This window comes from Sarcophilus harrisii, chromosome 4 (genome assembly GCF_902635505.1).
Source record: "Sarcophilus harrisii chromosome 4, mSarHar1.11, whole genome shotgun sequence".
NCBI lineage: Eukaryota > Metazoa > Chordata > Mammalia > Dasyuromorphia > Dasyuridae > Sarcophilus > Sarcophilus harrisii.
The window spans coordinates 8,838,911-8,899,858 of record NC_045429.1 but is presented as its reverse complement, the minus strand read 5'-3'; the positions used below and the strand labels follow the sequence as shown (position 1 = coordinate 8,899,858).

Genomic DNA, 60,948 nt, shown 5'->3' with positions numbered 1-60,948 from the left:
TTCCCACTCAATTTTGTTGAGCTCTACCAGAATTATAAGTGTACTAGATTGAAAAAACTGGCAGATATGGCTAATTCTTGTGAAATATATGAAGAAAAAAAAAGGAGTGAGCTTAGTTAAAAATGCAAAAAACAAACAACAAAAAAAAAGTATACTCTATTACATGGAAACATACAAAATCAGCTGGTTAATTTTAAAGTACCTAACAGGATACAATGTGCTGATGAGCAATCAAAACAGATCCTCTAAGAGCTCCGGGGTTCTGCATGTGACATTTTCTTTAGAAGCAATGAAGATACAGTCTAGCTTTCTAACCTTTTCATCTACTTCACCTCTTAATACAATAAAGGGCTTATCCAGACAGCATTTTTAAAGTGACAAAAAATACCAGGAAAAGAATTGTAAACAATGTTATCTTGCAGCAGCTCTGCAAATAGTGATTTAAAGTTTCACTTTATCAGGCATTTGATACTTTTAATTTCATGATTACAATTTTTTTTATTAAATATAGGAATAAACAAAATTAAACCATTACAAAAAACCCTTATAATGATTATCACCTCAATTTCCAATACAACCATGTTATCACACATTTTTAAACACAGTACCTGGACATACTTAAGATGTAATTGGGGTCAGTATGTTCACCTAATTCAGAGACAAGATATCTGGATGAATGATCCAAACTTAATAAAAAGCAGGAACATGCAGAATGCTACCATTTAACAATTAAGGCATCATGAAATTCCACTGAGAAGCTGAATGTATCATATTTCTCAATTCAGTCACTTTTTTGAGTTACAGAAGCAAATTATCAGGGCAGAGCACACATCAGTAAATGAGGAGGAGAATATTCCATGCACTTATGGAAGGTCACAGCATGAGGATCCCCAGTATGAGCAGCTCCCCAAACTCATGTTAATATTATTTGTGATGTCTTCCCGGGTAAACAATGCATCATCCTTCTTGAGCAGTTAATTTTTTCCCCCCCAATAAGGAAGGTAGGGCAAAATACTATTGAGATTTTACAAAGAAATCTTGTGCCTATCAAAGATGCTCCTCTTAAACCTGGCTCAAAATGGGTCCAAGTGGAGAAAGAAGACTAGGTGGAATCAGAGCCGTGATCTTGTAGGTTGGGAGGTCCAGACCAAAGGCTTACCATTTCTTCTGTACCCTTAAGACACAGTAATGCTTCTCAACTGGTTGACCAACCAGATGGAAATATGGTCAAGTGAGTGAAAATGTTATACTGTATTTTTAGATTTTAAACAAATACACACACACACACACACATATATAAAAATATGGAAAAATATATAGGAGTGCAAAATGTAGCAGAACATATAAGTTACTGAGGTTATAAAAATTCCTCTCCAAGCTAGGCTTGGACTACATGGCTACCTAGCAACTCTAATCACCTAGAATTTCATCTCACAACACGGCCACCCAGCATCCTGGGGTCTGAGTTAGTCTTGCTGCTCAAGCATCCTTTGGCCAGCGTCAAGTACGTCAACTTCTGGCACACGTCGTCATGGCGTTTCTAGTCGTTTGCAGTGAGATGCTCAGAATACTTTTGGTTACTAATCATGCTTTCATTCTTCATTTGTTATCCATTGGGTTGGTGGTAATCCTCCAGAGCAAACACGGAGTACTCGTCTCACTATTTTGGCACCTTCTATGTCTGCAGCACACTCATTTTGGGAAAGGAGGGGAGAAGCAGACTGTCTAATGTTATATCCTTCAGTATATGGCTTCATTTAATATCATTTGATAGTCAGTTAGTACCTAAGGCTACGGAGCTTTGGCTTTCTTAAAATCAGCATCGGTTGCTTGATTGTCGGCTTGTCACCAAACAGGGCGGCTTCACTTTCTGTAGTTGGGAATCTTGTCTGGTAGATGGCAGGATATTCCTTCTGAAACTTAAAAACATTTGGAAGGACAATTGATTAAGACTTGGAGTGGCCACTCAGCGTAAGGGTGAGAGAACTGAAGTCACAGATCTGGGTTCAGCATGAGCAAGGCTTTATGCTAACATGCTGTTTAAACTCAACAAAATGAGATTGAACTAGATGATCTCAAAAGTGTAACCAAATATGAAAATATTATGTTTCAAAATATTGCAAATTACCACACGTTCTTTATGCTCTCCTTCTGCCTCAGCATTTCTACCAAGCAATGCACATGCTCTACATGGTACCACCAAGTGAGGTGCATCCAGGAGGGATTTTGTCAAATAGTTACTGTAACATCTGGATTTCAACCTAGCAAGCTCAGTTTACGATCAGACGCCAAATTGAATCACTTGACACATTTGTGCAGCAACAGCTTAAGGAACTGCAAGATTATCATGTAGATCTGTAGTCTGTTAATAAAATTTCGAAAAACCAGAATTGGAACCTTAATTCCTTAAAGACAAACGAGAACCACATTCATTGATATCAGGAGCTTATTTTTAAAATAAGTTTCCAGGGCGTCACAATACATTCTCCTTAATTTTCATTCCCTTCTATGTCTACATTATAGTGTAATGATACCTAATGCTACAAAAACCTTGAAAGGTATTAAATCAAATGGAGATTTATTTATGTTCATTATACAAAAACAGGAAAATAAACTTCTGCTTTTTAGGGATGGGTCCAAGAGCAAAGGCTGAAACAAGAGATTTCTGATAGATTCTAACTACTTAGGGTTGTACGAAAGGAGCTCCTGTGGTTAGACTTGTTGAGATAAAAATCACCATGTCTGTCAATCCACTTTCATTCCAGGTGGTCTCTAAGTAAGCTGTGACTCTAATGACACATGCAACTTGGAAAATGGTTGTGTAACTATTTTTTTCTTACCTGCTTTAATTTTTTCTTTTTTTCTTTTAGAGATAAGTTTCTGTCTTTGATAATATTCTCTAAAAGTTCGGCAATGGCAGCCTGGGAGGTAGAAACTTTCTGTTCATCAAATTCCTGGGTGCTGATCTGCTTACAATAGGAGTAGGTAGGCAAAGCTGCAATCAGTTCATCTCCAGGATATGTAATCTGAAGAATAAAGTGATAAAACACCATACCATTATTTCTGTTCTTATGTGAAAAAGTATCATTTCAATGAAATTTGGTAACTATTACTTTGCAGGTGAATCACATATGGAATTCTTTTGAAAGACTCATTTAGACAGTGCAAAGAGCTTTATAGCTTCAAGTTTTTATTTCGCTTGAAGATTAAACTACCACTAGTTTATATTATTAAGAGTTTCCCAGCACCTACATGGCCTTTCCTCAGGTAGTCCAGATGTTTCTCCACAGCAGCCTGTAAGTGAGATGGCACTTGAAGAATTTCTTGATGATGATCCATCAGAAAAGAAACTAATCGTGTAGCAAGCAGTTCGTCGAGATCAATTTCCTCGGCACAGCGCAGCACACATCGGGAAAACGTCTGTATCATCTGGAAGCATTTCAGAAATTGGGAGTAAAAACCAAACTTTCACAGGAATCAGAAGATCAGTCATTTCCTGGCAGTACCATGCCTAAGCATTCAGATGAAGCCATAAGCTGATTTCAATGTTCAAATGAAGACAATTTACTCCTGTTAGAAAGATTAAGAATGCTGGCTTTGCTTAATTCCCTACTAATGATCTCGCATTAGCCGAGCAGTTTTTTTTTCAACCAAACAATTCCTCAGGATTAAACAGGTTTAGGATTTTCTTTTAATAAATGTTCCCTATTTCATCAGGAAACTGGACAGAATTTATGAATACCAGATTGATGTAAGCTGCTTAAGTTTAAAACTGGTTAAAAAACAATGACTCCTTATATAAAATCAACCCACAAAAATATAAATTAGGAGAACGTGTAACATACTCAAAACCAGTATTCAGCAGGAGTTACAAGAATGGAACTGGTTTATATTTTTAAATTTTTGGTTCATATCTCATTCAGTTTAATTCACTCAAGATTTATTAAGTTTCTAATATACAACAATAACTGTTTTAGGTTCAGGAAGTAACAGTTCATGAGTGACTCAAATATTTATGCATGGACAGTTAAACTTAGAAGGAATAAATGCACAGAGAGAAGTCAGAGACAAGCACAAGTAATGAGAAAGGGGAGGGAGTGGGAATTACTTATCTCTAGGAGGCCCAGAAAGCCTCCATGGAAGAAAAGGTGTTTAAACTTTAAGGGCGGGTTGAAAGATGGGGGGGTAGGATACACAAAGACATGGGGGTTAAGAGAACACTGAAGAAGATCACGACCTGGCCAGGAGTCCAGTTTAGACATCTTAAGTATGTTAAAGGCAGCTGTGGAATATTAGTCTGAGGCCAACCACAGAGTACCTTGGAGAACAAGGTAAGTGCCACCTTTCAATCATGGGCTCTGAAGGTTTTGAGGACAGGACAGACATGAGCAACCTCATATATCAGTAACATTCATTAGCAGTGTTTAGCACACAGTAAGTGCTTAATAAATGCTTATTAATTATTGACTACTGACGTGTTGAGTTTATGATGTTCACTAGATATCCAGTGTGAGATAGCTGAAAGGCGCTTGATGTCTAGAAGTCAGCAGAAAGGTTAAGCTTGGATATACACAGCTGGATCCGGGAAGCAGAGGAGTTCACCAAGTAAAGTACAGAAGGAGAAGGGAAGTGGGACCAGGATGGGACCCCAAGGACACCTACATTCAGAGGGCAAGAGGTGGACAAGGATGCAGCAAAGAAAATGGGTGGGAGTGGGAGGGGGGTCACAGAGGTAGAAGGCTCAAGAGAGTTTCATGCTCCTCAAACTAGAAAGATGAGAATACTTAATAGTGTCCAAGACTGCAGAGGTCAGAAAGAATAAGGTGAAAAGGCTGCTGGGTTTGGAGATAGGGTTCCTGGGTAACTTTGGAGAGAGCGGTTTCAGTGGAATGATGGGTCTGCAGCCAAGAAGAGAGAAAGGAAAGAAAGTCAAGGCCCTTCGTTGACAGCAGGGAAGGAGCCAGAGGACAATCTGCTGATACTTTCTCTTAGGATTGCCTACAAGCGTGATACACTTATGGTTCGGCATCTCCTTCCCACCAGAACCTACCAATCCTTAGAGAGTAAACTTACTAGTGATCTTGTCCCCATCGCATCATGAAGTTTTGGCATATCAACATTCTGACTCATCCGGGCAATCATTCTCATTAGAAGCTGGAGTTTTCTGCGGTTTGGCGGAGGAAGCAACAAGCAGCATATCTGTAGGGCATCAATGGCAACCCTCTCTAAATGAGGCTGCAGTAAACCTATAGGGAACAATTATTACCGAAAGAAAAAAAAGTCAGGGATGTCATGAATTGTTGTCATTAGCATGCAGTAAAACCCAGTGGACTGGCTTATTTCATTTACTCCTTAATATTACTATAATCTTGTCATCAATGTTCAAATAAAATAGACTCTCTTCTTCATCTCACATAGAAACTATGTAGTGAAACAGATCAAAGACTAGACACAAAGTTGGGAGACCAGTTATTTATATCAGACAAATTCCAAGTGTGTGACCATGGGCAAGTCAATAACTCTCTCAGGGTCTGAACTTCCTCATCTGTGAAATGGAGATAAGAATATTTATACTAATACCTATCTTACTGGGTTATGAAGTAATTTATAAACCATAAAGCTCTCTATAAATGTCTGTCATTATTCTGTCTATTTGAATCATTCATTTGAACAACGGCAAAAAAAATTATGTACAACCAAAATCAAAGGGGGAACAAGAATGCTGAGAAGAGAAATAATGCTACTGCCTAAAATACACTATGGATCAAAAAATTAAATAATTCAAAAGCCCCATAAAATTACAAAATGCCTATAAAAGAATGGCCAATAAGAAGTTAGTTTTGCAAAAATCAAAGCAAATGCTAAGGTACAACAGGAAAGAAAAAACAAACAAACAAACAAACCAACAAAAAAACAAACAAACCCAAAACCCATAGGGTTAGTCAAAAGTGAAAGTTAATATTCCATGCATTGGGAGGCATCAACCTTACTCTGTGTGTCAGTCAGCATAGAAGAAACTGGAGGGAAAGACCTTCCTGAAAGCTCTAAGGTACTCTGGCAGAGCCTTTTCCTGACTGTGGTCCTGGAATCCCAAGGCTCACTTTCCATGGCTACAGACACATCTGTGGTGCTTTGTCCAAGGTGACCCACACTATTTGGCTTCATGGTAATTTCAGCAACAGGCATATTGATCCGGCTACTTCTTCTTTTAGAAGTACTGAAAAGCAAACTCTGAGACCTACAAAGCTGCTTTGATTTGAGTTTCCCATTGCATGATACCTCCTGATCTTGAACAGTAACTGTGGACATTCTTTTAAAACCAACACATGGTGATTTTTGATTCTCTCCATCTGAACAAATATCCATTTTAAAGTTCTCTTCAGTTTCAGAATCCAAGAATTGTTTTTCTTTATTTTGTCCTGTTACATTAAGATCAGACTGATTGAAGCTTGAGCCTTCTGTACTACCAAACCCTGAAGTATCTGCAATTCCTTCCATAGAATAGCACCTTAGTCTAAGCTGAGATAAAGGCAAAACAGGTTTATTTTTCAAACCTGTTAAGTTTTGACAACTCCCTCCAATTAAGAGATTAGTCCTGGATCTCCTGTTACTTGGACCACAAAGTGGCAGCTTTTTAGTGCATTGTTTTTTAAAACTTTGCTCATTTGTGTCAAGAATCTCAGGGGTTCCCGATTCTTCTTTCCGTTTCTCTTTACGAAGTAGACTAAGAAGAAGACATTCAGTAGATTTGAAAGAGTTCATGCTGTTTACATGGAGGGCTTTTGAAGATTGTGAATCATCTTGGATTTTATGCTTTCCACTGGTTCTACTGGGAACCATGATGTAGCCACAGACAACTAACAGAAAATGAAACAAAAATTAAGATGCAACTGGTTTGACAGTGGACAAAAACATAAAAAATGTTTAAAAAAAAAAAGAGGCATCATACATTGTTAGTAATATACAAAAAAGCAGATATTTAATTCAGAGGCCACTTAAAAAAGAAACATGCGACATTAAAATGCAAACATGCAAGACAGAGGTTTTCCCCTCAAACATGTCCATTTTGCTTCAAAATAATATTGTACAACTAATTAAGACTTCTACTTCAAATATTTCCAATCAGAAAATAATTAGGACTTGTACTATCTATTTTCAGGTATTAATTACTTTAAGAACTCAACCATCTGAATAATGAAATTAAAGTGTAAATGTTTGCTTTGTATTTTTCATATGAGAAGTTCAAAAATTAAAATCCATAGGAAGCAAAAGATCTCATACATACCCAATATATTAACAAATAACTCATAATATTCGAAAGTAAGCAGTGGTTCTGGGAGATCTTGAAAATAGTCGGCAATGGTTCGGAATACATCTCGTTCAAATCCAGCATAAGTTGGTTGACTCAGGTCATTATTTCTTGGCCCTAAAAGATTCAAGGAGAAAAGGGTGTGCGTGTGTATGTATGTATGTGTGTATATATATATATATTCCACATACATTCTTTTTATAGTTTCTTTTAAGGGCTATAAATCTTAACAATAAACCTCTTCATAACTGATCCTTAAAGTCTTAGGTACATCTCTACCTTTGTAGTAAGAAAAAGACTAGAAAGAAGCACAGAGTAATGGCACCTCAATGAGGTGCTTGGGTGCTGGCCAGCACTGTAAGGACAGGCAGCCATCCAAGGCAGGGCAAGGGATGTGCTCGGGTAGGAAATGCATCATGGGGATTAGCTGACATTAGCACAAAGAAGCTGGAAAGAGTTGGTATAAAGTGCAAAGCAAGGGCAAGGCCAAGTGAAAGGGATGACTCTAAATGAGGGGTACAAAACTGTCAGAAAAGAACTGGGTATGAGCTGACACCCACCAATAATTACAATGATAACAAGAGGGAAAGATTAAAAAAAAACCAAAAAAAAAAAAAAAAAAAAACCAAGGACTGATCTTTTAGGCAACAGATGGCCCAGAGAAATGTTTGACTTATCTTGACTGTTTTTTCTGCCGGAAAAACAATTTTGGGACTGACAAGGTTGGAATAAAAATGATTAATGGTGTTTCCTATTCTTCATTTCTCTGTATTCTCCAAGTCAAGACTGTGCTAGGCAGCTGCCAAAGTGGTTTTCCTAAATTTCAAGTCTTACAGGGTCTCTTCCTGTTCTTCACACACTCGAGTAAACTTTAAGTTATAAAAACAAACTGCTTGGACTTCACAATTCTTCACCATGTGGCTGGGAGGCAGTCATTACCCTCCTTCCCCTTAACGCTAAATCTCCAGTAAATCTGATTTTGTCTTTTACTCTTTTTCACATATCTCTCGGCCCTTTCTCCCCACACCTCGGCTCTGGCCCTTTCATCTCCCTCCTGTGAGATCCCTTATTTCTGTTAAGGCAGTGCAAGCACTATGTTCTGCAGGAAATCTTTCCTGACCTCGTACATGCTAGTGAGATTCCTCCAAACTATCTTGTATTGTTTTGCACATACTTCCATACACACCTATTGTTTTCTTGGATAGAATAAAAGCAATTTGAGAGCAACTATGGCTTTATTTTTTGTGTGGTTCTAGCCCATGAGACTTGACACAGAGCAGCTAATAAATACTTATTAATTGATCTTTGAAAAATCAGGGAGAATGAGGGTTACAAGATAGTAAGATTAAGGCATGGCAATTGCTATTCCAATTTCCAAAAAAAAGGGAAAGAGAAGAGACTACAAAATAGAGGGCAGAAACCTTGACTTTAATTTTTGACAAAATAATAGAAAATCTCATTAAGAAAAGGCATCAATATGGCTTTTATCAAGCCATTTATTTTTTTGTTCACATTGTTATTGAACTATAGATCAGGCAAATGATGTAGCAATCATTTGGATTTCACTTTTTTAAGTTAAAACAGTAGTTTTGTCTTAAAACAATTTTTATGACCTTCATTACCCAAAACGCCTCCAACTGGACCATCTCATGTAATCCAAACAAGCAGAACCAATCCTTTTGTTGACAGCCACCCCCCTTCTCTCTGCTTGGGTTCTATCTCATCCTCTCTTCTTCCTGACCAAGGTTGCTCACCACAATTCATCCGAATATAGTTCATCATTTTGCCTGGTTAAAAAAAAAAATCTAATTCTATCAGAGGACAATAAGCCAGCCACCCCAAAATCGCCCAAATTATAAAGATACTCAAGTAATTTTGGGCAAATCACCTAAATTCTCTGGGTCTTGTTTTTTTAATCAATAAAATATTCCAAGACTAAATGATTTTTAAGGTTTCTTTCAGTTCTAAACATCTATGATCCAAATAAATTGATTTAGAAATACTGAGATAAAGATAAGCAGATCAAATCACACAGCAATGTGATAAAAAAGAAAATTCAGCCCTGCTTTCTTTCATTTATTTAAGCCTTCTTAAAATAAAAATTTAAACATTTCATCTTTTCCATTAAAGTAATAAAAGATAATAGATTTTGGTGTAACTTACAATTTGCTAGACACTTCATAGCAGATAATACCCAGTGAGGAAGGTCATCTACAAAGCAAAACACTGTTAATAACTCTCCCACATAGAATGATAATAAAAGCGATGCCATAAAGAACTCGAGTATTTGAAATTTATAATTTTAGAAGCTCATGGTGCATCAATGCTCTAATTCCTTAAAGTAGCAAGCAGGTAAACTTGATGTTAACTACAGCAATCCCAGTTGTGAGCCGAGTTGCTCTAGTCATGAGAGTGTTGCTCTTCTCCCACCCACAAAAACCCCCAAGGAGATAACTAAACCATGACTTCCTGAAAGCTAGCTTTCCTCTACGATGATGGGAGAATCACAACGAATAACCCTTTTATGGGTTGTATTTGGGTACATCTCTCCATTTAGTAACTGAATTCTTTGAAAGCTATGTTTGGTTTAATAAATTCATTCATTCATTCAAGAATCAAATACGTATTAGTGCTGTTTTATCTGTTCCTAAGTAGTTTTATTAAACATATATTTCACCAATCTGTGATCACCTGGATGACAGACCATGGTCCCTCTAGGACACTGAGCAGAAATCACAAGCTGCTGCTGCCATTTTGAGCTCCCTGATAACTCCTCATACATTGAGCAGTTCATCCCGAAGTGCTTTTTGTTTGGTTGGGCCTGCCAGACTGTGTTCTAAGGAAATAGCGTTAGCTAACTTAAGCCTACCTTCATATCACCCACATTGAGGCTTTGATAAAAATTACCCTAAATTATCCACATGTAGTTCTGCTTTGAGCATATGATGATCTGTAAATGGGAAATCCTTAATGGATTATACTATATATTAACATGGTCATAATAATAAAATAGCTACTTAGCAGAATATTTCACATTATTTTGGCTGAAAATACAAGAACATTTACTTCTGAGATTATCATTTATTAAAAGAGCAAGTACATTTTACATGTGTACTTTACATGGGATAAAGAGGATCCTCCTTTCTTTTGTACCTCTAAGCATTACTCCTTTTGTTCCCTAACTAATATAAATCGAATACTATTTTTGGGGAATTGGGATATTACATTTATTCAAACAGTTTAAATAAAATTATTCATACAAAAGCTGTTTATATTTCAATTATTAAATCTATATGGCAAATAAAAGAAAAGCCACATCTAGTGGAAAGAATGCTGATGAAAAAAAAGATATGACTACAAAAAACAGCAAAACTAGAAAAATCCAGCTTTTAAAAATACAGCCAAATAAATAGTTATACAAATGCAGTCAAACAGCAACACTGGCCCTAAGAAGCCAGGACTATCATTTATAAACAGACTATTTTGTTGTACTGATTTATTTAGATTCTGTTCCCTCTATTGCCAACCTCATCCTAATGAAGGCCTTCTGGTTATCTGCCTGCATGTCTTCATCTCTAAATTCTGGCAGCAGGAGAGTTTCCCCAGATACAGTAGGACAGAGGATAAGCACAAAAATCACCACGAGGGAGTAAGGATGGCCCCTTCTAATGGCATTAGTAGCATTACTTAGAAACATCCCTCTATAATTATTTGTGGTATCACTCAGACATATAGTTCTGTCTTTACACAGCTCTAAGAAACAAGCTTTGAAGAATTAAAAACAAACAAAAAACCTTATATTTTCTCTAAGTATTAAATACACTTTGAAAACTGACCTTCTTTGTTTTGCAAGACAACCACTCCATGTTTACTTGTGTTGGTCATGTTATAGATTATGTACTGAGGTATTACTTGTGCTGGATCCAAGATTTCTTCTAAAGATGGCATACCTAAAATGGTTTGTAGGCTGAGTGGAAACAATAATGCAAAGAATTTCATTTAGGAGAACAAGGAAAATAAAGTTAAAATAAACTATGTCCAAATTCTTTCTAAGATCAAATCTGACTAGCAAAGAGGTTAATTTAAAAAGAAAATACATAAAAATAAAACCCCAATTTTCTCTCAAAAGAATTTCATGTGTGTATTATTTGTGAGAAGAAAAACAAAGAGAAATAAAGAGAGAGAGAGAGAGAGAGAGAATATGAATTACTTCTTTCTCCCCAACTTTTTTAGGATTCCATAGTAGTTATTTCAGGAATTTATATAAAACTTGGGTTTAAAGAGAAACCAAAATTCATTGAGATTCTAGATTATACTTGTATATTTGAATGAAATATATAGGAATATGAAATAGAAATGGATGAAAAAAGATCAAATTTGAATAACTCAAGAACTTGGTCATAACGAAGTACAGACTTACTGCATCAAAATGATATGTCTCCAAATTTCCTCAATATCTTCTTGGCTTACTTCCCTTTCCTCTACTATATTTTCTTTATTTTCATCTCCAATTTCACTCCTAATATTTTCTGTATTTTCCTAAAAAATAAATATTGTAAGTTTAGTTTTGTAAAATTTATTATATTAATTTACCAAATAGGAAATAACTTCCTATTAAAATATTTCAAATCTGGTAAAATATTAAACCACAGTAATGCTTTCCATATAATGTTTAGTAATCTATGCATTTCTTTAAAGGGCTGTTGCAGACCAGGGTTGCCTGCCTCAGTGAGAAAAGGTCATCTCCACGAGCAGATTCTTTCATTAAAATGGTGGGTTCCAATAATCACTTTTGGCTACAAGAACAGAATTCTGGGTATCTATGAAATAACTCAGGGGTTTTTGTTGCATTTTTAATTTCTCTGGATATCACATAGGATTAATGAAGTTTATTGAGAAGCATGCATAATTGAAGAAATATTTTGTTTTCAAACAGAAATTCAAGCTTCCAAATAAGTTACTATTACACAAAGATACTTTTAAAAAGCCCATCTTTTGGCTTCTCTTTGACCACAAGGTCCTTATAAGAAGGGATCTGTTTCACTCTGTCAGCACCCTGAAGAATCTGACACATAGTTAGTGCTTAATAATGACTGCTAATTTATCAGCAAGAAAAAGTTAAAATCAAATTCCCTATAAAGATTTAAAGTTTTTTTTTTTTTTTTTTAAAGGCTAAATATGATAGAAGCCAGACAAGCTGGACTTCCCCAAGCCCTCCAAACATTCTTCTTTGGTTAAAGTGAAAAGGTTACAAAGGAGCCCACTTAAGGCCATCCCTGACTTTGGGTCAATAAACCAATATTCCTTACATATGAAGCAGCAGCAAATGAATCTAAACCTCTTGCTTTCCTAACTTTAAAAAGAACTACATTTTGTTAAATTGCAAAACCCATTATATTAAAAAACAAATAAACCCTGTAAGGGTTTCTTACAGACATGAGAGAAGTTACTTCTGACAACTTGGCTAAACTATGCCTTCCCATCATTACCCAGGGATCAAGCTTATTTCTGGCATATCAAGCTGGAATTCAGAATGTACTTTCCATAAAAACGATTTCATAAATTGATTAGTTGAAACCATATAGCAACACCTTTTAAAACATTTTCTGAGATAAAATGAGTGATTAGACTCCATCTGGCTTCCTGGATGGCCTATAGGAAGCAGAGGTGGAACTCTGTCCTGCATCTTGTCCCTGTTCTTTCTTTCAGTTCTGCAGAATCCATATCATATTAACATTTGTTTGCACTTAAACACCATGTCTGCTCTGCTTCTGATTTGACCCCAGAAACCTGCCAGTTCCTAAATTTGCTCCTCCCTTGGGCTTTAAAAGATTTCCTCTATTCTGGGGACTTCTGCTCTCTCGGCAGGCAGGAAACATGTTATTTAGCTGTTGCACATCTGTCTCAGGGTCCTCGTCTGGTCTCAAGTGATTGCCTAGAGTGGTGTCACTCACTCATACAAGAGGATGTTCTGATTTCCAAAAATTGTCTTAAAATGAACTTTGGAATCCTAATTACTTTTGAATGAGCTTTAGGTGTGGGATGATTACTTTTTAATGATTACTGTACACCACATCAATTAGAAACATGCATTACCTGAAAAACATGCTTTTTTGGAGTTCTGCGAGTTAAGTATCGCAACTTAAAAATACTTTCTTTCTCTTTAGAACTATTCTCTAGGTTGCTTTTTCTCAATTCTGGATGATGGCGTGGTACAGTTTTAAGCGGAGAAGTTGTAGGAAATCTGTTTCAAAAATAGATTTAAATTGATATAAATTGTCAGATGGGGGATAATATTCCATAACCTTTCTGTGCAATAATCATGCTATGATTAATAAAATATAGCCAAATATATGGGTAGCCTAGTAGTGCTAGGAATTGAAATGCTTTATTTAAGAGACTTTTCCATAGATAAATCATTGTAATCATACTTACCTGTCTATTTAAATAAAACACCCAAAATACTAGAGCCTTCCAAATGTTGGAGGGACTGTGGGAAAATAGGCACACAAATGTTTCATTTTTGGAGAATAGTCTAGCCCTTCTGAAAAGGAAGTTGGAATTATGCCCTCAAATACTAACACATGAACATAATAATATGACTAGGTCTCTACCTTAAAGAGAACAAAGGAAGAAGGAAGAAACTTAAAGGCTTAAAATACTTATGCCAATTCTTTTTATAGTGGCAAAAAACTGGAAACTAAGGGGGCTCTGATTAATGAGGAAAGTCTGAAGAAATTATGGTATATAAACTCAATGGAATATTATTATGCTGTAAAAAATGAAGGGATGACTACAGAGTGAACTGAACATAGCTAAAAACAATTTATGCAGAAACCTAACATTGTAAAGACAAATAAGACTTAAAAACTCTAATCAACATAGTAACAGCAACCTCTCCAGAAGACTGAGGCTGTACCTCCTGACAGAAAAAGCCGTGGAATCAAGACATAGAATAAAACATGCATTGTTAGCAGTGGTCAGTGAGAAAATCTGTTTTGCTTGGCTCTGCATATGCCCAGTCATACAACTAGCAAGGGTACAAACAACTTTCAATAAACATGTGGTTTTCTATTATCATATTTGGGGCAGTTAGGTGGCTCAGCGAACAGAATACTGAACTAGGATGAGGGAGGACCTGAGTTCAAATCCAGCTTCTGGAACTTATTAGCTGTACAAATCTGAACAAGTCACTTAATTCTGTTCATCTTGGTTTCTTCATCCATAAAATGGGCTAGAGATGGAAATGGCCAACCACTGCAGTAACTTTGTCAAGAAAACCCCAAATGGGGTCACACAAAGTGTCAGATATGACTGAAAAACATTACTATGTAAACATGAATTATGATACAAAATAATTTGAAAAGTATATTTATTTTTTTTTTTACATCACTAGAGCTGATCTTAAAATGACTCAAAATTTTCAGAAATATTCGTTCTCAATTTGTTTTCATTGATATCCCCCATCTTTTGGACCAGGCCATCCTCAGCAACGAGATCAACCAAATCATTTCCAATGGAGCAGAGATCAACCAAATCATTTCCAATGGAGCAGTAATGAACTGAACCAGCTAAGCCCAGAAAAAGAACTCTGGGAGATGACTGAAAACCATTACATTGAATTCCCAATCCCTATATTTATGCCCACCTGCATTTTTGGTTTCCTTCACAAGCTAATTGTACAATATTTCAGAGTCTGATTCTTTTTGTACAGCAAAATAACGTTTTGGTCATGTATACTTATTGTGTATCTAATTTATATTTTAATATATTTAACATCTACTGGTCATCCTGCCATCTAGGGGAGGGGGTGGGGGGGTAAGAGGTGAAAAATTGGAACAAGAGGTTTGGCAATTGTTAATGCTGTAAAGTTACCCATGCATATATCCTGTAAATAAAAGGCTATTAGAAAAAAAAAAAAAGATATCCCCCATCTTTCAAGTTTCACATAAGAAGTTGGAAGGATCATCAGGAGCCACACAACAGAGTCCTACCTATAATACTCCTGAGAAACATCCATGTACCCTCTGCTTAAAGACCTCCAAGGAAAGGCCTCCATTTCACCTAGGGTCATTTCTCTATTATAAAGTCTGACTGGATATCAAGCAGAAATCCACTTCCTGCTCCTATTCTGTCTTTTGGGACCAAACATTAAGTCTAACTCTCCCACCCCTCAAGAAAATCCTTCCAACAAGTAAAAAACAAGACACTCCAAGCTCCTCTGGTCTTGTCTAAATCTCTTCTATTCCTTTAAAAAAATGTTGTGCACTTCAAAATGACCAATTTTCCGGCAATTCTCTTTAACAGGATGATTGCAAAAAGTTCTGATAAAACAGAGACTTAAATTGAAAGAGACTGGTAGGGAGGAAAGAGAAGGAAAGGGAAAGCTGTATTCCCCACAGAAAAATCTCTATTCTGGCAAAATCCCATGAGATAAATGACTCATCAGCAAAGAGGGATTTCTCGTGAAGCACTTTGATTGTATAGTGAACTCATTTGCACGGTACCTGAACAGCTGATTGTTGTCATCAAGGTTTTCCGACCCCCATCTCCCTTTAATATCTTCAATGACATGATTCTTGAGGAATTTCCTTAGCAGCTGCACCGTCTGTTGTCTTGTGACTTCGGGGCCAAAATTGCTGTTACTTCTCAACAGCTCACAAAGCCAATCGGCCGCTTCACAGGCAGTGAAGCAGCTGCCGTGTTTTTTGAAGTGCTGCCTGTGCTTTCTGAGAGGCATTCCGGCCCGAAAGCAGGTGGTGACTTCATTCCACTGCAGAAAGGAGAAGGCGGACACGGCTCACGTTTACCGCCCCGGGAGAGAAGGGTTTTACTTTATTAATCCGCCCGGCATCGCGATCGCATCCGGAAATGCCTGAAGAAAAAGTCCCTAAATGTGACCGGCACAAGAACGGCCGTGTCCCGCAGGATGCTCGTTAGCTTCAGTTCCCAGGAGCGTCGCTGCCGCTTGCTTTGGGGGCCCGCAAGAACCCATCAAAGCCTGATACGTTTCAATGGAGAAATGAGCTATTGGAAGTTTTAAAGTCAATTACACCCGCTCCTTTGGTACATTTCACAACCACGGCGGGGGGTGGAGAAGGGGTTTCTGACACGAGGACACATCCCTTCTCGCCCTCCCTTAGTGCGGGGAAATGGGGGGGGGGCGCTCCCTGTTAGAAGAAGGGCGTGCCCCCAGGACAGAGCGGGTTTGGCCGCCCCCCCCCCCCCAGACTCCGGGTCCGATCGCTGACCCCTCCCCCCCCGAACCCTCCCGGGAGTTTCCGCTCTCCACCCCCACCCCCACCCCTGTCACTCCCTCGGCCCCAAAGGGGGCGCCACCAAGCCCGGCCGCGGAGCGGACCGAGCCCGAGCCCCGGGCCGGGCCCCCTCCGGGCCGGGTCTCGCCTGAGGCGGGGCGGCCGGAGCGCGGTCCTCGCTGGGCCCCTTACCAGCTTGGTGGCCCGGTAGGGCCCCGGCGTCACCCCCCGGCTCTCCATGCTCCCGCCGGGCCCCGGCGGCGCCCCTCGGCCCGCACCGCCTCCGCTCCGGCAACCGCTCCCAGGCGTGGCGAGAGAGTTTGAATGGCCCGGGCGGTGGCGCCGATTGGCTGGAGGCAGAATCACGTGACGGCCTGGGAGAGCGGGGCTGGACTGAGGGACGAGAGGGGCGGGGCCTGTGGAACGGGGGCGGGGTTTCCACGAGGGTCCCGCTGTCACGTCCCTCCCGGAGGGATGCTGACGGCCCGCAGCGGCGCAGCCTGGGGCAACATCGGGGAGGCGGGCCCCGGGCCCCGCAGGACCAGGACCCCGACTGCCGAGGCCCTCGCCCACTGCGGCCAGGGTGTCCCCGAAGTCCCAGGGCAGTCTTCGGGGGGGGGGGGAGGGCCTGGGAAAGGGACAAGGCCAGCCGCCGCCGGGAGGAAACCTGTGGGGGGGGGGGGAGGGCAAGGGCAGTGAGAGGTGGGGCGGGGGCGCGTGTCCCTCCCACCGACCTGCGGCTGCAACCTCCCCAAGGGCCGTCTCCGATCAGAATGTGACCCCCCACCCCCTCTCCAAAGTCTATTGTTCCTTAAAGTTATAGTTATCTCTCTTTTATCAGCGTTGAATTAATTGGTTACGTAAATTCATCCACTGTAACCAGTCCCGTTTTTTCTCTTCATTATTTGTGAACAAAGAGAGGAAAGAAGAGGGCGCTTTGGCTGACAGCAGGCAGAGGCGGAGACTGTTTAACTCGCCAGAGGCGGGGGTGCCTGAGGCGAATGAGAGAATTTTATTGATTATCGTATCATTTTAACTTTTCAGGAAAAAGGATTCATTAAATCAAGAATTCCTCTAGACCCTAATGCACATAAAATAGATAATACAAGTCAAATATTTAATGCTAATAAATCATAATTCATAATTACACGACTTTAACCCTAACCCTCCTTACTCTGATCCCAGACTCTCCAGTCTAACTTTAGACACCCAACTCTAACCCTGACCCTAAATGAGTCATGACCCTCAGTGTAAGAAGCTTTACTGCAGGGGTCCTCAAACTTTTTAAATAGGGGGCCAGTTCACTGTCCCTCAGACTGTTGGAGGCCCTGACTAGAGTAAAAGCAAAACCTTTCTTTTGTGGGCTTTTAAATAAAGAAACTTCACAGCCCTGGGGGAGGGGGATAATCGTCCTCAGCTGCCACATCTGGGCCTGTAGCTTGAGGACCCCTGCTAGACAATACTCTGAGTCACGAGTAAGCAGGAACCTAGACAGAAGGCTGGCTGGGTGACAAGCTAGAGACCCTGCCCTGAGACTAAGGGGCCTCAGGCCAGCCCATTCCTTCTTTACTGACCTTTGCCAGCGGAGTCCATTCCTGAAAGAAAGCCAGAGAGAGGCATCGGCTTATGTCCCCAAGTCAGCTAAAGGCAGAGTTCTGCCCCTGCTTAGAACCAGGCCTGGGTGAAGGGGCAGGTCAATTCTCTAAGAGCCTCCACAGCTGTGACCATCTGAAGGCGCTGCAGAGCAGCCTTTACTGACACAGGTGTTGCTTGTGGACTGGGAATGAGATAAATTGGAGGCAGAGGGAAGAGGAGAGAGGAAGACAATGCCAACAGCCTCTCATTGGGGAGGTCAGAGAACAGCAGCTGCCTCTCGGTCTCCTCGAATCGCCACCATCTCTCCCAAGAAGAGACGAAAAGGTCTACGAGAGGTAAAGCAAAGTTCCATATTGTGTTCTCAACATGCCCCTATGATGTTAGGGGCTCTGTAAGAAGGAATAGCTAGTTTTCCTATTGAATTAACTGTTATGGGCCAGAACTCTGAACTTGAAGCAAAGGATCCATACAAGGTGCTAAGTTAGTGGAACTGATAGAGACAGTAATTATCTAATTTCGCCTGGTTCAGTATGATTGATCTGATCCTACAAGGAGAAGTTATGGGCCAGAACTTGAAACAAGGAATTGAGGAGACGATGGTCAAGTCTAGTTTAGTGTTGATTTAATCCTACAACAAATAATGGTTTCCTAGTGATATAATGGTTGGTTTGTACTCAGTGTGGGGTTTATAAGCTAGAAGCCTCAGCCAGGGAAATTCAGAGACAAGCGGACAGAAGGTTGGAGGCTGAAGGCTGGAGCACAAGCCCTTGGACTCAGACAGATTCATCCCCTCTCACACCACCTTGGTGGCAGGCTCTCCTCCTTCACTTCTCCACTGAAATCAAGACTCTGAAAGGCCCCCAGAAAACTAGCTGAGCCCCAAGTGGAGGAGATAGGACTTTGAAGGAGACAATAAAGGATTTGGACTTTAATCCCTGGCTGCACTTGTGGTGATTACTGAACTGAAACAAAGGCTGCTACTCCCAGAGACCCCAAGAGAACACTACAAGAGAACATTACAACTAACCACTTCCAGTCCCTCCCACTGAAGCCTCAAAGCTGTGATACTAAAGCCCAAGCTTTGAGAAAAGCAAGGAATGAGATGGGATGAATAACAATTCTCATCAAGCTTTTATCTAAAGCAACATGTTCTACTCTGAGCACCAAGTCTTTCTCCAGTTGCCAACAAGGATGAATAACACATGTCCATTCCCACAAAGGCACTCCTCTCTTCTGGAAGACAGAAGAACATTTGACTGGGCTCTCCTGAATCTGAGCATAGAATTTGGTCCCATTCAATAAACATTAAGGACAGTGTTCCTTTCAGTTACACGACTTGAACCTAACCCTCCATGGTTAGGACTCCAAGAGTCCATGGTTCAGTGCCTACCTCTGACAGTGGCAGAGTGATCCTGGACAAGTCCCTTAATCTCTGCCTTAGTTTCTTCTTCACCTGGGTTCCTTTAGCATCTTCAGGCCCACATTATCACTTGGGGGAATGCTGTGTAAGAATAAGAAAAGGGCAGAAGCTCTTCCCAAGTAGTTCTCAGAAACTGGGTGAAGTTCCTTCACTATTCAACTGACCTTCCCCTGGACTATTTTAAATAGGTCTGGAGTTTTCCATGTAGCCCTGAGATGTCTGATTCTTTAAGTCTCATTCTTACAGTCATGGCTATGACAATGTAGACACCCTTATATGGGTTTTACAGATGTGATTTCTTGTTTAGAAGTCTCAGTAACTTGAGGAACTTTCAAATCACTATTGCTAGAATTAAAACAATTGGACCCAGAAGGGACTTTAGAATCTGTTTTGTCCAATTCCCTCATTTTTTTTTTTTTTTTTTTTTTTTTGAAAGGAGAAACTAAGACACAGATGAATAGGAAGCTTTGCCCACAATCGCACAAACCTTAAACACTGGGGCTGGGATTTCAATTCATGTTTTCCCATTGATTCAAAAGAATATCAGATATGCAATCACACCATATCCTGGGATTTAGGATTGGAAAAGACCTTAGAAAAAGATAAAACTCTTCCAACCCTGTGATGACCGCACTAGCACCCCAGATACCTTAGAATCAGCCAGAGTCAGGAAAAGCAAAAGTCCTTAGTCTTTATTTTTGGTCTTTAGGGGTAGAAGTGAAGGGGATGGAAGTAGGATCTCCCCAATCTCCTCCTTCCTCATCCATGCCAAAGTGACTCTGGCTTGTCTTACTCCACCCCCCTAGTCCCTCCTACAATCCTCTGTATACACCAATTATCGAGCCAGCACAGGATAGTGGGAAGGGCCATTTTCCAAGCATATGCCCATAGAGTATTGTCCAATCGGTAGTTAGTCTCAGCTGTCCTGACCTCAGTGCATCAACTCAAGAGTTTCAGCCCTCTACACAACCCTTTCATTTTATGACACCCAGAAGGAAGAAACAGGCTACTCATGTCACAGCTAGTAGTATTTGAACCTTAGTCTTGATTCCAAATGTAATCCTCTTTCTGCATTCGTGCACATATCCACCTGCCCCAACTGACTCAGGACAGCACATGACTCTTGATCAACTAGTTTGCCAAATGCTAAATCATATAATTATCAACTAACTGTTTTCATATGCTTAGCTCCCCAAACTTCAGGCCTTGATCTTTAAATTTTGGGACCTTTCAGCACTGTTCATTAGTGTAGCTCAGCTACTGGGGATTTTAATCAAATGTGTTATTTTCACTCCTACAGATACATTTGAGAAGAGAATGAATTGGTTATTTTTGAAACCATCTTTCAGAGTAGATCTGAATGCCTTTAGGTTTGTTCATCAAATTTCTAATTATCCTAGTATTATATTGATTTAAGCCTCTTCTTGTTTCTCACTGAATTCATTATTGATTTCAAAACATCAAATCATCTTGGCATTTGTTTGGATTTTCCCAAAAGCCCTTAAAATCTTCTCATAATCTCAAACCTTATAAATGAGAACATGTTTTTCTTTGTGGAATTAACAGGGAATTTTATTATATCAGATATCGGACAAGGAAGGAAAAATGGAATTTTTGAAAGACATCTGAGAGCAATTAGAAATTTGATAAAAAGTATAAATTGTAAAAAAGAATCAGCATGGCATAGAGAGCAGAGTTCAATGTTGACAAGGGTGTAGGGCATAAATGACAAAATACAATGCCGCCTTCTCAGTCAACAGGTGAGGGGGTCTATGGGTGCAGAATCTTGTTTGAAATACAAATGTGCAATACTTTACATACAATTCTTTTAAATTTGGAAGCTCTTTCTGTATGTTTCATTGAATCCTCAACAATCCAATGAAATAGGTACTATATTTGTTATCTTCTTGTTACAGATGGGAAAACTGAGGTTCAGAAAGAGATGTGATCAGAGTGAGAACCAGCATGCCAGAGGTAGAATTTTGATGCAGGTTTTCCTGATTGTAAATCCAACACCTTCTTTACTACCCTGACAGGGAAATGTGTAAAAATCAAATATATATATTTCAAAATTCTTATTTATATTAGTTTAATAAAATGGTAATAAAGAGTTACAGGGACATGTATCTGAAAAATATCATCTAACTTGAAAGAACACAGCTGGAGGCATATCTATGGTCAACTGGGAGTTGGGCACCTGTGATAAAGAATTTGTAACTCTATTTAACACTAATAGCATGTATATAGTACCTACTATGTGTCAGGCACATGCAAAGCTCTTTACAAATATGACTTGATTATATCCTCACCCCTCTGGGAGGTGGGTGCTATTTTGAGGGAGACGGAGGAAAATTAGCTTGCTTAGGGCTACATAGCTAGGAAATGATAAAGCATTCTGTATGCACTTGGTTTTTCCTGTATGGATAATTAGACCAAAGGGTTATGGATTTCATTGAAAACAATGCAAAATGGCTTGCATGTAATCCATCCTTCTCTTTTTCCCCTGTGGAAATTTAGGCCTGGCTCACTGTACTCCTATTAGAATATGATTTAAATATGATTTTAGCTTCTGCCCTAAATAAGAATGACCCGTTTTTTAACATTACAAATGAGCAGACCCAAAACCCACAGCCAATAGTTCATACAGGCAAGTCCTTGAAGTCCCTGGGTATGGAGGTAAAGGGTGACCACCTGCCTTCTGAGGCAGTACTTTTAGCTTTTAGAAAAACATTTTCGATACTTTAAGCCTTAATCTGTCCATTCATGTAACTGGTTCTGCCCTCTAAGACCGAGAAGAAATCAAATTCTTTCATGTGACAGCATTTCAGGACAGCTAGATGTTAGTCTACGAAGACTCCCAGATCATTTTCAGAGAGAACCATTTTGATATTGTGAAGCTGACTTTTTGATCCCCAGCATAATGAGACTTTACATTGATCCCTATCAAATTTTATTTGATTTGATCTGGTTCAATGCCCTAGCCCGTTAAAATAATTTTGTATCCTGACCATCGTCCAGTGTGTTCACTAGCTTTGTGCCATCTGAAAATGCTTCTAGACTTGCTGTCAGTGTCTTTTCCAAAGGCATCCATCTGTTTTGTCATAGATTTTGAGATCTACTTTTGGCATGTGTTGATTTAATGGGTAAGGAAACCGAGGTAGCAAGAAGTCATTATTTTTCTAAGAGCACGTAATTAGCTCATGATAAAACAAATGAACTCAGACCTCCTGTAACTCAGTCTAGATTCTTTTCATTGAACCTTGTTCTCAGAGCAGTGGTGCCTTCTATTGCTTCTGTTTTTACTAATTGTAAATGACAGGAAAAATACAGATAATACCCAGCTGATGAAAGGAAGCAAGAAGATATTTAAGTAATTGCAAAAAGGAGAGTGATTATCAAACCCTAGTCAATTAGGAAAAGTACAGGACTGAAATAATGTACTAAAGTAGTTTCAGGCAAAATGAAAACGTATTGAGGGTCAGGAGAGGAGGCTGCAGTGAATTAACACAATAAATATGTTAGCGATGCTTCCTGATTGATGTCTGGAGAAAGCTCTCTTCCCGCAGGCCTGTTAATTTTATGTTGAATATGTGTGAACAATTAAGATTTACCAGAATTGTGTCACCTTTGGATTGTCAGTAATGTTGAGAAATGAGCCATGTGGAATTCGGATTATTAACAATAGCAGAAAATAATACCTGACAAGTGTGGCAGAATGCAGAATGTTGGATTAATTCAGTTTTTGACACCATCTGAGGTGAGCAGTTAGGAGAAGCGGGATGCTTTGGATACTTCCAAAGCACAGACTCCAAGAGTTACAGTCCAGCTGTGTACAAATGATGATGTTGACAATAATGGTGATAATAACAGCTACCATTAGTAGCTGTTTTAAGATTTGCAAAGGACTTCATAAATATCATCTAAGTGGATCCTAAAAATAACTTTGGAAAGTTGGGACGGTTATTATTCTTTTTTTGTGGATGAAAAAACTGGACCCAACAGAGGTGTTAAGTGAGTTGTCTTGGGTCACAAAGCTAATGAGTATGTGATGCTGGATTTAAACTCATATCTTGATTCCAGACCCAAAGCTCTCTTCTTTGTATAATCCAGTTACCTAGGAATATGTAAAAGGAAGTCTATAACAATTTTTGAAGACCATGATTACATCTCTGAGTGATATTCAAATTTCCTTCTTCAGGAGGCAGATGGATTATAAGTCTTCTTGCCACATAACAATGTTGATAGTGTGTTAGTATTAAAAACCCTTTGCGTTCACCCCTACAGCTCAAGGTCAGTAAAATACTGTAGTATCCCAAGAGTCATCAGCCCTCTCTTTACTTGCTCTTGCTTAAGTCCTGGTACAGCTCATTTTTGATCTGTATCAGTCACAGATACAACTACTGTTGGATAAATGTCCATTCAAACACAGGTTGAAACCTGCAATAGACATTTATCACCTGTTTGGTCTTTCCTGTGTCAATGGCCAGACCACACTACTTGATTTGACTCTTCAGAGGCTCAGCAAAGTTCTGAGGTTCAATACAATAGCACAGTGTCATCTGCAAACACAAGAGCAGGGGGAAGATCCACTGGTACAGATGTAATCTCTTCTCATGAGATAAATTAAGAACTTTGTCAGAGAACTGGAACAGAAGGTGTCATCAAGGGGTTGTCCGATAGGAAGTAAAGGGCTGGTTCCATGGCAAGAATGAGGAAGGGCAGGTGATCAGCCAAGGTTTCCCCTTTGTCTCCTACCAATATTGTAATGTGAGGAGAAAGTGAAGGATTTTAACATATTGGGTGGATATCCTTTTGTGAATATATGGGAGGACGTGGACAAAAGGATATTCATGGGATGGATGGGAATGGATGGCGAAATCTTTCTTGATGAAATGATCCATCCCAATGGAGCATTGGTGCTGATGTTCCATATGCTTCCTCTGGAAAGACCTACTTTGGTTCCTCATTATAGCATGGAGTGAGCTACAGAAGCTCACGCTTATAGACTCATACAATTTAGGAATTCAAGGGAACCTTATGGGGCCATCTAGTTCTCCTCATAGAGGACTCCTTACTTTAACAGATCTGAGATTTTCCTTGAAACCTTCCAAGGAGGAAGAACCCACTGCTTCTCCAGCTTTCCTTCTACTTTTGGAGAGTTCTTACCATGAGCAAGTTTTTCAGGATCTAAATTTATCTCGTAATTCATCATTTAATTCATCCGTGCTGGTTCTATCATTTTAGGTCAAAGACAGATCTCATCCTTCTCTCACAAGGAAGCTTTTCAATCCTTTGCAGATCAACCCCCAAAATCTTCCCTTCTCTCACCCAAACATAGGCGGTTCTGTCAATTGAGGGAAGGGGAAAGGAACAAACATCTTTTAAGCACCTAGTATGTGTTAAAACACTGTCCTTTTATTGTCACAACTATTCTTGGAAGCAGGTGCTATTAGGACTCCCATTTTACAGTTGAATAAACTGAAGTAATAGTCACACATCTGGGAAGTATCTGAGGCTGGGTTTGGATGTAGTTCTTCTGACTCTAGGCCCAGTGCTCTATCTACTGGGCCACCTAGTCCAAGACCTTTAATTATCCCCTGGATACTCTCCAACTTATTTATGCACTTCTTAAAAAGCAATGCCCAGAACTGATGAGTATGATGGGGAAAGGGCACCTCCATATTCCATATTCCTAGAAGGTAGGCTCTTTTTTGCTGTGTTTGTTATTGTTCCTCCTTCCTTTGTAAAGAGAAGCAATGATATCATGAGGGTGATGTTTTGAACTACAGTGGATTGGATTGAAGTGAAGCAGAGCTGCATGGTCTTCAGCCTCACTCTCTCTTCTGGAGTCACTGAGGTCCTGTGGCAAGACAAAAACCAAGAGAACTGATGGTAATCCAGTCCATCCCTCTTATTGCAGTCCTCAATTAAATTAGCTTTTATAGCTGCCACATCCCAAGACTGACTCTTATTGAACTTGTAGTCCACTAAGATCCCCAAATTATTTCCCGACAAACTGCTCGCCAGCTATGTCTCCCTCATCTAGTCCCTGTAAGGCTTGGGCTTAATTTTATCATCTCTAACATGAAGAGAGTTGGGCAGGTTTTCTTTTAAGTTTTTTTTTTTTTTTCCAATTTTAAATCTATAAGGCAGCTGGATGACCCAGTGGATGAATGTTACACTTGGAGCTAGGAAGTCCTGAATTCAAATCTAGCCACAGACAGTGACTACGTGGTCCTGGCAAGTCATATAACTTTTTTTTTTTTTTTTTTTTTTTAAATTTGGCCTCAGTTACCTCATTTATAAAATAGGGATAATGGTATTAAGTATGATACAGGGCTGTTGTGAAGATCATCTGAGATAATATTTATAAAGTACTTAGCACTTTGCCTGACACATAGTTGGCATTATATCAATATTAGTTATTATTATGGCTATAGAATAAGAAAAATCAAAACTCTACAACAGAAAAAAAGCAGATATGAGTCACCCCAAAGAGCAAACCAACAGTAACCCTCTTTCCTTGTCCATCTATCTTCCCTCTCTCCCCAAAACTTATGGAGCAAGAAATAGTCAGTGGTTATTATAACACTTAAGGGTATTAAATGTTATTGCATGGTCCTTTTGATGCCATTCAGTTTATTGTGTGGATTTTATACCTTTCTATGTTTAATATATTAAATAATTTCTTAAGTGCCTCTGAAAGTAGATGAAAATGAAAACCACAAGGGGTTACTACAGAGAAGTGTTGCTGGTATATGATGGTAAGTAAGGTCATCAATGTAACCTGGGTCAGAGACAGGAAGAAAATTCCATGTTTAGGACATGATTTTTGGAGGGTTTGGGGGCTCCTTTAAGTGTTGACAAACTCCCTAAAAGTCTGTTGGTTCCATTTTTCCATGCTTGAGTATCTTACCTGATAATTATTGTTTTGCTTTTCAATTTCAGCCTTCGAATGGTGTCAGAAGCCAAGCAAGCATCAGAGAAAGTCAATATGTGATAAATCTACTCATGAAATCTGGGCAAACCTGGGCCATTCTGTTTCTCAAAAGTTCTCAAATGAGAGAAATTAAAATGCAACTGAAATTCTGAAGCTGACATTGGTTTTCTGAAATAATCTAGATTCAAGAATAAAAAGATATTTTTTCCCCTTTGAGATTGAGATACACCCCCTCTCCCCCCCCCCCAAAAAAAAAAAAAGCAAGTAGAACATGGAACAATCAGAAGTCTACAGCCAGGTTCATTGGCACACTTGGTTACAAAAATGAATTGTAAGGGAAAGAAAGTCAACAGCAGCGGCTCATTTAGGAGACTCTTTTAGCAGGGAAGCCTTGGAAGAGGAGAAAAAAGTAGAAATTGAATCTCAAGAACAAGAAGGAAGTGACTGCTGAAAAGAAGCAGGTCCTAAAGTCCTCACCAAATGAAAAAGGATTCAATTTTCTTTCTCCTACTTTCTTTTTACAATTTATGATGTTCAATTTTGCGTTAAATTCATTTGCAACTGTAGCCCTCCATTCTACTCTATATATCAAGATTTTCCTCATGATGGAGATGAAAAGAAATAGAAAAAAAATTAGTTCAGCAAAACTCATCAATTCCTTGATAGTATATGAACTAGTATATGAACAATTTCCTACCCATAGTTCTCCACCTCTGCAATGAAGAGAGGGAGGTGCATTTTCTTAGCTCTTCTCTGAAGCCAAGTATACCACAGAGTGATTTATTTTCTAAGTGACCTTTCTTCTAGTTGTAATAATACTCATCACTTATCTAATAGAGCTTTTAGGAATAGAAAGCAGACATCTACACCCAGAGAGAGGACTATGGGAACTGAGTGTGAATCACAATATAACTCTCACTCTTTTTGTTGTTGTTCGCTTGCATTTTTTTTTGATCTGAAGTTTCTTATACAGCAAGATAATTGTATAAAAATGTTTACATATATTGGATTTAACATATTTTAACATGTATAACATATATTGGATTGTTTACCATCTAGGAGAGGGGGTGGAGGGGAAAGAGGGAAAAATTTGGAACAGAAGGCTATGCAAGGGTCAATGTTGAAAAATTATCTGTGTATATTTTGAAAACAAAAAGCTTTAATAAAAATAAAAGAAAGAAAGGAGTAGCAGGCTGAGATCTTCTTCCCTCCCTTCTTCCAATTCCTCCTTTTTTCTTTTCTGCTATCTTGTAAGCAAAATAGCATTTATATACATTAAAAAAATCTATGTGCACATACAAGAATATATATGTTCACAACACAACATGCACGTATATATGTATACATATATACATATATGTAATGTATACATACATAGAATTCCATAATAATGAATTAATTAATATTAATAAATTTTAACCCCCCACTATGAGCCAGGGAAGCAGTTGTGTAGCTCAGTGGCTAGAATTCTGGTGTCTAAAAGACCTCAAGAAAGTCATTGCCCTCTATTTGCCTTAATCCACTGGAGAAGGAAATGGCACTCCAGTATCTCTGGAAGAAAGCCCCATATGGGGTCATGAAGAGTTGGATAAGATGGAAAACAACCAAACAGTAAATATGATAGTATTCATTTATCTAATGGAGGTTATAGGAATAGTAAGCTGAGATCCCTTGTCTCATACATACACATACATGCACACAGGTGTATATACATATGTGACATATTTGTCCAGATGACAGAAGATACCCAAGCATTCCAAGAGACCTTTGAGCTCCCTGAGTTGGTATAACTTCTCATTAGCTATATCATCTCCATATATGTCCTTCCAGATATTTGCCCCTACAATCCACACCTTCATATGACATTTTGGGCAAATTGTCATCCGATTCCCATTTGAAGAGATCCAGTGATGGCAAATTCATGACTACTAATCTATAAATAAGGGTGATAGAACTATAAAAAGAAGTAATAGGGGATTAAAAGGAAAATATTGAACTACATATTCAATTCTTACTCAAATCTACACCTATACCCCTATTTCTTTAAAGGTCAGACTCATTTTTAAGACCTTGGACTATCTCAATATGTGTGTCTCTATTTAAGCTTCTGAGCTCAGCCAGTTGTCTCTGAGTGGAAAGTAGCAGGAAATCGTGGTTCATGCTGAGATTTTATTGTCTAGTTGAAGTGTAAATATCTTTTCCTCCAAAGTGTTGAACTAGCATCTCAATCAGTAATTTTTAAGAACTCGGCTTAGGTGTTTTAATTAAACATCATTAACTTTCAGAGCAATAATAAGTGACTAATGTCAGATACAATGAAACTCTTTGGATCCTCGAATTGGAAGCTCTTCAGGTAAATGGAGTCAGTTCCATTCTGACACCATTCTAATTAGAGCCTTGATAACGAAAGAACACTTTTACTATGAACAATACACATATATTGGACTCCATCTGTGAAATACATATTTTTAACTGGGGATGAAATATATGTAAGTCAGATTAGTATTTCCCTCTCCCTGTCTTCTGTCCTGAGACAGCTAGGTGGTACAGTTGATAGAGTCTTGGCTCTGGAAACAGGAGTTCAACTTTAACTTCAGAGACTTTAACTTCAGATCAGCTATATGACCCTGGGCAACTCACTTACCCCAGACTGACTCAGTTTCCTCATCTGTAAATTGAGCTGGAGAATGAAATGGAAAGCCCTTTCTGTATCTTTGCCAAGAAAGCCCAAATGGAATCATGAAGAATTGGATGCAACTGAATAACGCCTTGTAGTAGTGATGTGGACTTTCTCTCTTCCCTTGTCAGGAAGAAACCCAACTGGCTATCATCAATTCCAGACTATGCTGTTTGTAAGGAGTGATTTGTAAGACTGGATTTCTTTATTAACCATTATTGCTTATCCCTCAAACTTCTGGGGAAACTTTAAACAACCTTAGAGTATTGATTAGCATATCTTTTGAACAGATCTGGATCCTGGTCTGCCAGGTATTCCATCTGGCTCCTCCTTGATCCCTCCCTTTGAGCTACCAAATTCTTCCTTGGTTCCCCAAGGTTATATTTCTCCTATAAAAATTTTGTTTATGATGAAGACTGAGGCTAAATCCTTTTCAGGATTAAGCCTACCATGAAATACTCTCACTCCCTCATAGTACCTTCCCTTAAATGGCATCTTTTTCTTTACTATGGAGCTAACTCTGGTTAGCCTGCTAAACTCCTCTATGGATTTAACTTGCCAATTGATAGGACACTTCCACTTCATGCCAGATTCTTTTACTGGATTCTTCCAAATTCCTTTCCTGTGGTAATTTTGCTCTCACAACTTTATTTCATCTTTGCCATTGCTTTTGTCTATTTGAGCTTTTATTTTTTTCTATAACCTCTAAATAAATTACCTTTTGCCAAAGAGAATGGCCATTGTGAATTTGTCTCATGTTGATCTCAAACTAGGAATTGCTACTCTGACTTCATTAGTAGGAATCTCAAACTCCATCTTGCAGGCTGAATGGGACCAGTTGGATTCCTTCAAAATGTAATTTCTTGTTAATGTAAGTTTTCAGAGGCACAATCTTTCCTTGGAGGACTTCTTTAATGGCATACGTTTTCCACTTATCTATATAAGGTGTTCCAAGAGCCTTACTACAGTTTTAAGACTCTCTCGATAAGCCCTTTGTTCCCTTTTTCAGATGAACATGAAAGAAAAACATTCACCCACATAAACGTTTCTGGTGATAACACAATGCAATCACCCCTGCTTTCAAGGGAGTTCCAGTTTACTGTGGGGATAAACCTGTGCCTAGATAATTCAGTGCAAGATAACCTGAAAGTGGAAAGATTCTAAACCATGACAATGTGGGGAATGAGAGAGGGCTTCATGGTAGAAGAGGAACACTGACTCTGAACTTTTTGTGGAACCCAAGATCCAGGAGGAGAGGAAGGAAAGAGCTAGTGCCAGGCTTCACAGCCATAGATGGATGGAGGCAGAATATGGAGGCAGCCTGAGGACTTGGCTTTTAAATGGACCGTGGACTCTGGTTTTATGACTTTGGCATCTTCATCTATCTGGGTTTCAACGCCATCATCTGTAAAAAAGAAAGGCTTGGATTGGATCACTTTCTGATTTCAAGAGAAAACTCCAGAGTGTTTTTTCTAGCTCCCAGGAACTCACACACATTTCTCCTTAGTCTGTGTAATGAGGCACTGAGCGGGAGCATAACAAATGCTAATAAACTGATTGATGAAGAAGATACCCTCTTCTTTGACCTGGCTTAGATGGCTATGTCGCTGTAGCTGCTTAAGCATCCTTTTTCTTCTGCTAAAAATGTTCCTTTTTCTGTCTCCTGGCCCTACTAGATCTTGCCCAGCACTACTTTGTTAGCTTGCCTGCTTGACCTACCCAATCTTACCTCAACCCTGAGTCTTGTAGCTGTGGAGAAGAGGTGTATGTACGCTTTCTATGTAACTGTGAGACACACAAGCCCGTCACCTCCTGACGGAATTAATTACTCTTTTGAGTGTACCATTGAGAGCAAATTGCTGCGTACCTGTCCACAACCTGTGTTGCCTTATGGCTTGCAAAGGAGCCTGAAAATTCTCACGTTTCCACCTCCAAATTGACACTCCCAGGATCCCCGAGGTCCAATTTGGTGGGACATGGTTAAACAGAAAAAAGGGTCATATTAAATTGCTCTGGAAGGGTAGCCTGTAGAGCAGTTGTAGCAGCTCTTAAATGTCAGGCACTTTTATCCTGTAGCAGATAGCTGGCCTTGGATCCAAGGAGATCTCATTTCAAGTGATATCAGTGACATATGTAGGCTTTGTGTCACTTATTTCTGAGTTCTAGGGAATTCTTTAAGACCAAGTTGCAGAGAAGTTAGCTCAGTGGATAGATCTCTAGGACTGAATCAGGAAGATTCAAATCCAGCCTCAGATACTTTAATCACTCTCTGCCTCAGTTTCCTCATCTGTAAAGTGAGCATAATATTAACACTTACCTCATGGGATTGCTTTGAGAATAAAATGAGCTATTAACTATAAAGAGCTCTGCAAATAGGTGAACATTATATTAGTGCTAATAGATTGTATATCTGCATTGGTGGAAGATATTTTCTTGCCTGTGACTTTCAGAAGCCTGAGCATGGGATTAGCATGGTCACCGTCTTCTGGTATTCCTAGAATCACCTGATGGAAAAATCTGGGTGCAAAGCGGAGTCCAGAGAATACTGGGCTCAGAAGACTTGGAGCCAAATCCCATCTATGCTACCGCTGAGCATTCCTTCTCTCTAAAATCAGGAAATAGAATGTAATAATCTAGTCCATCTTCTAGCTCTAATCCTCAATAACTTGTTGTTTGTGGCTACAGAGGGAAAAACAAACAAATACCCACCGCCTCCTCTCCCGCCCCCCCCACCACCAAAGGAAGAAATAAAAAGCCAGGAGCAATAGGTAGAAGAAGCAAAGCATCCAAGTTAGGTTTGATGTCCAAGAGAAAACTTCCTAGAAATTCAATGGTGTTCAATGGTGAAATGAGGTATTTGAGAGGTAGTAAGTTCCTCATCCTGGGAAGGCTTCAAACAGAATCTAGGGAAACTTTCTTGTGAATGTTAGATAAGGGGATTGTTCTGGGCGAGAGCTGGACCAAGTAGCTACTGAAGTTCCTTCAACCTCTAAAATCCTTTGATTCTCTGATTCAGTAAATTGATATTTTGAAGAGTGAGGCTTTGAAAAAGATGTCTGCACAACAAACAAAACAAACCAAATGACACACATATATATATATATATATATATATATATATATATATATATATATATATTACAAATAGGGAATTAGATTTAAAAACTGTCTGGAAAGAGAAAGAAACAGAAGGAATAAAGCAGATGATTGTTTTTCAGAAATGCACACCATGAAGGAATTTTACTCAAGGTGAGATTTCATGGGTTGGGTTTGGGGAGGCTATTAGGCTTCTGAATACAGTTCTTATCTGGGCTAGGAGAGGAAAAGATTAAAGAGAAAAAAAAAACACAAATGAAAAGAAAGAATGATAATTTAAGCAAGCTAAAGGCATGTAGATTAGGACAGGAATATTGAAAGAGCAGAGAGCCTTTAGGAAGAAGTTTGTATCAAATTCACATCAACAAAACTAATTTGTAGACTAAACTTCTGATTATAAAATGGAAGGGATCATTATATTTAAAAAAACAAGAATCAAATGGAGGAAAATAGAAATCTATTTTAAAAATAAATGTGAATGGATTAAATTTACCAATAATGTGAAAGAGAATGACAAAATGGATAAAAATCCTTATGCTACTGAGTCCCCTTTCCCTCCATGGGCAATGTTTTGAATAAAAGAAATATGTTTTAAAATTTACATGTAAAATATGAATTATGGAAGAAAGTTTAATATGTATCAAAAGATGAAAAAAACCCTGGAACCAGAGACAATGAGCATTCACTACTACTATTTCTTTCAGTTATTCAATTAACATTTTTAAAAACTTATTTAGAGTTCCTTTTGCCATTAGTGATTTTTTATTTACATTGTTATAATAATTGTTCATATTCTACTCTTGCTTTTATTTTGTTCTCTGTCCATTCATAAAGGTCTTCCCTATATTTTCTGAATCTTTCATATCATTAATTCTTCTTGCCAAATAATTTTTTTATGATATTCATATGCTAGTTTTTCATTTCCTTTTTTTTTCTAGATCTTTGCTTCCATAAAGGCATTTGCCATATTTTGTTATATATTGGGCCTTTATTCTCTTTTCTGCTTCCTTAGGAGTATGTGCCAGAAGTAAGTTTACTGTTTTTAAAAGACATTCATAGTTTTATCATGTTATTCTATAATTGACATTCAGAGCAGAGGGACTGATATACAGCTCTACTACCATTTTACTCATTCAGCTATGCCAGCCTCTTTGCTGTTCAATCTTTCATCTCAGTTCCTTTGCCCATGCCTGGAATATTCTCCCTCTTCACCTCCATTTCCTACAATCCTTAACTTCCTTCAAGACTCAGATCAAATGCTCAGACCTTCTGCACGAGGCCTTTCCTGATCTCTCCTGATGCTCATGTCTTCCCCTCTTGGATTACCTTTAATCTACTTCATGTATTTTATATATGCCATTTATGCAACTGCTATCTTCCCTGTTAGATTGCAGGCTTCTCCAGAATAGGGACTATTTTTTTCTCTGTCTCCCCAGTTCTTAGAACAGTGCTTGACTCAGAATAAGCCCTTAATATATGTTGATTGATTTATGCTACCATAGCGTTCCTTTTCTGTCGGCATACGCCAACTCCCACTCTTCCCTTCTGTGATCTGCCTCCAAATATTCTTCTCTCATTTTTGGATAATATCAAAAACAGAGAAGAAATCAAATGCTGATCATCCAATTATCTTTATGATTCCTGCCCACCTTCTTCTGTGGCTTCTTATCCCATTCTCTTCTGTGCCAGCCCAAGAAAAGTTCCTGTGAATTATCACACCAATTATAATAGAATAATATTCAAGAATACTAGAAGAATAAGGATTTTTTTTCATCCACCAAATATAAATCTACTTCTTTCTATTCTTTTCATGATTTTCATGATATATCTTTCATTTCCTCTATCCTTTAGCTCATGGATTCTCTCTTGGCATTTCCATCTTTCTGATAGATAATATGTAATTGAAAAAAAAATCAAATAATTAAAAAAAAGATTTCTTCATACCACATCCATAGTCTTGTGTAGACTTAGTTGAATGGGAAATAAACATTTAATTTGTAATTATAGGAGATTCTACTATCAGCTAAATTAATGTAATTACAGAAAGTCAAAATAGCTCAGTTGATTTAAATCAAATAATGAGAAAAAATGTACACTGGGTACCAAGTCTGCAATCAATTTGAGAGGACTAAAATACTTGATCATCAGATAAAAACAGATGAAGACAAGCAGGAACTATCTTGAGATTGGCTGAAAGAATCAAATAATCTTCTGGGTCTGTGTATAAAATTGGAATTCATGGATGGATGGTTGGAGAATGAGATCATTTGGTCTGTGATGGATTGTAGTACCTATTTTCCTATAAGAATCCTTGTTGTTTTATGCTTTCTAAAATTTGGTCATCCAGTATTCAACTAAATAGAGCTAATAACACTCTGCTTGGATTATATATAGCACCATCTCTGTTTCCCCTAGGATCTCAAACTCCTGTGTACTTATTACCCCATATTTCTTTTCTCTTTATTTGTAGAGTGCATAGTGGAGCTCATGTGATCCTATTCTCTTGCCCATTGCCCTTTTCTTTTGGATGTGCAAGTAGATGAAGTAACCAACACTCTTATATGCTCAGTTGTTGATGGTATTGAATCCAGCCTTCTTCATAGCCCAGTGCACATTTCTTTAGATTGTCTCTTGTCCTAAGAGGAGGCTTGTTCCTTCTTTTTAATAAACATGCAGCTGGACGGAGTTTTCTCAGATTAGCTGATCATCAAGTCTATTATTCCATAAATGTATATCAGATGTTGCTTAAATCCAGCTTGATTACAGATGCTCCCCACAGTTTTTCTCAGTTGGTTAACTCCAAACATTTTGTCATTAAACCATTTAATTTAACTAGCTCCAAAAGTTCCATTTAAATTGTTTAATGTTATAGCCATGAAATCAGGCATCACTCACATCATCAAAGGGGTTATGTGATAACCAGCTTCCTCTGTATTTATATGTCTTTCCTCCCAAAGTGCAAACACATTTCTTTTCTTTCACTTCTGGATTCCCAAGATATCTGTGATACAGAGATGAACAACTTGCTGTAGAGAAACGTTAGGATTCTTACAAGCTATTAAGTCACTGGAATTGATAGAGACAATGATAGAGACAACGATTCCACTAGAGTCTCACAAGATTCACACCTTTAAGAGAGCATATATAAGGAGGACAAGCTCACTAAAGGACAAGCCCACTAGAAGAGAAGACCACTCTTGGAAGTAGAGACAGATTCATTCCATTTTCTACCTTTGTGCTGGCTGGAGGCTGAAGTACAAACCTTTGGATTTGGAGGCATTAGGAGGGAGCTAGAGACAGAAGCTGGCAGAGGCAAAGAACTAGAGGCAAGATCCAGAAGGCCTCCAGAAAACTAGCTGAGCCCCAAGTGAAGGAGATAACAATAAAGGATTTGGACTTTAATTCCTGGCTGCATTTGAGGTGATTATTACTCTGAACTGAAATGAATGCTGCCTCCAGAAGCCCCCCAAGAAACCTGCTCCCAGAGAACATTATATTTTAGAGAAGAATATTACAGAGAAGAACATGGATCTAGAGTTGGGAGTGACCAGGATTAGAATCGTACTGGAAATGTTTACTAGCTATGGAACTGGTCAGGTCCTTAACTTCTCTGACTCTAAATAAAATGAAATAAAATAAAAGCAGCTCCTTTATTTTCTCTTACATGAAGCCTTTCCTGATCCCCTGAAACTGCTGCCCAGTATGGAAATGAAGCTCTGTGCTTGTGGAATGGACTTTTGTACCTCTAATCTGAATGATGTAGGGAGACCCATTCTCAAAGAACCAAGTCCTATAAGTGCTCTATCGATGTGAGCTATTATCACTGGAGAGACCAAAGGACCCCAAGGTGATTTAGAGAAGGAACAGGCCCTAGGGATCATTTAGTCATTTTCAGACAAGGAAACAGAGGCTCACAATGACCTAAGATGACCCAGGTAACCAATAGCAGAGTTGGTATTTGATCCCAGGCAAGGGGATCATAGGATCTAGAACTGGAGACCAGAGGCTCCTGAGGCCAGAAGGTCACATGGAGAATGCATTCATTTACATGTTGTCTTCCCCATTAGACTATAAGCTTCTTCAGGCCAAGGACTATCTTCTGCCCCTTTTTGTATCCCCAGCACTTGACATGGTGTCTAGAAGATAAATGGGTCACTGATGAATGGGCAATAAGTTTCCCTCTTGGCTCTAACATGGTTCAAATCTCATGCCCTGCTTAAGGGAGCCAACAAGTAGCCTAGAATGCAACACAAAAATCTAATGGGTAAGAATGATGTGTAAAGATGAGATTGTGAACAAAAGGTCCAAATTCAAGGAAGGAAGGTTGTTAGAATAATATGGAGGGAGAAACAAGAGAGTTTAAAAATAAAGATTTGTTTCACACACAAAAAAGCATTCTTTGTTATAACATTTTATGATAATTACATACTAATAATCACATTTCTAGCCCTATCACTGCCACTAAGCAGAAGGCAAGAGAGCTGTGGGTTAGTTCAACAAAAATCTTACCGCCATTAAATTTTAGCCTTTATGTATTGATTCCTGAGGCAAATTAACTAACTCTTTTTCACACTGATCACGGAACAACTATATCCTGTCTTTTTTTGTTTACATTATTAGTAAGTAACCATGGTGTGCTAGAAGTAACTGTCCAAAATGCATATAAATGCCAACAAAAAGGAACATTCCAGGAAAAAAAAATCTCCCCTTAAATTAGGATCCACAAATAGAGGGAGAAGAAAGAAATAAGTAAACATGTTGATTGAGTTAGGACAGATTATTCTTTGCTCTGTTCTCCTCACCTTGTGCAACATATATGTATATATATATATATATATATATATATATATATATATAACTGGGTTTTACATGTGGTGAATGAAATAATAATGAATTTACATAAAATTTGTATGTGGTTTACAATTACATAATAGAATTAAAATTAATTTTAATTAGTTCCTGAAGTCTTTTATTTTTTTCCTTTCCTCCCTTTTCATTATTAATAACTCATAATTATACAGAGTTTTAAGATTTTTGAAGTGCTACTTGACTGTTAACTGTTATTACATTAACCTGGAATTCAGGTCCATTGGCCAGTGGGTTGACATATTATTAGAAACTAAAGTGCTTAGCACAGTGCCTGCCACATAGATATGCTTAGTAAGTGCTTTTTTAAATTGGTTATTGATATTGTTATTGTCCCTATGAATAAAATGAGAAGGCATAAAGGAGCAGCAACTCAAGAAAAGGCTGGAACATATTCTTCTTCGACATGTGAGTCAAGAAATGGGAACTAAGCCATTTTCTCTGGGAGCCCAAGAGCAGGAAGCAATATTTTGAGGCTGCTTGATCAGCCTTTGCTTGTAGAATAGGTTTAGGGAATAACTTTCTCCATATTAAGAAAAAGTTTTTAGGACTGATGGTCCAAATGGAATCGAGGTGATCATGGTGTCTCTTTACTGGCTACTTGACTCTTTACCTTACTGGTTCTCATCCTGGATTCTGAGGCAATAAAGAGTATGCTCTGTTATTCTCTCATAAATGACTTGCAGGCTAGTTGACGTGGTGAATAGCTTGCTGGACTTGGAGTTTGGAAGACCTGCCCAAGATATTTACTAACCAGTGATGCTGGATAAGTCACTTAAATCCCTTTCCCCTGCCCCAGCCTCTACTTTCCCAGCCTTCTTAGACCATACCCCTGGCCTCAGATTCTTCAGCCCTGTGATCCTGACCTCCTTGTTCCACTTCTCAGCTCTGGATGTTTTCCTCTGGTGACTCTCATTTCTGCAATGATCTCCTTCCTCATCTCTACCCATTGGCTGCTTGGATTCCTTTAAGTTCCAACTAAAATCCACCTTATATAAGAGGCCATCCCTCCTCTTTCTTCATGTTGGTGTCTTTCCTCTGCTAATTATTTTTTATCTATCTCATAGATAGCATGTTTGTTCATATTTCTATTGTTGTTGTTATTGTCTCCACATTTTAGATTGTGAGCTCCTTGCAAACAGGACTAATTTTTGCCTGTTTTTATATTCTCTGTGCTTATTACAGTGCCTGACACACTATAGAAACTTATGATGCTTATTGACTAGCTTCAGTGACTAAAGCTGCAACATCTTTCATTAATGAATAAATTAACTCTGAAAAATTGGCCCAGGTAATTAATTTTTATTTATTAAATGAACTGAAGAAACCTCACTTTTCAAAAGGTTTTGTTGGTTTTTGTATATAAACATCCATGGCCTCCCCCATTTATCTCTTAGGTTTAAACAATAGGATCACTGGTTATCAAAATAGTTAATAGTGACCTAAATAATTATTTGCAGTGTATCTGATGGGAGAAAGATCATAGCCAGAGTTGCTTCTAGTCGCCACTCTGTAAACAGTCCCATCAGTCATGAGAGTACCCTGAATCTCTTAGCTCAATCTCTAAGTGAGGTCATGCACACGTGCACGCACATGTACAACCTTGTGTTTACATATGCATGTATATGTTTACAAATCTAAGTTTATATCCACAGAACTCTATGTATGAGTGTATATGTGTATGCACACGTGTATGTGTGTACGTGTGTGTACTCCGGCATCTCTGACAAGAAAACCCCAAATGGGCTCATAGAGTTGGACATGACTGAAAATGATTCAATAAAAAGGGTTTTTTGAGCAGTGGAATGACATGATCAAGATCTCTGATGTAGAAGGTTATTGTAGAAGGGGAAAGTACAGGGGCCCTGATTTTTTTGATAGAACCAAGAGGCTGAGAAGCATCTGGTAGAGAGGACAGAGCACTTCACTGTCTGCACATAGTAGATGCTTAACTAAAATCTTGCTGATTGATTGATTGGGTGCCAGTGCGAAGAAACAGCTTCTTATTCTTGATAACTAGTTTTATTAGGAAGCTACTTAATGGTTCTTCTTCTAAGGAAAAACAGGGGAGGCCCTGGAGGACTCTTTACCCAGAAGGTTCTTGCTGCTCTCTTCAGGAGTCCTAGCTCATCCCACGAGCTGGGGTCTGCCTTGTCCTTCCAAATGAGCATCTCATTCCTATGCCTTTTGTCTTAGGTTTGTGATATTCCTGGTTACTGCTCAGTGTTCACTCTCTGTTGTGTATAAAGTAGGTGCTTAATTGATGTTTGCATCTAGAACTTGAAGGGGGTGGTGAAGATTCCATTTATGGTCTGTAGAGTGTCCAATGCCTATAGATCTATAAATCAATAAAATATACATGAATAAATAAAAATACAAATCTATATCTATACAAATGTAGATCTATATATCCATCCATCTATCTTTCTATCCATCTATATTTGCAGTTGTTTGAACCCAAGGTCTCCTGACTCCAGAATTGGTACTTTTCTTCTGAGCCACACTGCTTTCCACATGATACCTCTCTGCTCTAACTCAGGGATGCCTTTTTCATGGCCCATTTTTATAGGGCTTGTTTGGCTGAAATTGTGTACACTTATTATAGACTTTTGCCCAGATTTCATTCCTTTTACATTTTCTCCTATTACTAAAAATAGGACAGAAATGATGAAACTGCTATTAAAATTCAACTAAAATCTAAAAAGCTAATTATGACTCAATCTATTTTTCTTATGTATTTTACTCACAGTCTATGAACTCAAGTTGTTAAAATAATTTTCTTAATACTACTAATATTTATTTAAACAGGCAGCTAGGTGACTCAGTCAATAAAGCCCTAGAGCTAGAATCAGAAAAACTGAGTTCAAATTCAGCCTCAGACATTTGCTTGCTATGTGACCCTGGGCAAGTCACTTTACCCTATTTGTATTAATTTCCTCATCTGCAAAATGAGGATAATAATAGTACCTCTTTGGACTTCTGTGATGATCAAATGTGATATGCATAAAGTCTTTCGTACAGTGCCTGTCCCATGGTAGAAAATCAATAAATGCAGTTTCCTTCTTTCTTTATTAAAGCTGGAAACCAAAATCTTGTTTGTGATGAAGCATCCCAGATTTAGGGGGGCTCCAGAAGCTATCTTGTCTAATTTTCCATCTTACCAAGGAGATGACTGAGTCCAAGAAAGGTTAAATGCCCACAGGTAGTAAACCAAAGGGGTGGGATTTGCCTTATGGGTTGAAATTTCATCTCCACAAGGGAGGCATTTTTTTTCCAATGGGACTTTTTCTCTTTTTTTGCCACAGGGTGGTAGTATTGCTTCTCCTGTTGAGCAACCAAAATGGATTTCTGCTGCCAGTTTAAGTTGTAAAAATTTTATTTCTCTAAGGAGATCTAACAATAAAGCATCGGTTTAATAAAAAAAAGAAAATGACTCCTACACTTTTCATGTTATTTTTAAAAACCAGGAAATATTCATGCCAATGTTTCCTGAGGAGAATTGCAGTTCTTCTTTGGGAAACAGATTTTTCTATTGGTCAGGAATGTTCTCATCATCCTTTTTCTTTGGGGTACCTTGTTTTAGGCAGAATCCTTTTAAGTGACTGTCCTTTTTATTGAGTTTTAACCATCTGATATAATTTCTTTCCCTACAAGTCATAGAGGACATTTCTTTTTCCTCAAGAAAGCAAATCTTAAAGATGATTTTAATATTGATAACATCCTCATCAGTTTTTGAAGAATTATAGAATCCTGGCATTGGAAGGGACTTTGGAGGTCATCTTGTTTCATATTCCATGCAGGACAGGAATCTGTAAAGCATCCTTCTCTTGAATACTTCCAGGGATAAGGAACTCACTCTTTCAGGGAATTACTTCCAACTGCTGGACAGCTCCAAATATTACTCATTAGGACTCAGGCTGTTAGCTATTCTCCTCATGCTTGATATATATATTTTCTATCTGCTTGGTATCTCCTTATCTATAGGCGTGCTGTTTTTCTGCAAGTAGAATGTAAGCTCTTTAAGGTCAGAGACTTGACACAGTGCTTGGTACCCAGGAGATGCTTAATAAATGTTCGCGGAATGGAATGGGCTAAGTATGATTTGGTTCCTTTTCTGCATCTCTGTAGCTTGTGCTAATCCAAAAGCCAGGCCCTCATCAGCATGGCAACTGTCTTGTTGAGAGCATGAGTCATATGCTAAAAGTGTGAAATGGGATTTATCTGCCATGGTACTGTAAAGTCAGCCGCAATCTGTTCTACAGCTTCAGCAAATACAAGGCAAGATCCCCAGCAACATCTTGGGCCGGGAGAGACGGGGACTTAACAAGATTTAGATAAATTCACATGCATGCTGGCTACCCCAGACTTCCTCAAACATTCAGACAATCAGGATTGCTAGCTGTCCCATTCCCAGAAGGATACTTTCTGACAGCCATTAACAGTGATGGTAAGCAGGTTAGAGAAAGAGAAGAGCTGCTTTATTGTTTTGTCAGTGAGAGAGAGGCAGTTCGTGCTGAGAAGTCGGTTCACTCTGCCAGCTCCCACACGAGGCCATTTTTGATCTCCTTCTCCTCAAGAGCGATTAAAGCTCACTCTCTCTTAAAATTACTTTGTTTTCAAAGGAGATGCCTGACTCAACCAATTATGGTACGTGAATGTAATAGAAATTACTGAGCTTTAAGAAATGCCATGTATGCGAAATGCAAAAGTAAGAGAAGTATGGAAAGACTCATCTGAACGGAACTAAAATGAAGTGGGCAGAACCACGCAGGCAAGTTCTAGAACTGCAATGATATAAATGGAAAGACCAACAACCATAAAACAATTAAAACTCAGTGCATCAAAACTCTACTGACCAAGGTGAGCCCCAAGATTGTTGTTGATCCTTAGTTCTCAAAGAGAACCATGGCAGCAGGGAGGTGATGTCATGAGATGTGAGTGAATTGGATTGAAGTGAATTGGGCCCTTACTTTCTGCTGCAGGATCATCTGAGTCCAGTAGGCAAGATATAGATCAGGATGACTGGAGATGGCCCTGGTTCTAGTGGGAGACCTTGGACTTTTTGAACTAAGGTCTTTCTCAAGTATTGATTGCTTCCCCCCCCCCCCACCAAGAGGAGAGGTGAAGAGGTACCTCCTCTTGCTTCTATGTAGAGCTGGGGGACCAGAACACTACTTAAAGTATTGGACTTTTCCAATATATCTTAAAGAATTTATTCTCTTTTTCTTTATGGAATGACTCTCTGGAACAGGGTCCGCCTAGGGATACATTGGGACATGTAGGCATCATCAAAACAAAAGACATCAATTAAAGGTTATTTTGAACAAGACATTTGTTTTACTTTGTATTTAATTAATTGCACATTTTATCTCCCAAGTAGATGGTAAGGTCTTTGAAGGCAGGCGTAATTTTATTTTTCTCTCTTTATCTTCAAGAAATGTGTCAGAATAGAGGGAGCATTTGGGAAATCTTGGTTGGCTTGAATTTCATGGAATCACTTATTTAGAACTGGGAAGGTAATCCCAGGGTTATTTCATCCTGCCTTCTCACTTACACAGAAAGAAATGAGGAGACCCAAAGAAGTTAATCCATTTAATCAAGGTTGAATGGCATTTTTTCCTAAATGTTGCCCACCTGGGGCAGTGAGGTGATGCAGTAGTTAGAGCATGGATCCTGTAGTGAGGAGGACTTGACTTCAAATTTGGCCTCAGATGCTAACTGTGTGGCCCTTGGCAAGTCACTTAACCCCAATTTCTGTGCCTTCTAATAAACAACTAAATGCTGCTCCCAACAAAATTCTTAGATGCCCTATAGTAACAATGATTAATGATAACAAGATCTAGAATTTATAAACTTTAAACTTTGCAAAATGCTCTTCATTTTATCTCATTTGATCTTTATAACAAGATATCTTCAAAATGCTCTTGAAATAGGTGCTATTTTTGTCTCCATTTTGCAAATAAGGAAAGTAAGGCACAATGAAGTGACATCATTTGTGTAGGGTCACACAGTCAGTCACTCTCCCAGAGAGTGTTTAAACTTTGTACCACCCGGATGTCTACCAGTATAGCTTACAAAATGCAAGGTTTCTGTGGATGAAGGAAATCCAACTCCTCTCCTGGATTGAGCAAGGGCAAACTTTGTTCCCTAAGAAAAATGTCACAACACTTTATTCCTTGATTTTGAAGAATATGTAATTACATTAACAGCTCTTCTGGAAGAGAATAAAGGTTTATGGAAGCAGAAGGGACCTTAGATTAGAGCTGCTGACTTAAACAAGCATTAGAGTTTGAGACTTGAATGTCACCCAATGTGCTTTAAGATGGTTGAGGAGAGGCTGGCAAATTGCTTCAGAATGGGCATCATCACTCAAGAAAAAGAAAGTCTGTTCAATTCACCAAGCATTTATTAAGTGTCTACTAATTGATAAACTATTGTGGGTTGTTCCTGTAGAAAAGAGGGAGAGATGTGGGCCTGAGCCAGTGGATAATGAAATGGATTCAAATCAGGGAACTATCACATGTCAACTTGAGAAGGAGTTCTCCAGGGAGAATGTCCTGAGCATCTTGGGTTTGGGATTTGTGCCTTTTTAAAGTTTTTTGAAATGTTTTGTTTTTATATTATAAATGTTTACGGACTGCTCCTAGTTTGCAAAGGATCTTTTGTAATTAAGTAAAATACTTAAGTAAAAATAAGAATTTGATGACTTTTTTCTGAATATTCATGCAACATTTCACATCTATAAGTGCCTCTTCTCAATTAGAAAGAGAAGTAACCTAAACTTATTTTCCCCCTCCTCCCTTCTTCCCCCTTGTTGGAATAAAAGAAAAGAAAAGCACATTTCTCATAACTAACATGCATAATGAAATAGAACCAATTCACTCAGTGGAAGTATTAAAAATATTATGTGTCTCAAGGTGCACCTGAAATCTGTCTCTTCCCTATAACAGATAAGCACCTTTCATCATTGGTCCTTTCAAAGAAAGAATGGGCACTGTATTAGTTATAGCTCTTATAGTTTTCAAAGCCATTTGTCTTAACAGTATAGTTGTTCCTGAATCAGTTTTTCTCCCACTTTTGCTAAATTTATTCTTAATCAGTTTATACAAATCTTTAAAATTGTTCATTTTTAAAATACTGATGCCATAGTAGAAATTATCTGGTCACTTCACTTTGCATCAGTTTGTATAAATCTTTCATTGGCTCTTTGAATTCGTCTGTTTCCTCATTTCTTGTGTCAAAATAGTAATCCATCCATACTGTCATTGAAAGACCAGGGTTCATATGGTCACACTTATACTTTAGAAAGTTACTTTGACACCTGAGTGGAAAATGGATTGGAGTGAGAGGCTCATGGCAGAAAGACCACCAAGCAGGCTTTTGTAGTACTCCAGATGTGAAGTGGTGAGGGTCTGTACCTGTATCAGAAGAGAGGTTCAACCCATGTGAATCAAGAGGCTTTGGTAACAGATTGGATATGGGGGCTGAGAAAGCACAAAGAAAAAGGATGACACCTAGGGTGCAAACCTATCTTAGAAACAAGGCCTTTATCAGAGAAACTTGCTATAAAGATTTTTTTCCCTAATTAATCTCTTTTAATATTAGCTTTATTATACTAAAAGCTGGAAGTATACTGGAAGCATAGCGGAATCATGGTGTTTCCCTCAGTAACAACAACATAATTCAGAAGGAATTGAGGTTTTTGAAATATTATGAGTTCGGCTTGAATATATTGAGTTTAAGATGTCTATAAAACATCCAGTTTGAGATGTCTGAAAGATAACTTGAAATTCAAGGTCAGCACAGAGTTTAGAAATAAGTAGATGTGAGAATCATTACCATAGGGATAATTCAATCTATGGGAACTGAAATCACCAGTGAAAGATTATAGAAGGAAATGAAAAGAGGACCCAGGACAAATTCTTGGGGGACACTGGCATGATCTGGATGAAAATCCAGCAAAGGAGGCTGAGGAGTGAGTAGTCAGGTAGGAGGAGAACCAGGATAGTGTCCTGAAAACCTAAAGAGAATAGTGTCAAGGAGAAGAGGAGCGTCAAAGACTTCAAAGTATTCATGACAGGTAAAGATTGAGAAAAAGGGAATTAGACTGGGCAATTATGGAGAGACAAGAATTGATTGAATGAGCAGGTCAGGAGCCAGATTGTAGAGAATTGAGAAGAGAGTGAAGAGAAGTGGAGGCACTCATCACAGACAGTCTTCTTAATGAGTTTTGCCATAAAAATAGAAAAAAAATATAGGAGGATAATCAGCAAGGATGGATAGATTATTAGGTTATTTTTTTAAAAGAATGGACAATTTATTGATTCATTTATTTATTCATTCACCTATTCATTTATCATTGAGTAAGATTTTGTGTATAATACCAAATAGTTTTCTAAAATGGTTTTACCCCCCTTACAGGTCTACCAACATCAATTTGCCTGTTTTCCTACAATCCCTTCAACATTATCATTTCCATTTTTTCTGTTATCTTTGCCATTTTGAAAAGTGTGAGATATAAAGTCATAGTTGCATTAATTACTATTTCTCAAATTAGTAATGATTTGGAGCATTTTTTCCATATTGCTGTAACTCAGGTTTCTTCTCTTGGGGAATGGTTACTAAAATCCTTCAATCATTTTCAATTGAGGAATGGCTCTTTTTCTTACAAATTTAAATCAGTTACTTATATATCTTAGAAACAAGGTCTTTATCAGAGAAACTTGCTTAAAATACTTTTTTCCTTGTTAATCTCTTTTAATCTTAGTTTTATTATACTAAAACTTTTATGTAATCAAAATTGTCTAGTTTTTCTTTTGTTATGCTATGTTCCTTCTTTTATTATGAACTTCTCTTCTACTCATAGATCTAATAGGTAATTTCTCCTATGTTTTTCTGATTTGTTTGTGATGTGATCTCTTATATCAGTCATCTGTCACATGCTATTTTAATCAATGATTTAGATAGAAATATAGATGGCATCCTTAAAAATGTATTGATGATAGTCAACAAGCATTTGTTAAGTGCATACTCTGTGGCAGGCACCGTGCGAAGTGCTGGGGACATAAAAAGGCAATATACAGTGACAAAAAGCTGGGAAGGTGAGCCGACAATCCAGATGATCGAGTCCACCTCCTGAAAGGTTAGGAAACTAGCTTGAATTGAATGAAAATGACATTTGATGAGGGTTAATGCAAAATTTCACATAGGACTAAGAAACAGGCTTTCTAAGCCCAAGAAAGGTGGAGCATAGTTAGTCAAAGATGAACTTATCATTATGGTGAGTCTTCCTTTTGAGTGTAAGTTAGATCAGATGGTCATTGAGGTCCTTTTTAGTCACTGTCTGTGATCCATAAGTTTCTTGGACTGCAAGATGAATGAGTCGACAACATAATAGGGGAATGAATGAAAAACTGGATCTGGGATTTGATTGGCAGGAAGAACTCCTGGCTAAGGAACCACCTGCCACCAAAGTGAGTCAGTATCTTCTTCCCAAATTCTACTCAGAGCACTAAGAGCTTAGCTTCCCCAGTCCACCTCCAAGCACCTCCATGCTTGGCTAATTTACAGTGAGACATCTTTGAGCATGAAAATTGGATGCGGGTCACTTACATTGGACTCTTCCTTCTGGTAGAGAAATCTGTAAGCTCACCAAATTACAGATTGTAAGGAAATTTACTGAGCACAGAATTAGACAAAGGAAATTTGTGAAGCCCATTCGTATTGAACTAATATCTAAGTCACTGATTAAATAGAACTGGATCAAATAGATAGACTACTCAGTTTTTTCTGACTCCGGCTATAGCAATCTTTCCATCTACTACATGGCAGTCAATGCTAGAATATAGTATATGATGCTTCCTTTGTCCAGGGATATGTCTCTCTCCAATACCCATTTGGGTCAGATCAGTGGATAGAGCACTGGACCTGGAGCCTCATTTTCCTGAATTCAAATCTGATCTCAGTCATTTACTAGTTATGTGACTGCAGGAAGGTCACTTAACCCTGCTTGCCTCAGTTTCCTGATCTGTAAAATGAGCTAGAGAAGCAAATGGCAAACTACTCCAGGATTTCTGCCAAGAAATACTTACTGTGGTCATGAAGAGTTTTACATGAATGAAAAATGACTGATCAATAATAAACTAATTTTGGGGATTTGAATCAGAGTACCCTTTTTATTTATAAGTCTGGAGAGCCATGGACCAGTTATTTCTCCTCCAACCTTTCTTTTTTTGATATTCCTTCTTTAGTATCAAAAGTGTCTTCCATTGAAACATCGCTTTTTGAAGAAAATGTCCAGTCAGGTTAATTAGATTTTACTTCATCCTATACTTTTGATTGGTGGCTCCCTAACAACATTTTTGGAAGGCTCCCTAGACAACTTGATAAAATTTAGAAGCTTATTTACTTCCATGAAATAAACATTGCACAAGCTTTAGAGAGTAGGCCAGGTAGTATGACTACACACTAGGCAATTTTGGGGGAGAGTTAGGGTTCCAGACTATGATTTCCACCTTCTACCAAGGAAGATTGGCAAATGCTACTCAATTCATAGTCTTGGAGAGTTGTCTCTGGTACTGAGTAGTTGTTTGTCCAGGGTGTGAGAGAGACAAGACCTAAAGTATCTTTTCATAGAAACCTTTCCTGCCCCATCTCAGGGCCTTTCCCACTTTTCCTTACTTTGTTTTTATTTTGTGTATTTTTATCTGTGTGCATATTGTCTCTGTTAGAATGTAAGCTCCCTGAGGTCAGGGATTGCTTCACTTGTGTCTCAGTTTCCCAAGCGACTTGCACATTGGAAGTGCTTAGTAAATAACTGTTGACTGATTGATTATTTCTGATTCAGCTTCCCAATTTCTATCCATTATAGCATGTTGACAATTAATTGGTTAATCAGTCTTATTTACAAGTCAAACCTATTCACCTTAGTTTCTTCATCGGTAAAATGAGCTGGAGAAGGAAATGGCAAACCACTCTGCTATCTTTACTAAAAAAAATCCCGAATGGGATCAAGAAGACTCAGACACAACTGAAAATAAACAAAAAATCCTCTCTTCTACAGGAAGTCTTCCTTAATTGCTCTTAATTCTAATGTCTTCCCTCTGTTAGTTATTTCTTATTTACCCTGTACACAGCTTGTTTGTATATACTTGTTTATATATTGTGTCTCTCAGTAGATTATAAGCTCTTTGAGATCAGGGACTATCTTTTGCTTCTTTTCCTATCCCCAGTATTTAGCCTGGCACATAGTAAGTGCTATATAATTGCTTATTCTCTCCTCTCCTCCATCCCCTTTCCTCTTTCTCACCTTCCCTTTCCTGGATTTTCTCTTTAATATGCATACAAAAATGTGTGCAGGAGATCACAAGCAAATGCCCAGGCTCGAAGCCCTCTCTGTTCTGATTAGTTATGGCAGGTACTCTGATTAAACAAGATCTAAAAGAGAAGAAAAATGGGATAATCTTCGGAAGCCACAAAGTTCTGGAATTACTTATGCTGCAAATGGAAGGTCAGATAAAGATTCATGGGCTACACTAGCCAGATTTGGAGTCAGAAAGATCCAAATTCAAATTTTGTCTCAATTGACCAACTCATAACTCTTTGTTAAGCACCTACTGTATGCCAGGTACTGTGCAAGGTGCTAGGGATATAAATACAAATAATGAAATAATCCCTGCCCTGCATTCTAATGGGAGAGATAATAAGCATGCACCCATACACAGACCTATATGCACAATACCCTCCCTCCATATACCTAGGCAAGCTGCTTCCTAGTACCCCAGGAGGGTCTCAGCCTTCTAGTATTATATGAGGCCATCTCTGTATGCTGGGTGCTTCTGAACTAACAAAATCATTAATCTAGAACTCTTCTCTGCCCTCACCACTTTCCATCAGAGCCCACAGTGCATCCCATCACTTTTACTTCTTTTAAAAAGCAATCTTTAGGGGCAACTAAATGGCACAATGGATAGTGCACTGGCCCTGAAGTCAGGAGGTTCTGAGATCAAGTCCGACCTGACCTCAGACACTTAATACTTCTTAGCTGTGTGATCCTGGGCAAGTCACTTAATCCCAATTGCCTCAGGGGAAAAAAAAGCAATTTTCAGCTGTTTTTTCTCCTGCAAGGTTCTTGCTAATTGTAAACTCCTCTCTCTCTATAGATGTGGTTTCCTGAAGTTTGAGATTTCCATAGTGAGCAGAGCCAGAAAATGTTATGAGGACTTTTGTTTTTTATTTCATTTTTTCATTCAGATTTGTAAAATTGGGGACCTCAAGGTCATCTAATCTCATTTTATAGATGATGAAGCTTCTATCCATGGGGGAAGTGGTTTCCCTAAGGCTCCCTAGGGAGCCGAGGAGCACGTTAAGATTAGAACCTGCACTCGCTTGCCTCAGATTTATCAGACAGCATTTCTCCCAGTTGCCATTTGTAAAATTTGTAGCATAGGGTATTATGGGAAATTTTATGAGGAAAACAACACAGAAAGCTTTGTCCAGTAAGGGTTAGTCCTGAAGATGGCCTGCTATAAATTCTTTGGCAAATAAGCTCGGCTTCAGGGCGTCCTATCAATCTTTGTGATTAATCTGTGCGATGGGCACAGTCTAAGACAATGGAAATGGGCTTATTCTGGATGAGAGCATTTGATTCCCTTTGTTTACTTCACTATAAAACCTCAATGCTCTAAAGGTGGCTATGAGTTTAAATCTAGCCTTGGTCAGTGCATGAACTTCTGTTTGCCTCAATTTCCTCCATTTCTAAAATGGAATCAACACATCCATCTCTCAGGGTTGTTGTGAGAATAAAATGAGAATATTTGTAAGGCTCTTCACAAACCTTGAAGCAATATAGCAATGTGGTATGATAATAATGATCATTATTATCATTATGATAATAATAATTATTATCATTATTATAATCTGCAGGCCATCCCATGAGTGAGCTATTATTGTCAAGATAGAGAAGCCCTTTGGGGAACATTACGTGCAGCTACATTTTCTGGGTAAGGAAACAAAGGCAGAGACCTAGTGAGCGGGCCAAGTGGGCCAAAGGATACCCACTTCTCCTTGCATCGCTTACGGACAGGTTCACATGATCTGTGAGTTATTTGATAAACCCTGTGGTTTGAGCAACTGAGAGTTGGGGCTTGGAGTCTTAAAACCCTGAATCTGACTAACCCTGAATGGTTAACACGCCACTTCTCTCGAGCACAGTTCTCCAAGTGGGCTGATGTTGGCGACTATGAGGAATCAGTGATCCGAAGCTCCGCTGTTATGCTTGCGGTACCCAGCTCCATGAGGAGAAGCATCTCGGGCAAAGGCTAAGAAAGGCAGTGAGCTCTGGAGCCGATGCTGCTCTTCTCGAGGTGCTCCCCATTCCCAAAGGACCAGCAGAGGCATCTCTCCCTCCCTCTGAGTTCAGGGGTGAGAAAAGCCCTTTATAAACCTGAAGGTGCACAGGAAGCATGGATTTCTAGTCAGTCAATTACCAATCAAGCCTTCATTATGGAACAGCATGAATTATTAATTGCTATTATTGTTGCCTCCCTTTCCTTACCATCTGAATCTTAAATGCTCTGGAGACTCACAGAATTTTGGAACTGGCGGGGGCGGGGGGGAATCTCAGAGGCCACTGAGTCTCGATTCTGCCTATAATGGGGGTTTTCCTTCTTTTTGGACTCTGCACCCCCTTGGCAGCCAGTTCAGTGATGTTCACAGACCTTTCTCAGCATCCTCCTTTAAATGCATGAAATAAAACACACAGGAATACAAAGGAAATCAATTATATTGAAATAGAGTTAGCCAATATATTTTTTAAAAGCAAATACATAGACCACTGGTAAAGAGCCCCTGATATAATTCTCTCCTCACTCAAAAAAAGGGAGTAGAGATTTCTTTGGGAGGGAATGCCATAGGGTTGGGCCAAGCCCGGTTGCCAGGGCAGATTATGCCGAATCCTGGCCCATGCTTTCCTCACCGAGGCTGGCCTCCTTTGGCTGGACGTGACCCAGACTCCCACAAGTCTCCCAGGCTTTGACGTCACCTCTCAGATCTGGAATCTATTTTTAGGCTCAGGAGGGCACTGTGATGCTGGGGCTGTGTGGGGAGAGAGTCCAGCTCCTTCCCGCTTTCTTTTCCTCCCTGCCCAGTGATCTTCCAGGCTCAGAACAGCTCTGGGGAGCCAGTAGCCTAATGTGACCTCTGGCCTTGGAGAGCCTTCAGGAAAGCAGCCAGGCAGAGCCATGGCTGGGAAGCATGTGAGCAGTTTTCCAATGCAGGCAAATCCTTGAGGTTTTTTCAGTTAAATAGAAACTGCAATTGCTGCTGCAGGAGCATTTACTGGGATTGATGTGTCCTCATGCTCCAAACTGTCTGAATGCAATCCCTGGCTGCCCAGAGACTGGGCAGGCTGGTGGCAGCTCAGACCTCGCTCAAAGAACAAAGAGAGCATCCAGGGTGGGCTGGGAAAGCCCCCTGGCTGCTTCTTATGGACCAGTCTGGGAGCACTCATTTCCAACTTGGGCTGGGTCACAATGGAAGCTCTTTTGGACACCAGTTCCATGTGTCATTTACTGTGTTTGTAGCCCTGGTCCTTGCCGCTGCCCCCTCCTCCTCCTCCTCCTCTTCTTCCTCCTCCTCAGACAGGTGAAGAGTGGAGAGAGTGCTAGACTTGATAACAGGAAGACCTGAGTTCAAATCTGACCTCAGACACTGACTAACTGTGTGACTCTGGGCAAGGCACTTAAACCTTTTTTGCTCAGTTTCCTTCCTTCCTTCTTTCTTCTCTCTCCCTCCCTCCATCTCTCCTTCCTTCCTTCCTTTCTTCCCTCCCTCCCTCCCTCCCTCCCTCCTCCCTCCCTCCCTTCCTTCCTTCCTTCCTTCCTTCCTTCCTTCCTTCCTTCCTTCCTTCCTTCCTTCCTTCCTTCCTTCTTCTCTTTCCTCTTTCACTCCTTCCTTGCAAACAGAACATTAAAAAGCAGGAAGCTGCTTTTACTAAGTAACAAAACAGACCACGAGCATGGCTCCCTGTGCTCTTGCACCATCTCCACAGGTACTCTCAGGATCCTGCGCAGATGTGGCCTGGGCTCTCATTCTGTCAGTTCTGAGGAGCTGCCCAGCTGTCAGGCAGCCCCTGCCATTGCCCAGAAAGGCTCCTCCCTCCACCACTTGTGGGCCCTCACTTGTGTTTGTCCCCAGATCATCCATTTGGGGCAAATTTCTTATCAGTTATACCATGTTTAATTCAAAGCTGGCTTGCCACAGATGGTTTAAAAAAAAAACAACAAACAAAACTTTAAAAAAATTACCTTCATTTCCCAATATATCCCTTCTTCTCCCCTGTCAAGGGAGCCATTCCTTATGAGAAAGAATGAAAAAGAAAAAAAAAAAGAAAAACCTCTGAAAAATGAATAAATGCATCCTTCATGTTGCTCCAGGTATCTTGTGTTCCACATCCACTCACCCTTTTCTTTGCAAAGGACAGGGGATACTGAGACTGTGCTTTCATCTTTGAGTCCATATGGGATGGCTTTTACAGCTGTTTGTACAGTCTAACCCCACGCTGGGACACTGGGATATTTTCCACCTTTCTGTGTGGTTAGCTCAGCTTCCCCGTGCCCCAGGCTTTTCAGGGTTTTATTTCAATCTTTGCTCTTTTCCAGATGGTCAAGAGATTTCTTACTTGCTCACAGGACTAGCTTACAGAGAGCACTGGGAAATGATCCCTTGTTCAGCCGTTTAGCCGAGATCCAGCAGAAGCTCCAAGCACAGGGAGTCCCGCCCGTACTTCAAGGGATGGTAGGTAAAGGGCCAGGTATTCACTATTTCTAGTACTGTCAGAACCACAAAGGATTTACCCATTATACAGATGAAGCAATTGGGACTTTGAATTTATACTTCTGTTTCCAGAAGAATACCTCTTGTATTGATCTTGAGTCAATAAACACATATTAAGCATCTGCTCAGTGCCAGGCACTGGGTTAACCACTAGGCACATGAAAAAGCTTCTGGTGATTGGTCTTAAGGTCAGAAAATCAACAAAACCCTGTTTATTTCAGTTTCCTCATTTGTAAAATGAAGATCTGTAAAATGGGAACTCTCTACCTCAGAGAAGGAAATGGTTAACTCCTCTAGAATCTTTGCCAAGAAAATCCCAAATGGGGTCACAGAGTGGAACACGACTGAAAAACAGATGAGAAACAACAAAAGCCAGGAACTTGGTTTCAAATCCAGCCTGTAACCTGAGCTCTGTGACTCTGGACAAATTATTGAACCTCTCTCTGCCTTAAGGCAAGGCAAAAATCAGAGATTTAAAGTTGGAGGATTCTTGGAGACTATCTCCAAAGTCATAGATGGATGGCTACAGAATACCAATGGAACATGGGGGAAAGAGTGTTGGATATGGGGCCCAACACCCAGAATTCCCATCTTATTTCTGTCACTCTATGTCTTGAATATAGCATGTAATATTGCTAAACTTCTGCTCCCTTTTCTGTAAAATGATGGGGTTGGGCTAGAAAGAAAAAGAAAAGGAAAGCCATTTTCAAGAATCCTCCAGCTCTAAATCCATGATTTTTGCCTTGCTTGAGGTGGAAAGACTTGGGGGAAGGGACTAACTTTGACTCTAGCCAGGAAGAAGAGACCCAAGAGCAGGACAAATGGGAAAAAAGGATTTAAGAGTGAGAAGAGACGGGTCAGCACTGAGCAACAAGTTCTGAGAGCAAAACATAATCATATGAATTTTAGAAATGAATCACCTTTTTATAACTGTTGCTATGGCTTAAAGAAAATAAGATTAGAAAATGCTGAGTAATTATAGCAAAAAGAAGAAAATTGCTCTGCCCCATGTTGAAATACAGCAGCAGGAGGAGCAGTGCCAGGAATTCGTGAATCCAAGATGGCGAGGGTTGGCCCAGTGATGCTCGGCCAATCTGCTATATCTTTCACTCCCTGGAAAAGAAGCTTCCCCCTCCTGTGGCTTGGTGATTGTGCCCGATTATCAGTTCTGTATCTGTGGTTTTCAACGTAGATCTCATTCCCCTACTATAAAACCCTGCTGGTCTGTAGAAATGCTACATTTCTGTACGTTTTCTTTCAAGCTTACAACTAGGGAAAGGATAAGGAGAGAGCACGTTTCATTCCAGATTTGATCACTTAGAGCTGATCTAGGGACTTGGAGCTCTTAGGACAAAATAGAATGGTGGGAAAGAAAGCCATGTCTTCCAAAGAATAAAGGGAGTCCCTTCCTTCTCCCAGCTCACTGGAAGGCAGCCTGTCTCTTTGTTAGCTCTACCTGCTGCCCACTGCCATTGTGGAGGACATTATCTATGAACCGGTGGCACTTCATAATACACTCTCATACCTGATAGTGTGAAAGGAGCTACAGCTATTATATCTATTATTCTCCATGATTTACATTGACTTTGAAGCTTAGTAGGTGAAGGGACTTGGCTCAAGTCCCACAGTTAAGAGGTAAATGTTAGAAGTGGCATTTGAACCCAGGTCTCCATCACTTCACACCCAATGTACTCACTCTTCCAGCATGACTATCAGTCAACAAGTCAACAAGCATTTATTAAATGTCTGCTAAGTGCTGGGTACCATGCTATGGGCTGAGGATACAGATACAGAAGTGAAACAACCTTGCCTTCGGTGGAAGTAGATGTTATAATATACAGTCTCCTTCTTGCAGAGAACAAAATGTCAATCAATCATGGTCTGCTAATCCTAAAATGTGGGACTGATCATTGCAATGGGCTCTTGAAATTGAATAATGGGACTCCTGTATCTTTGAGCCTTACACTATTCATTTCCTGAATTAAAGCTGTGTTTTTCCCATTTTGTTTTTCATCCAACTCAGCTCACCAGTTCTTTCCTGCCAGCCTGATGTGGTCAAGCCCTTCTCTCGCCTTCTTCCAACTAGGCACATTCATATGGTGAATTATTTATAATCCAAATAAATACATAATGGAATATTTATTATGGCCCTTCCTTTGGTCACCTTCCTATTATGTGGGTGACATAGAATGATGTGCTTATTTCTTGGGAGCTTACCCTGAGCTTTATGTTTTCGACTCCCCCTTCCTATTTTGTTTCATAATTACGCATCTGGGATGGAGCTGTATAATGTAATGTACTGAAAACAGGTACTAAAAGGAGGATGGTATTATTTATCATTACGGGATAGTGGGGGGTGCTACTCTCATTTGTCACTGCCCTTACCTGAGCTGAGAGGACAGCGGGATGATGTTTGATACCAGTCCTTGCTGGAACAAATAGCCATGAAATTAATCTGAGGATGCCCCATTATTCTCCTGCCAAAGCTAGGCTGGCATTATCATAGTATATGAAGGGGAACTTTTCAGGTCCTTTCTAGGACAAGCAAAGCAGGAGACAAAGCTGTGGTCCCATGCTTCGGGGGGCTGGAAGGAGAAGAATGGGGGAAGTTGCAGAACAAAACCATTTTGGCTTGATTACAAGCAAAAAACTTTCTAATGAGGAAGCCTGCCTTCCTCAAAGTGGAATGAGTTGCCTCCAAAGTTAATTTTTCTGGCCTTCAAGCAAAGGCAAGATGGATGGCCCTTTATGGGATATGTCACAGAGAGATTTTTTCTTTTTTTTTAGGGGGAGGGATTGGCCCTATGTAAAAGGGAAGAAAGTGATTTGGATGAAGAGTGAGAACAGGTAACAAACTTCTCCATTACTTATCAGGGGAGGAGGAAAGTCGCTACCGATGGGACAATCTCAATGTATGGCCCTCATCATTCTTAGTCGATGGACCAAGTGGCTCTTGGTCCATTATCATCAGTCTACCGGAAGGAAGTAACCAAGCATGTATCAAATGCCTACTATGTGCCAAGCACTGTGCTAAGTGCTTTATGATTATTAGCTCACTTGATCCTCATGGCAGTCCTAGGAGCTAGGTGCTATGATTATCCCCATTTTACAGATGAAGAGATGAGCCAAACAGAGGTTGAGTGACATGCCTGCAACTCCTAAGTATCTAAGGCCTCAGGTCTCCCTATTCCAAGCCTAAGGCTCTATCCACTGTATTATCTCACTGCTGAGACTCAAACTTAGAATTTTAGAGAAAGAGTTGAGATAGCATTGCTCCATTATCTATGGGCAAAGTGGGAGAGCCACTTGGACTAGGGAGGTGAAGGTATTTTTTTCCACAGCTCTTGGAGAGCTGCCTAGAGCCCGGAGAAGGTAAATGATTACCTGGCTGTAGGTGTGAGTGTCTTGACCTGAATTCCAAGGGAAGCTTTCTTTTCACAATACTCTTCCTCTATGTATTCCTAAAGTAGAGTATTCCCTTATAGATACTGGGGAACATTTTGTCCAATGTACTTCGAGAATACAGGAGAAGCCAGCCATGCTTGGATATCCTAAATAGGAAGCAGATTAGAAACTCTGAGCTGGATGGTTTCTCTGGCAGGAACCTCATTCCTTGAGATAACTGGGCTTCTCAGGAGTGCAAACAGGATGGGTAGAAGCTGCAGAGAGGCAGTCTAGAACTTGGCACAGGAAGCATTTTCCTAACATTTGGGACCATCCAAAGAGTGGAGTGATCGCCTTGGGAGACATCAGTAAAAAGAGGGCCTTGGTCCTTCCTTAGGGAATTTAAATCCACGATCCTGATTTGGACCCTCAGTTCAGTAAACTTTCCCTGTTCATTTATATTCTCTGGGCCTGTGTTTCCTCATCTGTAAAATCAGACTTGATGCTCTCCAAGGTGCCCGTCAACATTAAAACTTATACACTTGCGTTGCTTTGGTCATCCATCTCTTTATGGATCTTTGACCTTTTCCAGTTTCCTGGAGATACAGAACTCATGCACCATCTTGTTGTCACACTTGATGAGTGGATTTTTTGACCTCTGCCCAAACCTCCAAAGACCCTTCCTTCCTTTATGGTTTTCCAACAGACTGGACGCTGGACCCTGATTGGAAAATCAGGCTTATTTATTATTTTTAGCCCACTTATGTAGAGAGTAGCCTTTATTAATGGAAAAGTTGCCTAGCTAGGCTGTTGTTCGAAAATGAAACTTAGAAAAGACAGGAATTAGAACAGCTTCCCTGTGCTTCAGTATGATGAGCTACTCTGGTATAGTCCTTGATTTTCACTTTTTTTGTTAATACTTTAGTGTGGGCCTAGATGAGGGAGTTCTGAACAGGCATCCAGGCTTTTGCCACTTCAAGAAATCCATCAGTCAACTCATCCCATGACCTATTATGTACCAAGCACTGAGTTGGGGATGCAAAGGAGGCAAAAAGGATCCAGAGGACCTTAGGACCTTGTAACCTATTGGAAGAGAGACCGACCTCACAAACAAATATATAAAAAACAAGCCATAAACTAGATAAATGGCAAATAATTCACACAGGGAAGACACTAGAATTAACCTCTCTCTATATCAGGCAATTCTCGAAGAATTATAAACAGGTTTCAACCTCAGCCTGTATCAGGTGGAAAAAGTTCCCAAAGTCTTTGCCAAATCAGTCATTGACTTCCCTATGACTTTGTAACCTCATTAAGGTAGGTACTCCCTTAAGCAGCATAGACTGTAACTCATCTACATCATCACTTATTCAAAAATAATATAAGGAAGATAATCTTAATAGCAATGATAACATTTATACAATGTTTTCAAGTTTGCAAAGTGCATTGATCTTCATCAATCCTTGGGAGATAGGTATTATCTCCATTTCATAGTTCCTTCATAGTCATGAGGAAACTGAGATATAGGGAGATTAAGGGATTTGCTCAGGGTTCCACCTTGGTAAGAATCCGAGATAGGATTTGAACTCAGATTCTCTCCACTCCACATCAGTGCTCTAGCCTCTGCAGCACTAGGCTGCCAAGGTAAGTCCTGACTGGTGATTGCCATGACGTGGGTAATTGTGTGGAAGACAAGTGATTAAGTCAGGAATAGCCGCTTAGTCCATGGGCTATAAGAGGATACGAGGACCAAAAGCTTTGCTTCTTTTGGGATGCATCCCCTGAAATCATGGGGTCAGTGAGGTAGAGCAGAAGGAGCCTTAAATGGACTTGAGGTTTCCCCCTTTATTATGCAGATGAAGAAACTGAGGCATAAAGAAATTGACTGACTTGTCCAGGGCTATTTAGTAAGTATCTGAGGTGATGTGTTTCTGACTCAAAGTCTGGTGCCCTATCTACTCATTGGACATAGAGATTCCTACTCACAAAGAGATTTGTGTTGGACTCAAACAGATCCAGATTTATCTGGGGGTTCTGACCTTGAAGAAGGTATCAGGGCTCCATTTCTCTTTGTCTGACCCATTATATCCCCATCTTGATATAAAACTGGGTGAATCTATAAAACAAAGAATATCTATGGTTCAGCTCTAGGATCTCCCCCCCAAGTAATAGGGCCCCTTCTAGAAAAGGTATCTATGTACAATCTGGGTACAAAAGGTACTTGGTGTTCATTATGAATTAGACCTTTATTTCCTACATCACAGAAAATACTTAAAACAGAGCAACTCAAAGACACACATTAACACTTAGAGAAAACATGAAACATCCCAGGGTCTGTCATACTCCGACCTCTCATCAGGCAAGGCAATCCTTTCCCCCCCTTCCTAATTGGCTCACCATGGCAGCTTTCTACACCTTTTCATCTTTCTTCAGAGCTCCCAAGGCTCTCTTTTCCTCTCAGCTGAGAATCTTGCTCATATGTCACTGAAAAAATTAAAATCATTCAGAGGGAGCTTCTTTTACCCTTCTCCTCATCTCACATCACTCAGATGCTTTCTGCCACTTTCTCCTCCTTCACTCCTGTCTCTTATGGAGAGATGGCTCTTTTCCTTGCCAAGGGAAAACCCTCAATCTGTTCTATTAATCCTGTTCCATCCCATCTCCTCCAGTAGATTGCCCCCTCAGTCCTTCTTGCTTTCTCACTTACCTTTAGCCTCTCCTTGTCTATTTCTCTACTGCTCACAAATGTACCCATCCCTCTCCATTCCTCAAAGACCTCTCATGTGGTCCATTCATTCCTGTCCCCTATTTCCTTATGTCTCTTCTCCCTTTGTTGGATCTTCATCTTTTGCTGCTAACTGTGGGTCTGCCCTGGCCTCTTTCTCTTCTTCATCCACACTATTTCACTTGATGATCTCATCAGCTTCTATGTGCTTCACTATTATCACTCTGCAGATGATTCTCAGATTTATTTTTCCAGCCCTAACTTCTCTCCTGAAGTTTCATGTTACTCTCCAAGTGTCTATTGGACATATTGAACTGGAAGTCTTGTAAACATCTTAAACTCAATATGACCAAAATGGAACTCATCATTCCCCCCACACTCTCTTTTCCATCTTTCCCTATTCCTGAGGAAGGCAACACTGAACACCTAATCTCAGGCTCCAAACTATGTGCCATCCTTGATTACTCACTCTTCTTACTCCCAATTGCCAAGGCCTATTGATTTCACCTTTATAACATCTCTTAAATACATCCCCTTGACATTGTCATTTTGGGGCACTTCCTTTATCACCTCTTGCCTGGGCTATTGCAATAGCCTGCTGGTGGGTCTGCTGGCCTTGTCTCTCTTTATTCCAATCTAACATTTGCTATTATTTTCCACCTCTGACAAGTGATGCTGTCATAGAAACCAGGTCCAACTGGGCAGCTGGAGCCTGTCTTCAGAACTCTGGCACTTTGACAATCTTCTCCAAGAAGTGGATCTCAGCATCTTGGGGTCAGGGTATGGAAAGGAGAGACAATGGAGAGAGAGAGAGAGAGAGAGAGAGAGAGAGAGAGAGAGAAAGAGAGAGAGAGAGAGAGAGGAGAGAGAGACACATAGAGAGACACAGAGAAGTATAGGGAGACAGAGAGGAAGAGGGAGGAGAGAGGGGGTAGGGGAGGGGGAAAAGGAGGAGTGTATTTATAGATGATCGAAAGGAAATCAGATTAACTATGGATGGATGGAGAGAGAGAACAAGAGACAGACAGAGACAGAGAGATACAGAGAGACAGAGAAACAATTGTGTCGCCAAAAAGATCAGAGCACATGTTCAACTCAAGTGCTTCAGTCCAGCAAAGCAGGAACTTCCCCTGATTGTTTTCATTATAAAGAAAAAACAACTATAACGTTTTCCTAAGACTTAACTTAATCAATCTTTACTATTTTTTTTTATTCTGTGCTAGGCACTGGGGATACACATTCAGAAACAAACAAACAAAAAACCTCCTGCCTTGAAGGAGCTTACATTCTAATTGATCTAATATAAAGGCTGTTCTATTGAGCATTTTGAGTCGTATACAATATTACTGAGTAGACCAGAGGATATTATTTTAGCATTATTCTACTTGAAGTATGGTCTAAGACCTGGACCCCAAAGATAGAATTACACCAAGGAAAACTTATAAAATTCATCAGAGAATATTGTCAGAGGGCTGACACATTCATTGCATTGATAGAGCGAGAACCCTGACTGAAACCTCATTATCTAAATTCACATTTTCCTATAATTTATCTCTTTTCTTTTTATTTTTTTGAGCCCCATTCAATTCTCTGTGTTGCGAATGGACTGAATTCTTGTAATTGGCAATGAATTTTCCACAATTTGCATTCATTTCTCATAAATGCTTGGTAAATATCCACATTGTTGGCTGTGAAACTAACTCTGATGAGTAGACAGAGATTTCTTGGCAAGCCACAGTTTCTTTAGACATTCAGAATTCTTTCAGTCTTCCCCTAGGAAGAGGTCCCTATCCAAGTAGTTAATAAGTGTTTATCACCTTTAGCTGAAGTCTAATGAAGAAAGCC

The 60,948-nt window shown here is 39.4% G+C and overlaps 1 protein-coding gene across 4 annotated transcripts; it reads right to left on the bottom strand.

Annotated features, from left to right (window-relative positions):
* Positions 1-486: 486 nt before the first annotated feature.
* On the bottom strand, positions 487-16,876 carry DEPDC1 (DEP domain containing 1). Of its 4 annotated transcripts, none has more exons than XM_031968894.1 (12): positions 16,759-16,876; positions 15,817-16,082; positions 13,406-13,553; positions 11,730-11,848; positions 11,146-11,276; positions 9,473-9,520; positions 7,286-7,426; positions 5,991-6,857; positions 5,074-5,246; positions 3,253-3,429; positions 2,841-3,026; positions 487-1,919 (listed from the first exon to the last, which is right to left on the bottom strand). In XM_031968894.1, the coding sequence occupies exons 1-12, from the start codon at positions 16,804-16,806 to the stop codon at positions 1,779-1,781; spliced, it is 2,445 nt and encodes an 814-aa protein (XP_031824754.1). In that variant the 5' UTR covers positions 16,807-16,876; the 3' UTR covers positions 487-1,778. The 4 variants fall into 4 exon arrangements, with proteins under 4 accessions (XP_031824754.1, XP_031824758.1, XP_031824756.1 ...); XM_031968896.1 differs by having other exon boundaries at positions 1,779-1,919; positions 15,817-16,184; positions 16,759-16,828; XM_031968898.1 differs by lacking the exon at positions 5,991-6,857 and having other exon boundaries at positions 16,759-16,873.
* Positions 16,877-60,948: the final 44,072 nt, after the last annotated feature.

Coding starts and splice junctions, on each gene's coding strand:
- DEPDC1 (XM_031968894.1), bottom strand. CDS start 16,806: ATGGAGAGCCGGGGGGTGACGCCGGGGCCCTACCGGGCCACCAAGCTG. Junction 11,849..13,405: donor CAAAAAAGCATGTTTTTCAG/GTAATGCATGTT, acceptor TTTATTTTTTAG/GAAAATACAGAAAATATTAG. Junction 3,027..3,252: donor ACTACCTGAGGAAAGGCCAT/GTAGGTGCTGGG, acceptor TTTATTCTTCAG/ATTACATATCCTGGAGATGA.